A 67,599-nucleotide genomic window follows, 5' to 3' on the forward strand; every position below is an offset into this window, starting at 1 on the left:
CAAATAGTCGCCAGAATCTAATAGAATGATTTTTTTAATTTAGGCTCCAGAAAATTTAGGGAAGCCCAACTGTAAAAAAAAGTGTTATAAAGTTTGAAAAAACAAATTCAGTATCTGAGTTATTAGCATCCTCATATTTTCCAACTATAAGAAGAGACCGAAACAAAGGAATCAAGGATTTATTACGCAATGGGCTAAAATTTAAAAAACAAAACAAACAAATTGTGCTTTTCGGTTGTTTCTATCACTGTCTCGCAGTTTATGTGGAGGCCTCTGGACCAATGAGAGAGACATTCAACTAATGAAACATCGAATCGCAGGCTGGCCAGTTGACACGTCTCGCAAGTCAGCAGCCAATGAACAGGTGACATTTCCCCGAGTGTAAAAAAGACTGGGGAGTCTATCCTGGAGGTTACGTAACCAGATAATATTTACAATATATAGAGACCTGAAAAATTCGCGGGTTCATTTCGTGTTATGCTAAAATTCAAATAATTATACCTTGGTGCTGCTTCTGCCATTGGTCCACTGAGGACTGAGGACTGAGGGCCAATTAGAGACCCTCACTCATAGAAGTGTCGAGTCACAGGCCACCCAGTCGAGACGACTCACAAGTCAGCAGCCAATGAACAGGTGGCATTTGCCCGAGTGTGTAGAGGATATTGGAGTCTATCCTGGAGGTCATTAAACCCGCGAATTTTTCCGGTCTCTAACAATATCTTACGCATGAGCTACGGTATCGTAGCTTCAACTCTCGCAGATATAATTGTTTCTCAGGCTTCTATATACTATTCCAATTTCTACATGTGTGTAGGATTGGTTCGCTTCGTGAGAATAAAATACAATTTAGCTATATATATATATATATATATATATATATATATATATATATATAATTGCGCTTTGCTTCTATACAGTTGTTATTCTTTGAAAGAGTTGGAACCTGAATTTAAATGAATTGGCAGTAGATATTTCTTCTCTCGTAAATTTTTTTTTAACATCTCTTCATTATTTCCTTTGAAAAAAAAAATAAAATAAAATTTCCACTGTTGCTTAATCTCTTACGTAACCAATCACAATTACGGAGTTACGGTTGGACGTGTTATGTAAACGTGGATTGCGGAACGAGAATGCTGGGAAAATTGGATTCTGTGAAAGAAAAAAATAACTACGCATTAAACCAATCAAACAAGGAGGGAATAAAAAAATTTGCTACAGGGAGTTTCATTTAATTACTATCCCAAACAAAAGAAAAAATTGGTTGTCTGTAAAGTCGGTTTACGGACGATAGTTTCACGTGACAACGTCATAACAAACCATAAATGAAATTATTGCATACTTTTATGAATAAAATTGAATCGTTTTTATTGAATTATCACTATTTTGTATGGATACAACCGAGTGAAATGAAATCTACAATTTAATTGATAAATTTACTTTTATTTGCACTTATTAATTCAAATATGTTTATTACATTAACGAATAGATTATTTTAACTATAACGTTTATACTTGTTTGCTATTTAACTTCTTCCAATCTGTGTTATTCTGTTTAGGATAGGACGATGATAGGAAAAGTAGGAAACGAATGGGAGTGTTTCAATGTTTAATGTGCCTCGAAAAAGTCACATCGATGGTTGTTCCAATCGAGTGGAAGAGATATAGATGCGGCGCAAGCGTACAGTGAGCGTAAAGGGACAATGTGCGTAACGGGACAATGAGCGTAACGGGACAATTAGTCATCCTTTTTCGTGCGTGCAGCCGGCGTTCATCGATTTATTAGACGTTGCCACGTCAAAAAAAATTGGCTGTCTGTAAAGTCGGTTGAGGACGATAGTTTAACATGACAACGTCATAACAAAACATTGATGAAATGATTGCATGCTTTATGAATAAAATAGAATCATTTTTAATTTAATAATAAAAGAATAAATACTTGAAATTATACTAGTAATCAGTTTTTTAAAATGCAAGAATAATTAACCTTTATTGCCGAAATTGTTGTAATAAGCAATGAAAACCACATTAACTTTTCACTTCTCTTTACAAACAGTCGACGAAACAGTTCACGTGTAGATGTAAGTTGTGTGCTGCCGCTGTCTTTCTTCTCCTCAGACGAATAGGCCAATCGAGTGGAAGAGAGATAGATGCGGCGCAAGTGTACAATGAGCGTAACGGGACACAGCGTAACGTGACTTTGTGCGTAACGGGACACTTTTTCGTGCGTGCAGCCGGCGTTCATCGATTTATTAGACGTTGTCACGTCAAAAGGTTGACTGCTTCGGAAATGTCGACCTTGGTGGCGCTGTCGGACGCGCCTTTGGCGGTCCAGGTGTCCAGGCTTCAAGGCTCGGGCGTGGATCGTGCGTCTCTCGAGGCAGGGGGGCGCGTCGGTCGAAGTGGGAAACGTGGCGGACGTTTCTGCGGGTTTTCTCTGGGTAATCCAATTCCCCCCCCCCTTCCCCTCACCAATTCATTTCGCAGGTTGCTCCTCGCCCATCTCAACTCACCTCACGCATTATCCAGGCTGTGGCCGGAACCATTTTCATTTTCCCAAATAACAATCGAAGGAAGCTGAACGTAAAGACAACTTAGGAAGAGAGAAGACAGCTTTGGGGCTGGGATTAAGTTTGAAGAAACAATCGATGGAGATGTGTTTGGTCGGAAAAAGGCCCATTAACGAACCCGACCGAGATTTTCCACAATTAGTAGTTTTTTTTATGTATCAGTTTGGAAGAGATTTTTGAAACATTGCGGCAGTTATTATGTCCAAAAAAATTGTGATATATATATATAAGATATATATTTGTGTGTGTGTATATATATAACCTTTTGAGTTTACGGTGGTTTTGTGGTCTATGGACCATAAATCTAAAAAAAAAAAAAAAAAGTAACGGCTACAATACAATATTTCTTCGAAATCTACCTAATAGGATGTTGGTATGCATGACGTTGATAAACTCCGACACCGTGTTCAACCGATCGTCATGAAAATTGGTTTATTGAGATGTTTCGTTAATTCTCAATAACAATAATGAGTGATTGAGTCAGTTTAAGTTTTTTTTTTTTACATATTAACAGGATCAAATTTTCAAGTAACGGAAAAATTGTTGCTATTCTTGGTTGCCTGGCTGGGCCAAACCTGAAATGCAGCAAATTTTTCTGTTTGTGTGGTTTCGCCGAACACTCAAGAGTAAGATAGCTAAGATAGCCACCATTAAAAATACATTCTTTATTGAAATCACAAATTTTTGCACACTGCAAATTTTTTTGTACACAGAACATAAATATTCATGTAAAAGTTGTAAATTTACATGAAAAACAACTGTTTCACTTCAAAACAGTGGTCGCAAACAATACTGGGTTCAGATTCTTACACCACGAATTAACGTTTTTGTGTTGACCCAGTACCTTCAGTATTAAAAATTTTATTTGTAAAATCGTTCCCTGAATAGATTTCCCAGTATTAATTACGAACATTAATAAGCATAATGAAACAAAATAAAGTTCAATTATTGAATATTAGATTGTCCTTTCCATGGTTTAAAAAAAATATATTAATTGAATATTTTGTAAAAGCACAGAAATGTTATTACTGCGCACAGATATTTTTTTTTGCGGAACATTGAGGTATGAAATGAAAAGCAGGAGTTTTTGTAAGAAGTTTATTTGAAGTGGTACACTGAAGGTGGAGCTATGACACTACTTGAAGTGGTAGACTGAAGGTGGAGCTATGGCACTACTTGATGTGGTACACTGAAGGTGGAGCCATGGCACTACTTGAAGTGGCACACTGGAGGTGGAGCTATGACACTACTTGATGTGGTACACTGAAGGTGGAGCCATGACACTACTTGAAGTGGTACACTGAAGGTGGAGCTATGACACTACTTGATGTGGTACACTGAAGGTGGAGCCATGGCTCTACTTGAAGTGGTACACTGGAGGTGGAGCTATGACACTACTTGATGTGGTACACTGAAGGTGGAGCCATGGCACTACTTGAAGTGGTACACTGTAGGTGGAGCTATGACACTACTTGAAGTGGTACACTGGAGGTGGAGCCATGGCACTACTTGAAGTGGTACACTGTAGGTGGAGCTATGACACTACTTGAAGTGGTACACTGGAGGTGGAGCTATGACACTACTTGAAGTGGTAGACTGAAGGTGGGGGCCAAGGCACCGGGCGGGTGGAAGGTCTACCGGTGAAGACGGTGGCCGTAGCGTCTCATGTAGACGCCGTTGGGGTCGTACTTGGCCGTCAGCAGCTTCCACTCGTCGGGCTTATTGGTGCGCACGAAGTTGATGACCGTGCCGGTGCCCTCCTTCTGGCGCGGGCTGCACTTGGCGCAGTCGTTGACCAGCGCGTCGGGGATGGACTCTGCGGGCACACAAGGGCAGGGCGCCGTCAGACCATGCTACGCAACGCCGCGGCGGCTAGCGACACCCAGTATACGCCCGGAGACGCGCACGGGTGGAACCCACTACACGACGATAGCCAACTGGTGGTCAGCTTAAGATATTTCCCAAAAAAAAAAATAATTGGTTGTCTGTAACAGTTCACGTGTATATGTAAGTTGTGTGCTGCCGCTGTCTTTCTTCTCCTCGGACGCATAGGCCAATCGAGTGGAAGAGAGATAGATGCGGCGCAAGCGTACAATGAGCGTAACGGGACACAGCATTATGGAACAATGAGCGTAATGAGACACTGCGTAACGGAACAATGTGCGTAACGGGCCCAATTTTATTGCGTGCAGCCGGCATTCATCGATTTATTAGACATCATGTCAAAAAAAAAAAGGAGGTTATCTGTAAAGTCGGTTTACGGACGATAATTTCACGTGATGACCTCATAAGAAAACATTGATGAAAATTTGTATACTTTTTTAATTTTCAAAAATTATTTACAGTTTTTTTTTGCAAATTTAATTTAAATAATTTGTTTAAATATAATAGCGAACAATTATTTAAAAAAGCCCGCCTTAACCTGTTTGATATTATAGAAAGATTTTCTCGCACGGTGGTTGGCCGGTTCTTGCACGCTCGGCTCAGGCGGGACGTGACAATTTTTCGTGCGTGCAGCCAGCGTTCATCGATTTATAGGACGTTATCATGTCAAAAATTATATATAACTTGCACTGTCTTTTATCAGTAGGAGCAGGCATTTTTCCGCAGATAAATATGAACGCCTATTAGACAGCAACAAGGTATACCCCCACCAGCGGTTTCTTCCTTGAGATTTGGCGGCCGTCTGAGAGAGAAGCTGTTGCCTTTTTTGACCGAGCCACTCAGGACGTGTTTGCTTCCGCACTGAATCACTGTGATTGGTGTTTTATCAATCGACATGTGCCCGGAAGAACTACAACCCAATCGCGAAACACAGGCGGTGATACAGTGTTTTTAACTTGTAATTAGTGTCGTAATCTTTTCGCGAAATATGCTTGGCACCATATATTTTTTTTGTGCACTCATCCCTACTTTACGTTACAAATGCGAAAGCGTGTATGTCTGTTTGTCCTTTCACGCAGCAAAGGGAGCAACGGATCGAAACGAATTTTGTTTTGCAGTAGAGATAGTTAATGGGCCGGAGGGTGAAAATGCTAATTTGTTTTTTACCCAGGAAAAATGCACGGGTTCTGTGGAGCGCAATTATGTAATTAACTCTTTTTGCTAGGTATCCATGGTAATGGGTTTTTCCATTGTTCGTACCTTCTGCGTCTCCGTGGCAACAGCCAATTGCATCGTTTGCTTGCAGATCGGGTTGGATTAGTCGATATTTGTTAATGTTTCTACTCAATTTTGACACCCGATCAGTCCGAACTGTCAGTTGGGACTAACAGTCGTAACTGCCGTGTGTGAGCAAGGACTGATATGGACTGACGAGCTGATGGCTTCCCATCAGATCATACTGTGGGCTCGAGGGCCTTCAGTCAGAACTGCCGTGTGTGAACAACAGCGTCTCGCCAGTCCAAACTGACAGTCCATCAGCCGAGTGTCGTGGCAGACATCTTTGTTTATACTCTTTGGTTACTTTGCTATTTTGTTTTCCTTTTTTTTTTTTCCTAACTAAAAGTACAACTGCAACAGCCAAAAGTCTCTTCCATTTTCGGCGATGCAAACGACACATCCAACAGCAAAACAGCTACCACAAAGACATGATCGTGTGTGGCCGAGGCCTCAGTCCAGTCCAGGGGCGTAGCCGGGGGCGGGGGGTTGTTTAGGGATTCAAATCCCTCCCCCTTAGCACCAAATTTTCAATTAATTTCTTATTCATCACTCAAACAAATTTAATATTAAAATTAATAAAAAATTTACTATTACAATAGGTATTTAAATTTAAGAACCGAAAACTGCTAAAATAAGCACTATTTTACAGCTTAAAATCCAAATTTTCCCGGGGGAGGACCCCCGGACCCACCGCTTTATTACGGGGGGGGGGGGGGGCATGCTTCTTAACACCCCCCATACACAAATCCTGGCTACGCCACTGGCTCCAGTCCAAACCGGGAGCTGGACTGGTGGCGAGTGTGTCGCAGGCGGGCAGCGAGTGAGAGTGAGTGAGTGAGTGAGTTTACCTTTGAGCGTCTTCGCGTCGGGCGAGCAGGAGGCCCCGTCCTTGAGCAGGCAGTCCAGGTAGCTCTTCCGCAGGCGGTCGTTGTTGAGGATCGAGTCGAGGTCGACGCCGTCGAACTGCGTGGTGTACTTCTGCTGGCCCGCCGCGTGCGCCAGGGTCGCCAGACCCGCGAGCAGCGCTAACACGTACAGCCTCATCTCGCTTCTTCTTCTGCTGATTCTCTCCGGAGGTCGTGGATCTGTCCGGTCGCGGCTCGCCTCTGGGAGTGGTTGGCTTTTCGGGCCGTGTCCCCGGTGTTATATAGGTACGCGCCCGTGCCACCTCCCGAGCGCCGTTGAAGGGCGACGGGATGTGTCCGACCAGCAGGAAACGTGGCGTGATCTTGGCAGCCCGCTAACGATCGGCCGAGAGCGCGTGTGTTGGTGCGTGTGTGTGTGACCTTGAGGAGGGTTTTTCGCCCGAAACGCGTCATGTTTCATTTTCCTAGAAACCCGACGCACAACAGGGCCGGCGTTCCGTTACTCCCCATCAGTCGCGTCCTTCGTCGCCTGGCGAGTTTCTCAGTAGAGCCGGGGAAGGAGGGGGAAATCTCACGAGACAAATACAACACGTGACGCATGCATGACGCTCGGACCACACAGCACCCAACGTGATGTCGGCGCGAGAAAAATAATTATTCCTGCCGTGACAAGACGACACGGTTAGAAATTATTATTTTATCCATTTCCAGCGCGACGCCGGTGGTGCGGCGTCACTGAAATGCGCGTCGAAAATTAATTATTTTAATTACTTTTCTTGTGGTTAAAAGATTTTTTTTTCCACTTAACTGATTTCTGAAATCTCTGACATGAGTATTTATGCACAGTGTTTTTTTTTTTACAATTGAATGTTGATTTCAAATTAAACATTTTTTTTTTTTTAAATTAATCAATTTAAAAAATTGCAAGCATTAATGGAGGTCGTATGTTTGTAGCATATGTAACAGCAACTATTATTTTTTTTAACGCTCGTTTAGTATTTTTTGGTAACTGGCGAGTGAAAACAGTATGTTCACAATGACGCCATATTGTTTGTGTTGCGCTGTATTTTTTTTTTTTTTTTGTAAAAGGAAAAGAAATATTTATGTCAAATTGCTAAATTTGTACATTTACATGAAAATAACTCGATCATTACGAAATGTTGTTCGCAGTATTTTTGGGTCTGGTGTCTCACCCGGGAATTTATGTTTTGTTTTGTCCCAGTACCTGCAATATTGTACTAAAAATTATTTGAAAAACGTTCCCTGAATATATTTATTGGTATTTACTGCGCACATTAATAAGCATAATAAAAAACTAACATAAAATTATTAAATATTCTATTATCTTTTTGATTGTTGTAAAAAAGTTATGCTTTCATGAAACTTTATAAAAATTTAGATAAAACATTATGTGCCAATTTTCGTAAAATATATTCAGTATTACCTATATCGAATAACGTATTTCATATATGCAAAAGTAACCGTAACCAAGTGTGCTATTCCGTTCAACCGATCGTTATGAAAATTGCTATACATAGATATTTGAAAATGGAGAATATTTTCACGATATCCATTTTGCTATAACTCTCCGCTGAATGACGCTGCAGCGCATGAACTTTTAAACCGTTCAACCAATCGTCATAGGTAAAAGATATCTGACTGCAATATTGGCAAACTTTTTTAAAATAACGTGGCTAGAAATGTATTATTGATGGCTCCGTGAATTTGACACATTTCACATAGAATTCAGTTTTTTTTTTAAATATAAATTTTAGATTATAGGAAAATTAGTGGCTTGGTGATTAAACAGTGGCTAAGTTATTAAACAGTGGCTATGTTTTTAAACAGTAAGTTTTGAACGGGGGCTAGGTTATTAATCTGTGGCTAGGTTTAACACTGGAGTTAGGTTTTATTAACTGCGGCTTGGTTTTAAAAAAAAAAGTAGCTAGGTTTAATTCACAGTAACTAGGCTTTAAAAATTCTCTAGGTTTTATTCACACTGGCTAGGTTATCAAATAGTGGCTTGCTTTTATTGAGTGGCTAGGTTTTTAAAAAGTTACTAAGTGTTTAAATAGTGGTTATGTTTTATGACAGCATTCAACTTGAACCGTGATGGTGTCATGTTAGTTTAATAGTTTTATGGAAGCTGTATCAATAATACTGAAAATCAGCTTTCACGAAGACAATGATAACGAATTAAAAGATTTCCATAGCCCATGACGTAGTGTATATTGACAGTATTATTTCAGTTTGTCATTTTCGAAAATTATATAAATATCTACTAAACGCTGATGACTTCATATTGTAACAACCAGTCACTGAATACTTCAGGCATTTCATGAAATTGTACACAATACTTTAACAAAGACCAAAATTTAAAACTAAATGTCAGAAAAATGTAATGGCCTAAAAATATGTTGAAACCATTGAAGAATTCAGGTACCACCAAAATTTTTATGATCGTTAGTATATTTCAGATGATAAAGTATTGGTCACCTTTTTGACATCGGTTTATTATTATTAGAGCCATAAAATATTACATTTTCATGAATTTTAATGCTTTTTAAGCAACGATTCGTAATAAAGATAAATAAATTGGTAGGGAAACAACTTTATTAACGTATCACAGTGTTAAAAATAATAATTCTTGCAACAGGTAATGAACGTTAATCGAAATACAACAAATATCCAGGTATACACTCCGTTATTTTTAAAACAATTACAAAAAATTATTTGTAATATAATGTTCGCAGGCTTTCACGGCCATTGACTGAAGTAGCTTGGCTTCTGGGTTGTAGCAGCGTCCTCGGCGGAATAATTCACCGACGTTTCGGTCGACATTGCAGTCGCCATCATAAGGGAACAGTTACCTACTCAATTATTTGTGTTAAAGATTTTTTTTTTAGAATTGTTTATTTGGTACATATAATCTACAGCTGTCATCAGGGCCGGATTTAGGGGAGGGCAACCGGGGCGAAAGCCCCGGGGCCCCCACAAACGGAGGGCCCCCACAATAGAGATTTCAGTTTAAAAAAAAAAATCTTTTAAATTCCGACAAGTAAACACTAGTAAACATCGTTTCCTTTGAAATTCTTTTTTTCGCTGTTTTACCTTTACCTACAGTTCTTTGTACATACATAATTATATTATTGTTAAATATTAACAGAAAAATTCATTAACACTAAAATTTAATTTCATATAATTCTTGTCTCCGATTATATTTATGTATGTTTTTTTTAAATACTAAGATAATCTACTTGATTAAAAAAAAATATTTATTGGAAAACTCGACTGAAAAAAAAAATTGTTCGTTTTATTTGGAAAATAACTTTGTGCCTGCTGGGAGGGGGGGGGGGGGGGGCTCCGCTCATCTGTTCCCCCGAGGCCTCCAGACCTCTAAATCCGGCCCTGGCTGTCATTTAAAAAAAAAAATGGATTGTACGACAGGTGACTGGAACACGCATCACGACCTGGAACTGACGGACGGTGTTGAAATGGGGTCCGGTGATGAGGCCAGCCGGGCCCGACAGGTGGTCCCGGGAGGAGCTGAAGAGACGCGCGAGGTCGCGTGGACGGGTCACGGGCTACTCCCCGCCTTGACCTTCCCCGGAGGCCTCCGCCTCGGCCGACCTCTCTCGCCAGCCTCCGTCGGGATTTATGAAGCCCCTAGTTTCATTCGGCAGCTATATTGGCTAGGTTCTTAATTGGCGCGCAGGTTGTTAAACAGTGGCTAGGGTGTTAAAAAATTGATTAGGTTTTTGATTAGTGCGTAGGTTGTTAAACGTTGGCTAGGTTATCAAACCGCGCCTAGGTTGTTAAATTTGGGTTATGTTTTCAATTAGTGAATAGGTTGTTAAATTTTGGTTAAGTTTTAAATTAGTGAATAGGTTGATACAATTTTGGTTAGGTTTTAAGTTAGTGAATAGGTTTTGTTAAACAGTAGCTAGATTATCAAACAGTGCGTGGGTTGTTAAATTTGGGTTAGGTTTTAAATTAGTTAATAGGTTGTTAAACTGTAGCTAGGTTATCAGACATTGCCTAGATTGTTAAAAATTGGTTAATTTTTTGATTAGTGAATAGGTTGTTAAATTTTGGTTAGGTCTTAAATTAGTGAATAGGTTGTTAAATTTTGGTTAGGTCTTAAATTAGTGAATAGGTTGTTAAACAGTAGCTAGGTTATCAAAGGTTACCTACAGTAGGTAACTGCTCCCTGACGATGGCGCCTGCAATGTCGACCGAGACGTCGGCGAATTAATCGCCAAGGACACGGCTACAACCCAGAAGCCAAGCTACTTTGGATTTATAATGTTAGTTTAACAACTTGCCGACCAAGGGCGTCGCCAGAGGGGGTGGTAAGGGGGGGGGCATTTGCCCTCCCCCCCCTAGAGCCCTACAGATTCAAAAAAATGTAGCCAAATGCAAAAAAAATACATACTTTTCCCACAACTTCCGCCCCCCCCCCCCCCCCAAGCCATCGTCTGGCGACGCCCTTGTTGCCGACTACTTGCTTAGTAGAAGAGATTTAAATTGTGCAAAAAAAAAAGATCAAAAAAAGACACGTTACGTGGAAAATTAATGAAAGCAAGAATGGGAGAGACGTTTGTGGGTGAGGGAGGAAGGATGATTGCGCGGGAAGAGGGGAGTGGGGAGGGGTCCGCATGAAAGTTTCCGACGTGTTCTGCGCGCGTTCGTCTGTATCTTAAAAGACTAGAACATCAGTCTAAAGAATCTGTAAGTGCACGTGGGCAACCTAGATGGGCAAGGTGGAGGCGCCGTGGTTTCAAGCAACACGGATCCTTGAGATAGGCAACTAGTTTGTGTCGAAGCTTTGATAGGCCTATTCCAACACGTCTACCAGCTGTTCCCTGATTCAACCTTTGAGGTGCGGGTGCAGGGAGGAATGAGGTGCGGAAAGCCGGACATGTTCCGTAAAACATGTATCTTTGTTTAAGTGGCGGCGAGCTATACGCCACTCTGCCCCCGAGGACACACAGCCTGAAGGGCGTAGTGTCCGCCACGGAGGTCGCTCCACTCTGAGGGGGGGGGGGGCGTCTCGTAATCCTCGTAAAATGGAACGCCGGTGGTTTTACGGCCAGCGGCACACGACCTTGTCCATCAACATCACAAATTAGTCAGAAAAAATGTTTTTATGCATGAAGTTTCCGAACACCGCGCGCATCGTGGCTCTGGAGGCAGATTCCATCTTTCTTTTCCCTGACCCGGGCGCTATCAATCCATCTCCCCGCACACAGGTTTTTATTTTTTATTTATCATAGTGTTATTAGTTTTGAAAGATTTGTGCAATGGGAGTGCATGACTTGATGTAAGCTTATGGACATACGCCATTGCTAAGCACATATATGTCTGTAGAAGAAAACTAAAAAAAAATACCGACCAATAGACAAAAACACAAATTAAGCAAAACAATTGCTGTTGTCAACAGGATATAAACACCACATGATATTCCATAACAGGAATACGGTCAACAAACAAAGAAAAACAAAGAAAAATGGACTAAGAGAACAAAAAAAAACCACAAATGATGACAGCACAAAAATATTGGAAAAAATTCAGCACAACAGTTGAAACAAGTCAAAAACACGACAAAACGAAAAGACGAAACAAACACAATAGTTTTCCAAAACAGAAACAAGCGACGTTTCGGGAACTGCTATCTGCTCCCGTCCTCAGGCAGAGACGCACATGGTACGAAAACACAGGTGCGACTGTTGTAAACTAAAAAGCAATATTTTAAATTTAAACTGAAAAAAAAACCTATTAAATTGACTACATTTTTTGCTAACGCTGATTAAAATATTACAGCTACAACTTACCATCAAGTGCGTTTCAAATAAACTGCATTATGTATTCTCATATGTTATATATCGCGAGTAAAAATAATTTTTTGGATCTCAATCCAGTATTTCTGTAACTATCTTTACCATCATATCGACGCAGTCTTGGTTAAATAATTTTGATTTTGAAGGCCCAATACAAAAAAAATTGCTGGTACTCGACAATAATTAATCATAAGTATTTTATAGTAATAATAAAAAATGAATACGCGTACTTATTGGGCGTGTTAGAAGTGATATTTACATGGCGTAATAAAAAAACTAAAATTAATTTTGCATGCAAATATTTAATATAAGTAAATTAATAAAAGGACTGGAATTATATTACAATAACAATTGGGAAAAACTAAAAAAAACTCAAATACTCAGTATTCAGTATTAAAATTAACACATGTAAATTTTTTTAAAATTTAATTTAGTAAAATAATCGAGATAAATTAAAATAATAAATATGTCGAATATTTATTATAATTTATATATTTTAATTATTTACTAAATATTAATGTAATATTTTAATTTGTTTATCGAAAATAAATTATACATACGGGAATATAACCTCACTTATATGAATGCAATAGAAAAGGTATATAAAAACAATTTATATTACGTACTAATATTCACAATAAATAAATGTTTTAATTATTTGACAAGTATTCAATATCAATATCTTAATAATTCAGTTTCATCATTTTTATAAAACACATAAAGAAGTATAACTTCAAAAACGCACTGTTAAAAAAATATATTTTCAAAACTGTGTGAAGCCAGGCACCATAGCTAGTATTATTACGTATTATTTCACTTTCATTTTATTGCTCTCTTTCAAAATCGAGCCTAGCCAACCAAAATAAAATAAAAATCAATTAGGAAAGAGGTTTGGCCATCATTTGCCATGCGTCTTAGTTGACCTCATTTGGGTTAGTTTTCTATCCTCGGTCGACTGTTTTACATTGATGGAGGACAGCGTGTGGTTGGCGTCACCTTTGACCCTGTCAAGGTCAGGCATTATACCCCACTATCTTGGTTGGTTGAATCAAATACACGACCGCTTCACTATTTGTGTGAGAAAAACATAGCGTTGTCGTCACACCAATTCGTTAGATGGCAGAAATGTTTTTTCTTAATAATTTACAATATTAACACTATAATAATAAAGATATTCTCTTATAAAAATCTTTTTTGAAGTAATACTTCTTTAGGCGCTTTATAAAAAAAATGATGAGAGTGAATGGAAATGAACCATGCAACAAAATTTTCACACAATAAAAAAAGCTACATACAAATAAAAAAATATTTATGTGCTTTTAAATCTTATACTTTAGTGTTTGATATTGAATACTGGTTTATATGATTAAAAAAATTATTTATTGTGAATATTAATAATTTAAATTGTGTTTATATACTTTTTCAAGCTTATTCATATAAGTGAGGTTATGTCCCGTAAGTATAACGATGTCAGGTTCCTTTTAAGCTTCCATTGTCGTTGGCAGGGAGTGTATATGGAAGGTTTAATAGTCTCCTAACCGTTTTCATGGGAGTGTTTCTGAGGATATGTTCCGGTATGTACAGTTTATTTGTATTATAAATTATTACATTATTATTTAACAAATTATTAAATTTAATAAATTATAGTATATTCAATATATTTATTGATTTTCATTATTAATTAAAAACATCTTGTTTATTTTAGTAAATGAAGTAATTAATTTTATACACGTGTTTATATTAATATTTAATACTGAGTCAATTTTTTTAATTTTATTGAATTTATACATTTCCAACCGTAGTTATAGTATCACTCCAGTCTTTTAATTTTTTATATTAATTATCTGGATTCAAAATTCAATTTAGTTTTTTATTACGTCAAGTAATTATAACTACTAACTCGCGTACATAACAACACGAACCCATTTTTATTGTTTTTTTAAAAAAAACGCATAAGCTTTCAGAGAAAAGAAAACCGTACTTAAATATTAGAGAATATAATCATCAGTAAAATTATCCAGTCATAGATTTATAAACTTCATTATTTGAAAATTAAAATTTATTTTTTTTATTTATCCCCAGAAATAATAGCTACCATAATGAGAAGCTAAAATTCTAGAGATCTCTGTGATATCGTTTCGTGAAGTACCTAGAGGAACATGATAATGAGCTATTAAATTTAACCAACTATTAAATACTTATACATACTAGTTAATGCAGCGCTATTTAAAATTCTTTAAAAATCATATTATATTCTCGGACGTTCGAGAATTTTCTGGGACGTGAGCGATGAGACCAGTCACTGTATGCCATGAATTGTCACTCAAGCGCGAACCCACACGAGTAGAGACTGGAAAAATTCGCGCTTCCGATGACCTCTAGGATAGACTCCACAACCCCCTACATACTCAGGCAAATGCCACCTGCCCATTGGCTACTGACTCGTGACACCTGTCGACTGGGACGCATGCGATTCGATACTTTTTTTGGTTGAAGGTTTTCCAATCGGCTCAAAGTCCTTCAGACAAACTGTGAGCCAATCACAGAAGCAATATAAAGGTAGAGTTGTTTGGATTCTAGCGTATCGTGAAATGAATCCGCGAATTTTTCCGGTATCTTACACACGAGCTCAGGAGAATTTGCTTCGCGTCGATTCCCGTGCCACATCTCCCCTCGCTGGAATCTCCACGCCAGCTCCAGTGGCAGGGAATTCCCAGGAACACACACACACACACAAGCCTTAATCATCCTCCACCGCCAGCCAGCTGGTCGTGACCTTGAAGCGATGAAAAGATCCAGTTCAGGAAATCACGTTTTTTTTTTGTAATGCTACTTAATGGCAGTGCTCAAAACAAGTCTCCTCGGGTTTTAGTTTCGGTTTGGAAAACAAGAGACGGCGACTGGAAATACCAGGTCAGCCTCAAGCGTCACTGCAAGATTTCCCTGGAATATATCAGATATAAATATTCCGTTTCGGGGAACACATAATTGGAAGTGGGAATTTTTTTTTTTTTAAACGGTGTAGTTGGAAACTTGTTTTAAGAACAGCTAGCGAGACTAAACTAACTGAATCGTTTCTCTGCAATTGCTGTATCATTGGCGTAGCTGTGTTCATAAAGTTGGGGGGGACAAATAATGATTCTGATGTCATGTAAACCCATTCCCCTCATACTAAGACGGGGGGTCCGGGGGTCCTCCACCGGAAAATTTTGATTTTAAAAGTGCAAAATAGCGCTTTTTAAGCAGTTTTTGTATCTAACCATTGGATACATCAATGTTAAAATTATTATTGTTTCCTTAAGATAAAATTTGTGAGTTAAGAAATTACATATAAAGTTGGGCAGAATAATATTATAAAATAAAAATATCACGGTCTAGAAAGTTGGGGGTGGGGGGGACAGTCCCCTCCACCCAAAAAGTTCAGGGGGACACGTCCCCCCTTCCCCACCGGTTCCTACGCCCCTGGCTGTATGAAGTTTCATACAGTCGTAGCTAGGGACAAGAGTTTTTTCCCGTGAAATTTTTGAACGCCCTTCGGACTGTGGTGAGTTAAGCCCGTGCCAGGGGGATTGTTTCCCTGTAACTGGTAGCCGTTGCCATATTTTTTTTTCCGGGCCATTCAGGATGATATTTTGCTTCCTCACAGAGTTGCTGTGACAGTAGACATGCACCTGAAATAAACCCGACCAATCACGAAACACGGACTATGCTACAGTGTTAAAACACACTGCTGCACTAGAAATATTTTCCACCAAAAATGTTATAGCATGATTTTATTCTTTATTTGTAGAGTAGGTTACCTGCGGTATACAGAACATTATTTGAGGACAGTACATGATGTCCATCAAAGAATGTCCCGATTTCAATGGTATCTTATAACAGTTTAATTTAGACTATTTACAACAAATCATTAATCACATCAAAGGCAAGCTAACCCTTTTTTTAATGTTCAATTAAAGTTAGTTTTTTTTATTACGCCAAATATAACTTCTAACGCTTGTACATAAGTACACGCACCTATTTTTTTTTTTAATGCGAGAGTCACAGATGTGTTTTTTTTTTGACGTGATAACGTCTCATAAATCGATGAACGCCGACTGCACGCACGAAAAATTGTCACGTTCCGCCTGAGCCGAGCGTGCAAGAACCGGCCAACCACCGTGCGAGAAAATATTCTATAATATCAAACAGGTTAAGGCTGGCTTTTTAACTAATTGTTCGTGATTATATTTAAACAAATTATTTAAATTAAATTTGCAAAAAAAAAATGTAAATAATATTTGAAAATTAAAAAGTATGAAATTTTTTATCTATGTTTTCTTATGATGTTATCACGTGAAATTATCGTCCGTAAACCGACTTTACAGACAACCCCCCCCCCCCTTTTTTTTTTTTTTCCATTTCAGCACATTCGGAATGTACCCAGCTTTTACGCTTGCAGCACATATAATTTAAACTTTCATTCCTCTTTATGTGGTTTTTCCCCAGGGTGAACATGGTCACAGTGCTGATGTAAGGTACTCGTCCTGGGACTACAGGAAGTACCCATCCGTCTGGCTGGGCGCGAACACACCTGCTCACCGAATGGCTGTCTTTATCCGTCGAACACACTAAACCAAATGACACATGCAGCCCTGGCTATTGTTTCAAAACCATCAACTACACAGCAAACAATATACCTACACCATTGTAATGCACATACACTGAATAGCCAAAATGTTTAGGCTTTTTTTTTTTTTTTTTTTTTTTTTGGCAAATCATTTTAGAGTAGCAAAGCAAATTATTTTACTGTTTTAAAAAAAATTGATTTTATTTCTTTTATAATTATTTGTTCTTTAAAAATATGAAGCATCAATTTTTAAATTAACTGCATGAAACTAGACTTAGCTGAGCAGTTATCTGTTGCAACAAAATATTTGAAAGTGTAATATGTACATATATGGAAAAAACATTAAGGGGCGTAAAAAATCAAGGATACAAACATGAGCGAGTATGAGTATGTTTATATTTGACAAGCCAAAATGCACTGGTTTGCAGCTGAGCGAGAGATGTGCGTTACCATGGCGAAGAGCAGAGAGCCATTGTTCATGATGACAATGTCCCCCTGTTCTGCTTGTCCTGGACGGGCGCTGCAGCCGTGTGCGGAAACACTTAAGTGATCGACTTGGCAAGGGACCACTGTGTGCCCCCCTCCTCACTCGACCACGAACTCCCAGCCACTGGACAAAGAGTTTCGTGGGTTCGTTGACGCCTCACTGCACTGAGGAAGTTAGGAAATGGTTGAGGAACTCTAACCGTCATATTCATAGTAACCGAATGGCAACGTATATTTAAAGCTTCATATTTTCCATTCTTAGTTCTTGTTTATTTTTTTGATTTCCGATTTCGAAGAAACTATATAACTTATTAGTAGGGACCGGACAAAATTCGCTGATTCAATGACCTCTAGGATAGCCTCCATTATCCTCTGCATTTCTCAAGTAAACACGCGTGTTCATTGGGTACTAAATTGTGAGGCGTCTCCACTGGGTAGCTTGTGATTCGACGCTTCTTTGGTCCATAGTCTCTCACTGACCCAGAGAGCTCCAGTTATACTGCGAGCCAATAGCAGAACCAGCAGAATTGTACACACGTTTGAATTTCAGCCTATCACGAAATGAAACCGCGAATTTTTCCGGTCTCTACTTATTAGTGTGCATTTGACAACTTTGGAAATGCAGAATATTAACTTATGTCAAGTAAATAAATTGAGCTCTTTGGAAAAGCTTCTTTGAAAGTTCAGACCGGAGATATTGCTGCGAGTGGTTTCAGAACAACGGAAACACACCCTCTCGATGAACATATTTTCTCAGATAGTGATCTCTTAGCTGCTGTACAGGAAGCTGGAAAAAAAAACTCGCAGGCAGGCAACAGTTTTTTTGCAGCACCTTCTGTAAGTTTTGCTTGAACCCTTCCACTACACTCAAAACGGATCGACCCTCGACAAGTAAACATGAATGCTTCAGCGCTCCGGATGAACGACCAACTCCTCCTCAAGTTCCAGCACCATGCGAACTTCATCATCGCGGAGAAAAAATAACAATCGTGATAGCAGAAGTGCCAAGACTTGTTTCGTAGCTGGATGTCCTCACAGAGAAGAACTGAATAGAAGTGCGGAGCTTACCGCACTTGAATAACAGTCGGAAGCCGGGGCGTAGCCAGGGAGGGGGAGGGGTTAGGGGTTCAACCCCCCCCCCTTAGCACAAAATCTTTAATTAATTTCTTATTCATAACTCAAACAAATTTAATATTAAAATTAATAAAAATTTTACCATTACAATATTTTAATTTAAGTACCGAAAACTGCTATTATAGCACTATTTTACACCTTTAAATCCAAATTTTCCCGGGGGAGAACCCCCGGACCCCCCGCTTTAATACGGGGGGGGGGGCATGCTTCTTAACACCCCCCATACACAAATCCTGGCTACGCCATTGGTCGGAAGGCTGTGAATGATTCCAAAAGAGCCAAGCCAACCCAAAAAGCCAAGGAGGATAGCTCGGCGAGAGGAGTCGGATTCAGAATAAAAACAGGGAGTCTCCTTTTGAAGACGACGGTGAATGTGACGAGATGATGGTGCATTTTCTTTTCAGATCATGTTAGAAGGGAAGAAGTGTGGATTCAGTGCTACAAGTGTTAAAGCTGGGTACATTCCGAATGTGATAGAATGGAAAAAGAGGCACATCTGTGACTACTGCATTAAAAAATAAATGGGTGCGTGTACTTATGTAGGAGCGTTAGAAGTTATACTTGGCATAATAAAAAAACAAACTTAATTTTGTATGTTAATAATTAATAGAAATAAAATAATACCTAAAAGGACTAGAGTGATATTATAAATACCACTGATAAAGTATAATTACAATCAAAATAAAAAAAATAAAAAATTCATATAAATATTATAACTAACGCATGTAAAATTAATTATTTCATTTAGTAAAATAATCGAGATAAAATTAAATTAAAAATTAAAATCATCAAATATGAATATTTATTCTAAATTATATATTTTAACTATTTATAAAATAATAATGTAATAATTTAAAATTTATACTGCAAATAAATTATACACACGGTCAAATAAACCCACAAAACCTCCCATGACAACGGCCAAGAGACTACTAAACCCTCCACAGACACTCCCTGCCAGCGACAATGGAAGCTTACAAGCAACCTGACATTGTTATACGTAAGGGGACATGACCTCACTTAAATAAATACTCTTGAAAATATTTATAAACACAATTTCTATTACTAATATTCACAAAAAATGTTTTTTTTTTTTAATTATATGGAGCAGTATTCAATATAAATCACTAAAGTATGATATTTAAAAGCACATATACAATTTTTATTTGTATGTAGCCTCTTATTTCATTCTGTGAAAATTTTGTTGCATGGTGCGCGCGCATCGTAATAATTCACTCATCATTTTTTTTGTAACGCGCCTAAATAACTTTAACTTGAAAATAATAAAAAAATTAAATAAAATTTCAAGACAGTAGTAAATAAATTTATGAATTTTTTAAAATATAATATAAGATAAATTACTTTTTGTAGCGGTTAGCCTATAAAGGGACCACCTTTTGAAGGAAAACACAGTCATTTGAACTACTTTTTTTCGATTATATGGTTTTGGAAAACTTAAAATGGTTATTTGAGTTTTGATTCCTCATATCACCCTCAGGATTTTTTTATATTTTTTTTTGAAGAAGAAAATGACACTAAAGTTATTTGTTTTGAGTTAGTAGGTAAATTTGTTGGTGCCAAAATGAAAGTGCTAAATTGTTTTGGACCTTTTCCTCTACTGTAATAGTATTCAAAGTAAATATTTTTAAAAATCTGATTTTATATATATATATATATATATATATATATATTTCCACAATACGGTGTAGTGTCATATCTACATATAGAGCTAAGTTCATCAGAATGCTTTATGACGAAACGGAACTCGAACCAATGAATAGTCACCACACCTCGAACACCAGAAAAAGTGTGCACGCAATGTTTGTGAGCCATCGATACTTGACGTCGGGAGTCGCGATGCCACAGTCCCTGGATGGAACATGCACGGGATTGCCTTCGCCGCGCGTCGCCTTACGAACTCTGAACGCATGCGCCATCTTTTTTTTTTTTTTCCAAGCGGATCTGAGCGTGGGAAGTCACATGTCTCGCCCCGGTGACAAGACAGCTCACGTAACGACGCAAAACCATGCAATTTTCATCATCTTCTTCTTCCCGGTTGCCATTTTCCTTGGTCCGCCGCTGAAGAGTAAAAAAAACGAGAGAGAGATGGAAAGAGTGAAGGGAGGCGGGGAGAACAAAAATTGTCTCAAAACACGTGTGAAAAATAACTAACTTGAGATCTTCTTCTTGGTGTTTAGATTGCTTCCCCTTTTGGGTGGGTTTTTCTTCTTCCCACAACCTTCCTCGCGCTTGTTCACGTGACAATTAAAACGACATCCCCTTGGCGATTAACTGTCATTTTGTTTCGTTGTCCTTTCCCTCGCGAGATGGGTCTCCCCCCCGGCAGGTAGGCTATATAACCAGAAGCCCCGGGCGACGCCGACAGTACACCCGGTGCGGACGCCGACGACAATGCAGACCCCAGTGCTCACCGTCTCGATGATGATGCTGATGACGACGCTGACTTGCCTGGTGGTAGGGGCGCTGGCGGCCAGAGCACGCAGGGATGACGACGACGCCTACTCCACCAAGTACGACAACGTCGACCTGAAGGAGATACTCGGCAGCGACCGCCTGCTCAAGGGCTACATGGACTGCGTGATGGGTGCCGGGCCCTGCACCGCCGACGCCAAGATGCTCAAAGGTGAACCCCTCGCTCGCCCTTTAAGGGCCCCCCGCCTCGTCAGCGGTGTGTGTGTGTCAGCGAGGTGGGATGATAAGCTAGACGCTCGCTGGTGCTTCTAGCGCGGCGTCTCCTCTGGACTGGCGCGCAGTCTTCTCGTCGTCACAGGACAACTGTGACATTTGAGCGATGACCGTAACGTTATACGGCGGAGAAATGAAGATAAAGATGTAATGCAAGACCCTTAAGTGCTTTCAATTATCTGTACTGGTTGTTTTACGCCTAAAAAATTACTCTGAAAACATGCGTTTTGGCCATTTTTAATTCTTCTAAAAAATACAGTTTAGAAACTTAATCCGAAATTAAAAGTACTTTTCGGCCCTCAGCGAACACACTTAAATGCTATTCGTAAATAGGCCCCACTCGGATATCTTGAGCAGTATTGAAATCGCGTTGTTTTTCCTGAAGCTCTGCTGCGCACCGTGTGTGTGCCCGGGTAGGCGGAGCCCTTAAAGCCCCTCCCGCCCACCCGGGCACACACACGGTGCGCAGAGCTTCAAGAAAAAAACAACGCGATTTCAAAACTACTCAACATATCCGAGTTGGGGGTCTGCTTGCGAAAAGCATTCAAGAGTTCGCTGAGGGCCGAAAAGTACTTTGGATTTCGGATTAAGTTTTTAAACTATTTTTAGAAGAGTTAAAAATGGCTAAAACGCATGTTTTCAGAGTAATGTTCTGGCGTAAAACAACCAGTACAGGTCATTGAAAGCACTTAAGGAACTTGCATTACACCTTTATCTTCATTTCTCCGCCGTATAACGTTACGGTCACCGCTCAAATTTCACAGTTGTCCTGTGCACGACGAGAAGACTGCGCGCCAGTCCAGAGGAGACACCGCGCTAGAAGCACCAGCGAGCGTCGCGCTTATCATCCCGCCTCACTAACACACATACACCCCTGACGAGGTGGTTACTGGTGGTTGTACGTTCGTACGAAAGCAAACACGCAGTTGGGAATTGCCAGGAGATGGCACGCCGTGACTTAGTTAATGTCACTTCTTAAGGTGGGTGCCTTCCATTTCAGGTCATGATTTTATATTTATATTAATCACTGATCAAGTTTTACACTTTTTTCAATTGTTTAACTTTCACGAAATTAAAATATATATATATATACAGCGCAAAAAATTTTTTTTGCGTAATTAGCTGCCAAAATTACATTGTTAACGATTTCGGTTTGTACAAATAAGGAGAACTTAATTTATTGCAGCACTGAACCCTTTTAGGTTTAACTGCAAAGCCACTGGCTACTTCAAGAAATGGTTTGATTTATTTCAGAGAATATTAATTAATTTTACCTGGCATTTCAAAATTCTCAAATTTGTTACGATTTTGACAGCCAAGAAACATGAAATGAGTTTTTGTGATCGAAATGCAAACCATATCATGAAGTAACCAGTGGCATTGCAGTTTTTATTATTTTTATTTATTTTTATTTTTTATAAAACCTATTTAGTAAACCTAAACCTATTTATTAAACCTAAAAAGTCCCAGTTCTGCAATAAATTAAATTCTCCTTATTGGTACATACCTAAAAAAAAGTAAAAACTGTATTTTTGGCAGATAATTAAACAAAAAGTATGCGCTGTATATATTTTTCGTTTCGTAAAAGTTAAACAATTTTTAAAGTCTGCAAGTTTATCTGTAATTACTGTATATATAAAATCTTGACCTGAAATGGGAGGCGCCCCCCTTAACCACGTCATCTCCGTATCGTATAAGCCCAAAAAAAAAAACATTGCGGATGATGGTTGGTAAGCATGGAATTAGAATCTCTGTCGCAACAGATGCCACGGCTGACGCCCCTTCGGTTGCTTTAGACAAAGCCAGCCCGGGAAACCTACAATGGCACATGGGAAACTCTGGGCCGGGTCACGCGAGGATAAGTTCTGTGGTGTTATGGAAGAGAGGGTTAAGTCAAAAAACATCAAATTTTAAGAGAGGTGGGAGAAAGTATAATACTATTTTCACGATCAAATATTAGTCGTTATATTATTAATTATTGATATATTATACAGGCAACACAAAACTACAAACCATATAAAGTGTCAAAAGGCATATACTTCAAATAATCCTTGACTTTCTTCCGCCTCTCTTAAAATTTGATGTTTTTGACTTAACCCACTCTTCCATAACACCACAGAGTTATCGTGTATTAAAAGCAAGCGAGGTCATTACATTTTTTTAAGTGAAACTTCTTTACAGCCGGTATTCCCTGCAGTCGAGGTCATGACGTCATCGGAGCGCAAGCAAAAAGCATGACAAAAAAAAAAAGGAAGGTAGGGTGGGGGGTAACGCTCAAAGCGATTAAAGCAGAGTCAGAGAAATGTAACACTCTTTGCAGATGTTTTTCTTCGTCATTTTTTGTTACAATTGTGAACTTCGGTGGTAAACTTCATTATGTGCAATATTATCTTTGAAAGATTTTTGCAATTGGAGTGCATGGCTTGATGTAAGTTTTTGGACATACGCCATTGCTAAGCATTTCTTAGCAATGGCGTATGTCCAAAAACTTACATCAAGTCATTGTGTGCAATATTTAAACTCTGCATGCCTAATATTTTACGAGCACTGATTGGTTTGAAGCCCAATGTGACCTCGTTGTTGACCAATGAGCTATCTTTGAGCAGACAGTTCGATTCTAGCCTGGAGTGAAATGATCACGGCTATATCGATGCAGTACTAACGTCAACTTGAGCATTGTGGTAACATAACACCAACTTGCATGTTGATTAAATTTTTTAATGAAGTTGATGATAGTTTTCGGGTGGCAGTGATTGCTCGAATATGGCGCTGAGGTGTGCAGGTTCGGTTCCAAATCCCAGGAAACACTCATAATTACGAGCACCACGTCGCTACATAAATATCGGAGCTCCCACAGTGTCTGAATTTCGAACACACAACCGCACGCCATGAAACCATGTTGGGTGATTTGAACGAAAGTATAGAAGAGTAACTTATAGTTTTTTACTCGTGATTTAAAAAAAAAATACGTATAGATTTACTAACGTACAGTATATATATATATATATATATATATATATATCCTCATGGTGGATACAAATCCTTGTACGTGATTCTGTGACTTGCGATCTGAATTATTAAATAGGAAGCCACACTATTGGGCCCGTGATCAGTAAGGTTCTCCGCTTGTTCAATTAGCGGACACGCTGAACAAGTATTCCGCTTGGAACATAAAAATAGAGTTATGAAATGCATGTTGCACCAGACTGGCAGGTGGTGTTGAAACCTGGCTCGGACTATAGCAGGAGCCCGGAGCTGCTAGCTCACCCAGCTGTAAGCTTACACTTGAAGTACACTTCGCTACGAGTCACAAGTGCTCCATGCAAAGAGTCTCAACTCAGAGTGGGTTTCATGTCTCTAGAAGCAGACAGAATGGATGAAGGTTTAGAGTTTATCTAATCACTTCCAGTGTATACTCTACACATTTCATAAAGACTTAAAATCACAAGTTTATTTCTACAGATGTAGATTGAGGAGAATACAGCAACTGCACCCATGTGAATGGCAGGCCACGGCGTATTCCCTGATAGGGCCCAGGGGCGGTTGAGCAGATAGTTCACTCTTCTTCCGCCAGGGCGAAGCGGGTTCGATTCCCGCGGCGGGGGTCGAATTCCGGGAAATGGGAAAACTAGGTTTGGGCGTCTCCGTGGGCCGGCGGTGTTTTCTCAGGGTGCTTTCGTCCCTTCTCCCACTCCCCCCCCCCCCCCCATTTTCCTTCCCGAAAAGGCATTCCTTCCGTCAGTGCTCCAACCTCAACTCGTCAACACGTAAAAATAAATTATATTTCCCTCGAAACTAAATTGAATTTAACTCGGGCCATTTGTAGTCACCAAGCTTCGCAGCGAATTTTTTTTTCAAAGTCATTTATTTCACAAATCCCCCGTCGAAACTTATTATTTGCAGGCACAGAAACAGGAGGTTAGTAGGGGCCTCGTGGTTCGATGCCGAGTTGGGGTGCTCGGCGCCTGGGTCCGCTACTGGCGATGAAGACATCCCTGTCGGTCAGTCGGCAACGGCTGCTCGGGATCGCTTCATTAAGCAATTGATATGAGCACTCGGTATCGACGACGCATTAGGACTGGGTCCACATGGTCTGTACTTTTGGGCACAATAGATTATTTTGGAAACCAGTTGCCAAAAAAAAAACAGTTTTAAAAAAACTGCAATTAAGATATTGTAAACTTGTACAACATGTGGTTATGGTAATTTTTTTCCATGGACGAAATTCGTTTTTCGAGAAAAAAAAATACTCAGTTTTTCTTACGAAAATTGGCGCCGAATTGTATATTCTGATTGATGTTTCATTCGAATAAAATTCTTTTAATCCACTGAAAAGATAATCGACTTTTCAATAATTTATTTTTAATGTACGCACAGTTAATACTGTAAAGTTATCCAGGGAACGGGCTTACAAATAATTTTAACCATTGGAGGTACTGGGACAAAACACAGAGCTTAAATTCCCGGGTAAGAATACGAACCCAGTATTTACTGCAAAGAATGATTCGTAGTGATACAGTTGTTTTCCTGTAAATGTACAAATTTACAATTGTCTGTAATCTTACATGAATATTTCCTGTTCCATTTACAAAAACAAATAACAGTGTATATCGGACATTTCATTTTATTGACATTACTGTTATAGAAGGACTAGTAATGCTTTATTTATTTCAATAACTATTTTGGGTGCGTTGTTTGTTCGCGAAATTTAACACCAGATATTTTCTAAATGATTTTGCGAGATGTAGGAAAATATCTGATCAAAACAAGTCGTGTAGGGAAAAAATGTAAGAGAGATAATATCGTGGTATGTATACAATCCTATAAGTAGTAAAGTTCATCACTCATTCATTGACTCTGTAACGCCAAATGTGTACCTTGGAGAATGAAGCACAAATATTGGCCAAGTCCATAGAGATGTGTATGAAATAGAAATTGGAAGTGTAACAATAGAGTAACATTTGAAATACAGCTACATACGTATGTGGAACACTGCGGTAGATATTAAATTTGTGTGTTTTTTATATTCTTCATTTTTAGGCGCCTTACGAATAACTATGCTTATAAATGCTAAAATGCCTTATACCTCAGAAAGTTTAGCTCTAAACAAAAAACTGTGAAAAATTTTCCGTTTTGGAAAATAAAGTTTGCGTTACTGGGAATATTTTGATAATATTTCGAATTTTGTACTTAAGCCCTTTCGAAAATCTTTGTTTTTTTTGTTAAATATGCCTATATCTTTGAAGTTTATAATTTTATTTTAAAAACCGTTGGTATTTTTGTATTATATATAACATTAAATGAGTGCAAAGCTGGCTGATGATGTCATCTATTAACAATTTCGCTAATCCTTTAAGATGTATCAATCAGTAACTTACTTAACGACTTTATCTTGTATTAAGTTAAAATAGTAATGCCAATAAACAAAACTACTGACATAGTGACAGACATCGGCGTAAATATCCGGGTGGAGGGAGGTAGAGAGGGCCTGCTCCTTGGAATTAAAAACCACCCACTGTCGAGTCAGCCGTAACTGAAAAACGGGGATGATAAACGTAGTAATAAATTTGTTTAGTATTTGGGTTCATCTGTTTGTCTCTGTATTGTCCAAGGTTGCTGTTTGTATGCATTTACTATTTTTTGTCACAACTGTTTTGTCGTTGACAGCCTCACTGTTCGTCTGCATTGTAATTTTTTTTGTAAATGCAACAGAAATATTCATTTAAAATTACAGATATTAAATTATGTACATTTACATTAAAACAACTGTATCACTACCAAATAGTGTTAGCAGTTATACTGAGTTTGGTATCTTACAAGGGCGCCCATATGATAATTTGTAGGGGGGGGCCAGACTTAGGGGTATGAAGTATTTTTAATCTTTTGGAAGACTTAACTGCGGCTTGTTACTAGCCATAAAATAGTTCCAGTTCTGACCCTGTTAAAATTTTTTGTCCTGTTACTAAAATACTAGACCACAGTACTCATTCGCCATAAAAAAAAATCTTTATTGGCTACTTTATTAATTAAATATTAACTATTTTATTGAAACAAATGAATTTTTAGCATTAAAAATGCAGGAATACAGTCCTTAAACTTTTACAGCGTCTCGGGTACACGGATATCAAGAATACAGTCCTTCAACTAATTGCTCTCTTTACCCCTAAATAAATGTCGCGTACAAATTAAATTAAAATAATTATAAAGTTGAAAACGTGTTGGTCAAAAGATTCAACTTTGGGAGAGAAACGATTTAAATATGTTATCACAGTCAGAAAACAGTTGTTTTTAAATGTAACACCTGAAATACGCTTATAATTATAGTCAAAAATTGTTTCACAATCAAATGAATATTACTATGTTTCGATATGAATCATAATTGCTTATCATTTAGAATTAGCACAGATGGATTCAGTAGTCGAGGACTATAAGTTTATTAAGTGATAGTAAAGCGCAGAAAAAATTAGTTTATTATTAAACTAGACAATTTAACCAAACAGTATTTATTTAGAGGTTAAGGAATTAAGTGACACCAAAACCAATGAAAATAATCGAAAATTTCTAAATGCTGACATAACTCATAATCAGCTTTACACAGAAGAGTTTAGTTCAGCGCAATTAATCCACACAAAACAACTGGACAATATGTCGACGCGTATTTTAAGAATATAAGAAGATCCACATCGCAGTATAATTTTTTTTCGTGTCGTGTGGTGCGGGCCCATAGGCTACAGCCTAGATAGCCTGCGCGTAAATACGGCCCTGATAAACCCTTAAATAACATGTTCAGTACTTAACTTCAGAATTAAGAGTACATTAGAACCTCGATTTTACGGAGCCCGGACTCAACGAAGCCGGGTTTTTACGAATACATTTTTCAGGAACCAACTAAAATTCGGAAATTTTGACACCAAAATATATTTAATAAAAATTAAAAAAACACTATGAAAACATATAAAAATATTAATTTTTTATGCACAGCGTATTCATATTTTAAAGCTAATACAACAGCCATTTACCGTTAGTGAATATTGTATAAGTTATTGCGGCATCAAACTCAAAATCGAAAAGAAAAAATGGACTAGTTACACTTTATTTGTCGCAAAGTTTGAAATTTCTTCGATTGAAAAATTATGTCAAGGCCGTAAAAATATATATTTTACCGCAAATGAACTATACTCAACATTACTTACTCATTCCAACATTTCCAGCTCGTGAGCATAGCAACTGAGCTTGAAACCTTGTGAAGCGTGAGAGAAAGAAACGATATTGAGTAGCTACTTCCTCTCCTTTCCGCTAATATTCAACAACCCATGCCATTAGGCATTATCTTGACATGTGTCGCATTCATTACCTTCGCTGCATCGGTTTCCCAGTAAAAAACGCTCAAAAATGGTATAACTGACAGCAAGTAGACGTGACGAGCGAATTTTCAACTAAGTTTTTTTTAACTTACTATACAAACAAATAATTCCCTGTGGCTATCACAAATTCAAGGGCTTCTCGCACTAAAATGTACTGTGTTTTTAATGAATGTCTGTCGTTACAGAGCAGCGTTTTTCTTCACCAAATAAGCCTATGATTAGAGACAGTAAAAATTCGCGGATTCCTTTCAAGACAGGCTGGAATCCAAACTCATTTAGCTTAATGCTGCGTCAGTGATTGGACCGCAATTTACCTGAAGGACTCTAGGCCAATGGCAAAGACTCAACTAAAGAAGTATCGAATCATAAGAATCGCAATAAACAGGTGTCCCGAGTCGGTAGCCAATGACCAGGTGATAGTTGCCCGAGTACATAGAGAATCGTGGAGTCTATCCGAGTGGTCATTGAAACCGCGAATTTTTTCAGTCCCTACCTATGATCACTTTTATGAAACAGTACAGGTGTACACTGAACTGTGTGCTTGATCTCCTCGATTATGTTACTAAAAGTGCGTTCATTCATATTCTTCAAGCCTATCTGTTAAAGATTAACTGATAAATATGATAAGGTGAAGTCCATAAAAATGCAAGGCAGGGAATTCTTCCAGCTCATCAACCTAACCCTGGAAAGTCTCGTCTGTTTTCAGTTGTCTCTGGCAAGGAGTGAACAAGTTTGCAAACTCAAATATAAATTTATTTTAGTAGCACGCGTCTTACGAAAAGGAAAGATATCCAAGAAAGGCATGTCGGACAACCTACTGTCACCACACAAAAGTTAACATGATGCAATGCGTGGTGCAACTGTGTTTAGTCGCTGTGATGTCACTATGCAATGAGGCAAGTTGTGGAATGTTAAAAAAAAATAAGGGGAACGCAAGGGAGGGCAGAGGGCAGATGGCAGTCTTGTTTTTACTATTTAATATTATATATATTCCGTTCAATAAATTATAACATGTATCTTCACGGGGTGGGGTGTTTAAAATTTTATGAAGATAACGATTTTACGAATGCAATCCAAGCGACCGTGAGCGTACGTAAAATCGAGATTCTAGTGTAAATTGCTTACGAGTCTACTGAAGGTAGCGGAATCCTTATCCCTTTAAACACTTTTGAAGGGAAAAAGTGGTTTTCCTCAAATTCAAAATTCCAACATAAATTTTACGTTGTAGACTTTTCTGGACAATAATTCTTATTTGAGTAACTTTAAAGGTGTTAGCTTACCTTAAAAATTGTGAATAATCTGAACGGATGTGACGAATGAGGAAATCTAAGAAACACTACATAATAACACTTTCACTGATTTATTTACACTTAAGTTATTTATACTGACTGAATACACTAAACTAAATCTAGACCAGATGCATAAAACTGTAGACCTAAAGACTATTGAAAAATCTCTGTTTTGAGATGTTATTTGTGAACATACACATTATGACGAAAAAGTAGCAAAACATTTCGCCGTCTACAAGCACGTGTCAACTGTCGCGTCGTCTAAACTCTGACTGTTCTAAATCTGTTGTGTTGTGTTATCGCGTGAGCTTGGGTAGCATTACGAAGGGGAATGACTCGCCACGGGCGTTGCGCTTGAACAGCGTTTTCTCCCTGTACACAACACCTTATATCGCAGCGGCAGAAACTAATGCTTGAACTAACATAAAAAATGAAGCAGACATGTAAAAAACGATATACAATAATATCTTCGTGTTGAACCACTTCTACATAATACCGAATTTAAATAATTTTCTTTAAAGTAAAGCACCTGACTACACTATTTTTTTTCCTTCCCTGAAAGCTAGGGGGGGGCCACGGCCCCCCCCTGCCCCCGGGTATGGGCGCCCTTGGTATCTTACCCGGTAATTTATGCTCTTTATTGTCTCCGTATCTCTAATAAGTATTTAAAGTTATTTTTAACTGTTCCCTGAATAGCTTTCCAGTGTAAACTGCGTACATTAATAAGCACAATAGAACAAAATAAAGTACAATTTATTGACTGTCCAATTATCATTTACTTAGTTTAAAAATTATACATATACTTGAATGAAACATTAATTTAAAATATAAAATTATACGCAAATTTTCTTAAGAAATACTCAGTATTATCTCGAAAAACCGTATCTCATATCTACAGAAATAACCATAGCCATGTGTTGTACACAGTTGTAATAGTTTTTTTTTGCAGTACTACAAACTATTTCTTGGCAACTGATTTTCAAAGGAATCTTTTGTAATAGTACATAATTTTTTTCCTGGCTAATTCATTCCACGGGAATTCTCTGTGCCGCCTTTGTGTTGAACATTTGACCTCGGCAGATTTTGACTTGCTTTCTGTTCTTGTGTGTTCATCTATGTTGTTCATTCTTGTGGTTGCTCTGTGACATACAGTGAAAATCAATACCAAAAAAATATTTTTCAAGGAAAACAAACTTCTTGAATATTATACAGTTTCCCAGCTTATTGCATGCATCTAAGCAAAGACCACCTGGTGAGAATTTTGTCAGTTACACTGTAAAAAAAATACTTTTTTTTTACAAGGAAAATACTTGGAAACCCAGTTGCCAACGACATGGCTTGTAAAGTTGTTTTGTGAAATTATGGACGGTACAAAGATCTGCCTTGAAGTTTCACAGGTGTTAATAGTTGGCAACTGGGTTTCCAAGGGCTTCTTTCGTCGTAAAAGTACCAAAAAAAAGGGGGTTGTCTGTAAAGTCGGTTTACAAACGATAATTATACGTGATAACGTAATAAGAAAACATTGATGAAAAATTGCATGGTACTTTTTAATTTTCAAATATTATTTACAGTTTTTTTTTAAATTTAATTTAAATAATTTGTTTAAATATAACCACGAACAATTAGTTAAAGAGCCCGCCTTAACCTGTTTGATATTATAGAAGATTTTCTCGCACGGTGGTCGGCCGGTTCTTGCACGCTCGGCTCAGGCGGAACGTGACAGTTTTTTTTTTCGTGCGTGCAGCCGGCGTTCATCTATTTATAAGACGTTATCACGTCGAGAATATATTTTGACAGTGTGTGGTCTCATGTTCGCTTCCTCTCGAGCGAGCGCTAGTTGTCTGCGTCCTTGGAGACAGAGAGCGCGGGCCTCAAGAGCCGGGGGAGGTTTATGTTCGTCTCGCTGTGGTTCCAGAGGCCATCCCGGAGTCTCTGGAGAACGAGTGCAAGAAGTGCAACGACAAGCAGAAGGCCGGGGTGGAGACCGTCATCCCGTTCCTCATGAAGGAGAAGCCAGAGATGTGGCAGCAGGCGAAGGCCGAGTTCGACCCCGAGAACAAGTACCAGAAGCGCTACGAACACTTGATGAAGAAGTACGAGGAGAAGAATAAAGAATGAAACGGTCTCCCGCAAAAACCCCTTCCCTTCCCTTTTCCACCGACATCCCTCAACTTTCGTGTGTTGGCAATCGTCGGAAACTAGCAATCAATAATAAATAACCGGCTTGTTTTAACGGCTCTTTTTTTTATTATTTTTACTCTGTACCTCTTCCCCTTCTTCCCAAATACATTTTTTTCAAGTACGTAGCTCATTTTTGCAGAACGTCTTTTTTTTTAATGTCTAGACGGCATTGAGCAAATATTTTGAAACCCCTCTGTTTAACCCCCCTGTGTGTTATAAGTTTGCATATTTGGTCTGTGTGCGTGTCCGCTTGGGAGTGATCCTAACTCCTATTGGGTGAAGTTGCCTGCCGTTCGAGTTGTCGGAGCTGGTGCCGGCTCTAGTGACCGAGGCAGAACCCGATGGATGTGACTTGTAGCGTTACAAACTATCTCTCGGCAACTAGTTTCCAAAAAATCTTTTGAAAAATACAGGAAAAAAATTTTTTTTATCTGTACAGTTCAGCGCAAACATTGATGGTTCGCACGCTGTTAAGTTGGTAGAAAGTCATAAACCAGAAGACCACGTTACGTTAAAAATATTAATTGCATTGATATTTGTATAAATTTTTACGCTGGTTAGCTTGCAGTCAAACAATACCTTACGCACAGGGGCGCAACAACTAAATTTCCAAAGGGGGGGCAATATACCTTTTTATAAAGAATCATCGATCCCCCCCTATTGAAGCGGGGGTCGGGAAAATTTGTATTTCAAGGTGGAAAATAGTGCTATTTAAGCAGTTTTATTATCTAAAAATTGATTACACAGCACTTTCTTTGCCCCCACTTCAAGGTTTCAGAGGGGGGGGGGGATACCCTTGCCCCCTCCCCTGTTGCTGCGACCCTGCGCCTGTAAAAGTAATGGTTTTGCCAGGGGCCATACTAGACGAATCAACCTAAAAACTAATCTGCAGTTCATATTATCTAAACACATGCAACAAGTAAAGAGAGCGGAATGTGGTATCAGCCAATTAACACATGGCAATGTACTAGACTGTGCATACGATTGTCCAACAAGACGCCAGAAAATAATGCGAATTTTGCGGGGCCTGTAAAGTACTTACTGAATGCGCTACGTAAAAATCATTTCTGCCGACGCTTTTATTAGCTTGACTTGTATAAATGAATGGACTATGTAATAAAATACATTCAATTTTTATCCACTTTTTGACGTCCTTGTGTGTTGAAATTTTTCGTACATATAAGGAACCTCTGATAGTACAATATTTTGATAACTTATGACCTTAGAGTTAAGGGGGAGTGGGGGCCAGGCAATTTTGAGCTATGGGTAATAACCATGCTTTTTGTGTATCCATATGAGGTCAAGGCATGGTGGGAATTTGCCCCGGAGTCAACTGTGTCCCTAGGGGACCAAAGACCCAAAATTTCTAAAATTTTGAAAATCAATGCTTTTTCGATTTAGAGTGTTTCCAACCCAAAATTTCGGGTTATTGTGGAAAATATGCACGGGGAAGGGAGGCAGAGGTCCTGCCCTTAAATTTAAAAAAATAAAAAGAATAAAAAACCTTTTCGTTTTAGAGTGTAAGCGAGGTTAGATTATGGTGTCAAATTTGCCCGGGGTTCAACATTCTCCTCGGAGGGGGAGGGATTTATGACCCTAAATTTCAAAAATTTTAAAGATGTATCATTTATTTTATTTGGAGTGTTTCCGATCCAATATGTCGGGTTATGGTGGAAAATGTGCCGGGGGAGATGTTAAAGCCCTAAAATCTTTAACGCTCCCGTAACCCTCCTTGGAGGCTGATTTTAGAACAATCCCATGATCAGTTAACGTGTATGTACTACAAAGAACATCCCTGCCGAGTTTCAAGTCTGTAGACATATACATACTTAAAAGACGGCCAACAGCTTTCATTTTACATAGAACTTGAGGCCAGTCCCACCGGGAAAACACACCACTTAATGCAAGCTTCAACTCTGATTACTAAGTTTATGCACACAATTCCAAAGTAAACGAGATGTGCCCAGATGGGGCCTAACCTGCATGTTAAAAATCAAAATCAAAGGGGAAAAAATCCTAAGGCGTAGTTCTTTACAAGGTGGCAAAAGACAACATCAAGAAGTAGGTTAACTATATTGATTTTATTATATGTACTCTTCAAAGAGCAAAACATTTATGACAGTAAATAAATAATTAAACATAATAATTATCATGTTTCTACTTTATATGTTGTTTAAAAACCACACAATCCGAAATATAGTTATCATAAGCCAACTAGGCAAAAACATGTACCTATGGCTGTATATCTCGACATAATTATGCTTGCCAAAATACATAAATATAATTTAACTTAACTCAGGTGATTGGATAGCTAATGAAAAGAGGACTATTAATTGAAAGAAATATGGCCGCCACAAGAGCATTCAACAAAATCTTTAACACTTTAATTATAACCAGAAGAACGTCGCAAGAAAAACAAACTAAGGCCAAACAATGCCACATCTAACAAAGTTACAACTACCATTTAAATATTATGTTCAACAACAACATTTACAATTTTACTGCTGGCCATTACAAATACTTAACTCTCCAAACACCCATTCGGACTCTCTCTCTCTCTCTCTCTCTCTCTCTCTCTCTCTAATTTTCTCTCTCTCTCGTCGTGTATTATTCCTCCATGGTCAGCTGATGGTCCTGCTGCTCCATAACTAACTGCCCAAAACACGAGACTATATACCCTAAATTTGCCTCCCTCCCCCTCAATAGCAAACACAGCTCGTTTTCCCGCAGTTCCCTCTGGCTTCTACCTCGTGTGATCTAGTGCCGAAAGCCGTTAACCAATAGTAACAAATAAAAAAATTACTAGCACACAGCAGTACCCAACCTATGACTTGTGATGGTCGGCAATGTAAACAGGTAAGGTTAAGTGTTTCTCTCGTGTCCTTAAATGTTTTTAAATGCAGAAATTAAACATCAAATGTCTTGTGACCAAATACACACGGTCACAAACTAACATATATATATATATATATATATATATATATATATATATATATATATATATATATATATATATCAGTTTTCCTTTAAATTAGTTTTTCAAAACCATAAAAGTTTGTTATTTAATTTCATAATAATTTTTAACTGGCAAGCTAAAACCATTGTCGTCTTAATTTTTATTAATTTATTAATGTCTGCATTTCTGTGGTAGTACTGTGGTGCTAATGTGCTGAGTTAAACAATAAAGTACGAAATGGGTAATGACAACTGTATCAAACATGACATTTTATTTTGAGACTAAAAAAAAATTATAGTTTAAAAATAAAAAAAACGCTTTTATAGTTGAATGAATTAGAAATTAAATATTTAAAAATATAAATTTATTTTAATTGAAGTTTTTTGTCCAACCGCCAAATAATGTAGGCCTACCACCACTCTGTATAACTAAAAGCTTAGGGTGATTGATATAATTTGTCTTTCATTTTCTATCAATATCATCGTAGAAACCCTGTTCCATGAGATCTGACTCCGTTTACGCCTCATTGTAGAACGGGTCTAAGCCCACGGGGTTGATGAATTTTTGTTTATCTATTTATTTATTTACCCATCTTATTATTACCATTAAGGCGCTGGCCGTCTTGTCTTACACTTTGGCACAGGAAAATACAATTAATTACTTATATTAACACTAAAAAAACTAAAATGTAATTGATGAATAGTTATAAAAAATACTAATTTGAGAGCAAAGCTCACGTTAAGTCACTGAACTAAAACATATTAATATAAAAATTTATTTTCCAATGTTGGCACATAAATGCTGTTCTAATGTTTTACTAGACACTAATGTAAAAAAAAAATTACTGAATTTGGAATACGGAGAGCAAATTTGGGATATTTATACTAACTATAACTAGATCATTCTCTTACATTTGTTGTTACGTCACGTATATTTTAAACAGATATTCACTAAAAGTGATATAATTGTTGTAAAAAGCCACGCTATTATTCTCACTTGAGCGACATTTTACACTCATTAGTTTATACTTAGTAAACATCTGTTTGAAAACATTTGTGACACAGCAAGTGCAAGACGCATTTGTGCTAAAATTTACAGAAATATCCCACACATACACATATATATACATATACATATATATTAGGATGTTGGTATGTATGACGTTGATAAACGCCCACGCCGTTTGACCGATCGCCATGAAAGTTGGCACATCGAAGTGTTTTTTTTTTATGGAGAACGTTTTTATACTATCAATTTTTTGTAACTCTCTGCTAGATGGCGCTGCAGCACATCAACTTCTAAATGACGGGGAAATTAAAAAAAAAATCATCGGCAGGCAACTTGGAATTATGTGTCTCAGCTACAGCGGTCGTCCTTGAAGCGGTGGCCAGCAACAGTATCGATTGTCTCGTTCGCCACACAACCAGCTGCGATACATGACCATGGACTAACGATCCTGTAGACTGACTCGCATTCTGCGCACAACACTACCTTGCTTGTTACCGATTAAACTGTCGAATTTAGCGGGTGGAAGCAACTCTGCAAAGTGCGTTTGTGAATAAATGATGCTGCTGCAGACACCGGCTTTTGTTAAAGAAATTAAATAAGCATAACGTTCCTTTTTCTTAAGTGCATACATTAATGTGCCAAAATGAGAAAAATGTGTGGTTTAAGGGACCAACATTCTATACACTTTTAACATAAGGATCTACAATAGGCTGCGTTGTAGCTACTCGAACAGTCTAAAGAGGAAATGTATTTTTTTTTTGTTTGTAAAAAATAAACTCAAAAACAATAGGCCTACCTTATCCAAACAACTATACCTGATTTTACTTTTATGAAGCGAAATTAATACAAATTGACATAAGCTATGTTTTATTAGAATATGTATTTTTTTTCTCCAATAGATACAGCAATATTTGTAGCTGAAACGTGAAATGTGTGATACGACTGTTTTCTTGTCTCTCACTGACTAATGAATGATGCAATAATGTCGCTCCAGCACGTGATAAAGGCGTTACCCTAAATTATTTCCACTAAATAATTTTGCTGCAGCGACAAGATTTGCAGTTTTTGTAGAACTTAGTTCACTTAGGCGCTTGGCATTTCATCATAAAAAGACCGGTTCAGCTGCAAGTTAAAAGACGTATACTAGTCTCGAAGCACTTTGGACCGTATGTCGTATACATTTTTGCAACTTATTAACGTGACAACGTCTAATAAATCGATGAACGCCGGCTGCACGCACGAAAAAGTGTCCCGTTACGCACATTGTCCTGTTACGCGGTGTCCCGTTACGATCATTGTACTCTTGCGCCGCATCTATCTCTCTTCCACTCGATTGGAACAACCATCGATTTGACTTTTTCGAGGCACGTTAAACTTGAAACACTCCCATTAGTTTCCTACTTTTCCTATCATCGTCCTATCCGTAACAGAATAACACAGATTGGAAGAAGTTATATAGCAAACATGTATAAAAGTTATAGTTAAAATAATCTCTTCGTTAAAGTAAAAAACATATTTGAATTAATGAGTGCAAATAAAAGTAAATTTATCAATTAAATTGTAGATTTCATTTCACTCCTTTGTATCCATACAAAATAGTGATAATTCAATAAAAATGATTTTATTTTATTCATAAAAGTATGGAATCATTTCATCAATGTTTTGTTATGACGTTGTCACGTTAACCAAACTATCGTCCGTAAACCGACTTTACAGACAACTTTTTTTTTTTTTTTTTTTTTTTACGTGTTGAGCCTGCAGCCGAGGTTTGTGACTCGAATTCAGTCTCACCCTATTTATATAATATAAACTTTTGAGTTGACGATGGTTTTGGGGTCTATGGAACATGAAACAAAAAAAAAACTATGTAAAAAATTTTCCACAAGTCGCACCATAGTATTGGCTACAGTAGATTGTCTTCCTTCGAAATCTACGTAAAACGATAACGACGAAACTGGTGAAAATGTAAAACCGTAAAATATTGACTCTATCTATACATAGCATTTAAAAGAAAAGAAATACATGTTTAACTGTACTATTTATTTACATATTTTCAACGTTCTCGTGAACTACGAGGATTAAGAAGAACATCGAATGTTTTAGTTGCAGTTTTTTTTTGTTTCAACTTACTTTCTCTATGTACTCATTTGAAGTGACTTACCGCGAATTGTTGGAACAGTTGATCAACGTAATTGCGTTTGGTACAATGTGAACTTATTACCTCACGTATTTTAAATTTTAATGTCGATAAAAACGAAATCTTCTATTCGTAATGGCGAGATAAGCTTATTTATAAAACAAACAAAAAAATCTTGGGACCAGCTATGACATTTCTTTTTGTTTTTGGCCGTAATTATTATTATTATTATTTTTTTTAATAAAATGCGCAGTTTGCATGCGCCGGGTGTCTCATCATTAGTCCGGCTACGTAACAGACCGGATGCACACTTTTTTTTTCTCCATGGGTTTTTCCCAAGAAAAGAAGTGGCATGAGGTCAGCCTTTCCTCGCGTGTGTTGGAACACGTGTGACGGGGCGGACACGCTATGCCTCCCAAGCAGGCCGCTACACCGTTCGAAATCACACTACATTTACGGACTATTCCAATGAAGGATTCAAACTCAAACAAACAAATACTCCTTCGTGATTTCCAATAACTAGAGACCGGAAAAATTCGCGAATTCATTTCGCGATAGGCTAAAAAAAACAAATAGTTATACCTCAGTGCAGCCTCTGCCATTGGCGCACAACTCACCTGGATGACTCTGGGCCAATGAGAAACACCCGACCAAAGCTTTATAAGAATCACAGGCTGCTACGTTGGGACGTCTCATACAAGACAGCAGCCAATGAGTGGGTGACATTTGACCGAGTGTACGTAGAACTATGGAGTTCATCCTGCAGGTCATTGAACCCGCGAATTTTTCCGGTACCTACAAATAACCTAATCTTCGCAGAAAACTACGCCGTATTTCAACTTTTCGAGTTGACGTTTCGTTACAAACTAAAGGCGGACAAAATAAGAGTGTTATTGCTGTAGACTACTACCAGTTTTCGAATTATTTTTTTTAAATACCAAGAATATTCTTTGGGATTCATTTCCAAAGGAAATTAACTAGGAGTTCGTACATTTTCGAAGATCCCTGGATAATTTGTAACCAAATTTCAGCGTTAATTTAAGGTGAAAATATTGTTGACGTGACAACGTCTAATAAATCGATGAACGCCGGCTGCACGCACGAAAAAGTGTCCCGTTACGCACATTGTCCCGTTGCGATGTGTCCCTTACGCTCATTGCACTTTTGCGCCGCATCTTTCTCTCTTCCACTCGATTGGAACAACCATCGATTTGACTTTTTCGAGGCACATTAAACTTGAAACACTCCCATTCGTTTCCTACTTTTCCTATCATCCTCCTATCCTTAACAGAATAACACAGATTGGAAGAAGTTAAATAGCAAACATGTATAAAAGTTATATTTAAAATAAATTCTCTTCGTTAAAGTAATAAACATATTTGAATTAATGAGTGCAAATAAAAGTAAATGTATCAATTAAATTGTATCCTATTTCATTTCACTCCTTCTTTGTATCCATACAAAATAGTGATTATTCAATAAAAATGATTCAATTTTATTCATAAAAATATGCAATAATTTCATCAATGTTTTGTTATGACGTTTTCATGTTAAACTATCGTCCGTAAACCAAATTTACAGACAACAATTTTTTAACAGTGTATACGCTAAATCGAACCTTGGGAAAATAAATGAAACTTTCCAAGCCTATTTATGTATTTAACTGTTCACAAATAACTTTAACTACTGGAGGTACTGGGTCAACACACAGCATGAATGAACGGGTAAGATAGAATCCGAACCAAGTATAACTACGAACACTAACATATTTTGTGGCGATACAGTTGTTTTCGTGTAAATTAACAGATTTACAATTACCTGTAACTACATGAATATTTCTGTTTCATTTACTAGCTGCAGTACCCGGCGTTGCCCGGGCTGAACACAGGGTGAAGGGGACCTTTTCCGAAATCAGATGTAGTTAGTAATTGTCTTCTTAATTTGAATGTCAAGTGTGCAAAATAATTTATATCACTTACTTCAGATCCCGACAGACGTTGTTCTGCCAGTTTATAGTTATTTACCTGTAAATATCTCAATATTGGTGGTCTGTGTGTAATCTAGACTCTATAAGGCACTATAGAAAAAAGGTGAAAAATAAAAGATTACTGACAATCAAAATATTCCATTATAGAGCAAATTCTCGGCAACCGTTGCAATGCCTCATTCAGTTTTGTTTTATAATATGTTTGAAGTAGTTACACCTATACAAATCATCTATCCATCTCTCTAAATAAATATTTATCTATATATCTATATCTATTTATCTATATATATATATCAATTTATCTCTTTATATCTACATATATACCTCCCACTATCTCTATCTCTTCTATATATAAATCTCTATATAGCTCTATATATCTCTTTATCTAACACATTTAATTCTCTATACCTCGCTCTATCTCAACTTATCTCTCTGTCTCTCTCTCTATCTCACTCTATATATATCACTCTATGTCAGTCCCTCTTTTATATTTTAATAAATTGTGTCATACGTGCGCACTTATACAACAAAAACAGACCAAGTGCCGCTAGATAATATGAAATAAACACATTTTTTGAAACGATTCGTGCTCCAACTATTGCAAAATAGTTATACCGTCTCAGAAACCTTCATGGGCATGCGCATAACAAATCACCAAAATTTCATCACAATCGGATGAATGGTATAGGAACGCATACGGCACAAACAAACGAAAATTAAAGACATGACAAACGCATCAAACGATGGTGTGTTTAAAATTCAAGGCAACTAACTCTATCTATTGACGAAGTTAAGAACAAAACGGTTATGAGCGCCTTTATTTTGCTAGCCGCTGCGAGTTCCACTAAGCGGACTGGTCTCACCAAGGAGAAAAATATGAATTTGCCAGACCTTACTATGTGTATGATCGTGTGGCAGACACAGATAAATGACACTCACTCACCATTTGTATGTCTATGACCTATGATTATTTTCTGTTATAAAATATAATTATCACTTTTTCACTCCCTTAGGGATGGAATTTTATATTATTATGTGGTCTATGTGTTAATCCATGTTATGATCTCGCTGTAGGCCAAATTTCATCCAGATCCATTCAGCCGTTCTGGCGTGATTGAGTAACAAACATCCATCCATCTAAACTTTCACATTTATAATATTAGTGATATATATATAGTGTAAAGGGGAAATTGATAAAGTGGGGGGGGGGAGAGTTATTGACCCCAATCCCCCAAACTCCCATAAACCCTGTTCTCTACGTCTGAGTGACTGCAACAACATGGCTGAACTCCGCCAAGCAACCCGACCTTCGCACGCAATGTTTTCCCTCGCAGTAGAGAATGCTTGCACGCACGCAACATCTTCACTACGATGTTGAAGAAAACAGAAGAAGCTTGTTGAAGAACGGGTAACCCAACGACGTGGGAACTGTCGCTCACAGACACACATTCAGGGACGTAACCATACCAACGGTACACTTTTTTTTTTTTTTTCGGCCAGTGAACCACATGATCGACTGTTTTTTTTTTGATGGAACACCAACTACTTTAAAGAAAGTCATCCGACAATAATTGCCAACATTCAAAACCAAAATTTATTTTATTTAAACCTTATTGTTGAAGACCTTTGATACCCAATTGTCTGCATGTTCGAACAGAAAAGAAAAAAAATATCGAATTTAAAATCCTTAATCGCAAGTATCAAATTTGACGAAAGAAATTTCTTACAAATCGATGAACGTCGGCTGCACGTACGAAAAATGGTCACGTTCCGCCTGAGCCGAGCGTGCAAGAACCGGCCAACCACTGTGCGAGAAAATCTTCTATAATATCCAACAGGTTAAGGCGGGCTCTTTTTAACTAATTGTTCGTGATTATATTTAAACAAATTATTCAAATTAAATTTGCAAAAAAACTGTAAATAATATTTGAAAATTAATAAGTAGGTATGCAATTTTTCATCAATGTTTTCTTATGACGTTATCACGGAAAATTATGGTCCGTAAACCGACTTTACAGACAACCCCCCCCCCCCCCATTTTTTTTTCAAAGTTTGATTTATTGTAGCCCTGAAACAAGGTTTGGTGTCCGTTGGCAGCCTGCTCTACACCAAGCGCGGCTCCAGAGGAAGGGCGCAGGGGGGCGATAGCCCCTTCCGAGCCCAAATTTTACTTCTTATTTCTTTGTAGGGAATATTAATGTTACCTTAAATACTTTCGTTTAATGTGCTAAACTCTTCTCTCAATAAAAAATTTGTACGAAAATACTCAATTTCAGTATTTGAGACCATATATTCAGTGGATATCCCAAGGGCAATGTCATGATTACCAACTGCATCCTCCTGTGTGCGAGAGCCCTGCCAGAGAGGTCTTCCTGGAGCCGCCATTGCTCTACACGACACACGTCCTGATTCGTGGGACCACGTGGCGCTGTCTCGGGACCCCAGGGTTCCGCGGGACACCTTCAGGTACCACTGGACTAGACTGGCTCCAACCCGGGGCGAGAATTCATCCTGGCGTCCCCACAACACATTTGCTTCTTTTTTTTTTTTCAAACCAACCAAACCGGAAACTTTCCCGACAACACACACATCATTCCTCTAGTCCCAATTATATATATATATATATATATATATATATATAAATTAAACTTAAATTAGATGGTACATAAATAGATTTTGTTTTCAGTCATCTCATTTATAAAACACAAATCGAGTTGGATTGTACGCGGGGAAAAAATATTTTGTAATATTTGACGAGACACGGGCAGCCTTTTTTTCACAGACGAGAGAGCCAAACGCCCAATCGTGCATCTCTTTCATTGTAAATAAATATGGCGGTGTTGATAAAAGGATACTAATGGTCAATTAGGTTATGTTAGCTTCATTAGAAATACTTTAAAACATTGTGGACGGTTGATTTGGTTAGGATAGCTACATTAAAGATACGGAAGAAAAAAAACATGAACTTCGGGTTTTGGCTCTCTCGTCTGTGAAAAGAAGGCTGCCCACGAGACACATGTATGTATCTTTCAATACAAATAATTCAGGTCATCTGCCCTCTGACTTTTTTTTGGTTCTAACCCTACGATATTCAAGTAAATACCATAGAATGGGGTGAATATAATCACTGGGGTGAATAGAATCAATATTTAGGAAAATGTTTTATGGTTATACATTGTTCCTAATTTTTTTTAATAGATAACCACTTTTCCCCCTCCCCTTTTTTATTAGTATATCTATGACTCTATTTCATGGTATTCCAAGTCATTATGTTGGTTTACCTGTTTTATAAAAAAAAATATAGTAAGATCAACTGTTTTGGAGCGAAAAAAAACATAGGTAACCTAAAAAACTTTGTGTAGGTACCCAATCAAGTGTTTTATCAGCAGACGTGAGTAAATATGTTTATATTGTGCCTCAAAAGTATCATGAAAGTTTGATGTAGTTATTATTGCATTTTCTGAAAGACATGGCTTACTAAATAATTTTAATTGGATCAGTGTAATTTTCGTATTTTGTCGGGGTGAACAGAATCACCATGCCACGAACTTATAAACCAGTTCCCGGTGGTAAGACATACACAAAACATAACAATATGGACGTTATGTGTGCAACTAATACCATAAAAAAAGTACCTATTTATAGTCAAAATTACTCTGTCAGTTTAGTTTCTCTCTCTTCCCCCCCTTTTTTTTATTCCCCCCCCCCCAAATGCGGTTCCTGGGACACAAGCCCCGTCTGCCCTCCTCCAGTTACGCCCCTGGACATATGTTCTGGTCCTGCTGGTTAACTGACTCGTTTCTAACTTTACGACTATCCAATAGATGATCGTGCAGACAAATTTTAACGTTTAAGGTATCTATAGGTTTCGAAGAAATACTACTTTTTAGAGTCGTTACCCGTGATGCCACTTCCGGATAATTTCTGGCTAGTTTTTAGTTTTATGGTTCCTAGACCCTGAACCACTTTGTCAGATGAGAATTTGTTATATGTCTGTATATATGTCTACACAGTACATCTATCTACACAGTGGCGTAGCCAGGATTTGTGTATGGGGGATGTTAAGAAGCATGCCCCCCCCCCCCCCCCCGCGGTCCTCCCCCGGGAAAATTTGGATTTTAAGGTGTAAAATAGTCCTATTTTAGCAGTTTTCGGAACTTAAATTTAAATATTGTAACGGTAAAAATTTTATTAATTTTAATATGAAATTTGTTTGAGTGATGAATAAGAAATTAATTAAAGATTTGGTGCTAAGGGGGGGGGGGGTGTTGAACCCCTAACCCCCCCCCCTCCTGGCTACGCCCCTGTATCTACATAACTGCCGTGATTTTTCACGAATTACTACTAGACCGATGCATAATTTTTGCAATATTTTCAACGCGAGAACACGTGATATCGCTCGTTTCCGAGGTTATATGTTACACAAGCCTGGCACTGAAAGACTCGCTCACGTTTTTTTTATGTATACAAAAAAAAAGTAAATACATATTTTACATTTTTTTCATCAAAAGTTCTATGAAACTATTAAATTTCAGATTATGAATCGATACACTGATAAATATACCAATATTTGATGCCATGGTGTTCGCAGGCTTTCACGGCCAATTGTCCGAAGTACATAGCTTGGCTTCTGGGTTTGTGGCCGTGTCCTCGGCGAGATAATTCACCGGACGTTTCGGTCGACGTCGCAGTGTCGCCATCATCAGGGAGCAGTTTACCAACTCAAGTTAGTAGCCATTTACTCGAGTGCCCTTCAAGTTCGTGTAAGCCTCGGTCTTCTCCCATCCCCTCCCTCTCTATCCTCTTCGTTCTCTTGCTCGCTGGCATGTCCCATTAAATTCTTAGGGAGTCGGGATATAGCTAGGGGAGATTGCGAAATAACCAAGGGATGGAAATTCCAAGTGGAAGCCTCGTAACAAATAGTGCCACTACCCACTAGGGAACTGTAGAAAAGTCTGACTTTTTTTTTCTTGAGTAGTTGATGTAGAATGAATTGCAGCTCACTGAAGATGTGTGGCTTAAAAGGTGACGATTTCATTTAATTGTCCAATGATTCCTTTTTTTCAAACTTCCAAGACATCGATGAAAACTAGATATAGCTACAGCTCTTTTTTTTTTTTTCATCCCAAATTTAACGGGTACAACCCAGAAGTCAAGCTACTTCAATTGATGTCATGTCTCTGCAACTGAGTTCCCGCTCTGTGCGATAGTGTTCCTGGAAGCGCCCCCTTTGCCCGACGCTCGACGCTCAGTCTATCGATTCATAATCTGAAATTTAATAGTTTCATACAACATTTGATGAAAAAAAATGTAAAATATGTATTTACTTTTTTTTTGTATACATAAAAAAAAAACGTGAGCGAGTCTTTCAGTGCCAGGCTTGTGTAACATATAACCTCGGAAACGAGCGATATGATGTGTTCTCGCGTTTGAAAATATTGCAAAAATTATGCATCGGTCTAGTAGTAATTCGTGAAAAATCACGGCAGTTATGTAGATACAGGGGCGTAGCCAGGGGGGGGGGGTTAGGGGTTCAACACCACCCCCCCCCCCCCCTTTTGCACCAAATCTTTAATTAATTTCTTATTCATCACTCAAACAAATTTCATATTAAAATTAATAAAAATTTTACCGTTACAATATTTAAATTTAAGTACCGAAAACTGCTAAAATATCACTATTTTACACCTTAAAATACAAATTTCCTCGGGGGAGGACCCCCGGAGTTTCCCGCTTTAATACGGGGGGTCCATGCTCGACGGTCGCTTGAGACAACTATTATTATTATTATTCTCGGCTCGGGCCCTGGAAACCCCAGGGAGCCAGGGACGGAGGAATAACTTAAGACCCGCAAGGTGATACCACAGTGGCTGCAGCGACCTCGCCGTCTGACGCGCGGGCGAGGAGAGGCCACGTGCCGCCACACGTGGGAGGGAGCACCGAGTGGAACGGGAGGGGAAGGGATGTGTGTGTGTGTGTGTGTGTGTGAACAACCTCCGCCTCTACTTGCGCGCGTACACTGAAAAAAAAAAAAAAAAAAAAAAAGTTCATATTTTTACAAGGAAAATCCCTGGGGAAAAAAAAAAAATTGTACTTTTACAAGGATAATCCATGGGAAAAAAATGTATTTGTACTTTTACGCGGAAAATCCCTGTAAACGATATATAGTGTATGACGTCGATAAACCCCGACACCGTTTGACCGATCGACATGCAACATGGCACGTCGAAATGTTCTTTTTTTTTCCATGGAGGTTTTCATGCTATCCATTTTTTTTATTATTTTTATTTTTGGTAACTCTCCGCTAGATGTCGCTGCAGCTGCATCAACTTTCTAAACAGTTCAAACCGATCGCTAGTGGGTGAACAGAAAAAAAAAATCATAGGTCAATAGACAATGCAAACAGCAAATTTGTGTCATTCCTCTGTAACCAACACACTTGTCATGTAGTAGCGCTGTCAATTTTGCTTTAAAAACTCGCGGACGATTCATCAGCCTGTTTTCAGCCCGGGCAGCGCCGGGTACTGCAGCTAGCATCTTGTTAAAACTAAATTTGGATTTTTTTTTCTGGCGGGTGTCAACGGCCATCTTGAATTTGCGTCGTCTGCTGTCGGCCGCCATATTACATAAGTATTTAATAATTGTTTTTTAATAATTATAATAGGTCATAATTGCATTGGGTTGTTTTCGAACCGAGGGAAGCTGTTCGTATGCTACTAAAATAGAAAGGTAGAAACTTTCGCCACTTTATATATATTTATATGTATATATATAAAGAAAATAAACACAAGTGCCACACTGGAAAGTTTGACAATCATCAGTGAGCCAATCATCCCCCCTTCCCCTGTAATTCTGTATTTTTTATGTTTCCCCGAGTAGTTATGTTATTGTGGTTGTTGTAGTTGTTGGGAAGTGCCAAGGAGACGATTAGGACGACACAAAGCACATCCCTGTGCTACCCGGGATTCGAACCCAGAGCCCCCGCAGCGTAGACTGGTGCGTTGCGGACTACACTACTGCTGAGGCCGACTTCCATTAGACTTAGCGCTCAGTCAAGGAAGAATGATTTAAAAAAATTTGGTTTATCTGTAAATTCGGTTTACGGACGAGAGTTTAACTTGACAACGTCATAACAAAACATTGATGAAATGATTCCATACTTATATGAATAAAATTGAGTCATTTTTATTGAATTATCACTATTTTGTATGGATACAAAGAAGGAGTGAAATTAAATCTATAATATAATTGATAAATTTACTTTTATTTGCACTCATTAATTAAAATATGTTTATTACTTTAAAGAAGAGATTATTTTAACTATAACTTTTATACATGTTTGCTATTTAACTTATTCCAATCTGTGTTATTCTGTTAAGGATAGGACGATGATAGGAAAAGTAGGAAACGAACGGGAGTGTTTCAAGTTTAACGTGCCTCGGAAAACTCAAAATCGATGGCTGTTCCAATCGAGTGGAAGAGAGATAGATGCGGCGCAAGCATACAATGAGCGCAACGGGACGCAGCGTAACGGGACAATGTGCGTAACGGAACACTTTTTCGTGCGTGCAGCCGGCGTTCATCGATGTATTAGACGTAGTCACGTCAAAAAAAAATGTTTTTGCTCGAAACCGAGGTTAGATGTTAACACATATCTGAAGAGTACTGCAAGTCTCGTTCACATTAATTTTTAATTCGTTGTTAGAAAACGTGTTTCCTACACCTAGCTGCCTCGGCGAGCACTGGACCGCGCGGCTAGGAAAAATCCAACGGCAAGCGGAAGTCCCCAAGGTTTCCCTTCGCCGTTGCAGTTACGTATTGTTTGTAGCTCGATCCCCGTCTCTCTATCTCTTCACTTTTATTTTCTCCGCTTCCCCTCGAAGGCATCGACGAGTGTATAAAAGCACGCACGGCGGAGCTCGCCGGCCAGAGTTCGCTTACGACCAGCTCAAGAGGAACGGACCATAGAGGTAAAACACACCAGAGGCATGGGGGAGAAATTCTGATTGCCAGAACTGAGAACTAGTTTTTTTTTTTTAAAGTAGTTTTGTGCTCAACCGCTAGATGGTAGCTTTCACAATATATTACTAACATTACTACATTGATAATACTTAAGCTATTATCAAGCAAACTCCCCATTGAAAAAAAAATTACTTTATCTCTTTTCTAAGGAATTAGTCGTCAATTAGTTAAATTAAAATAATTTACCTAAATCTTTGGCTTTGAACATCTAACCCGAGTTTTTTTTTTGCTAGTAGTTACGAACGCATTCAACAGATAGCGCCACATGTCTCGCAAAACATGGTTTTAATTTCCACTGTAAGAGTTGCACTACTATGGCCAGAGGGAGCATAAAACCATATACAAGCATAGACTCAAGTATGACTACAGACAAGGGGCGCCCACGTCTCCATGAATACATGGTAAATATGGGAAGTTTTTTTATTCTGCTAATTGTTGCGCCATGTTAGGCGCCCCCAAAAAAGTTAAAGAGTAGTGTTTGGATTGTGGAAAGGGACTGCTTTTAACGATGCAGATTCTAATTCATACAAACCACCACCTGGCATTACCAAGCACCATTTCCGCGATTTTTCAGGTGGAAAAAAAAATGGCGAAGGCGAAGTTAAAAAGTGTCTTCAACTACGTCACATCATGCGTCTCCTGACAATTCCTAACTCCATGCTACAGACCACGACCAATAGATTCTCTGTCCGCTTAGTGGATCTCGCGACGGCTTGAGAACTATCGGCGCTAGCAGTAGCTGAGCCCAGACTTAACAGTGGGTTTAATGGGTTTAATTTTCTGTGCTGTCTATGTTTTCAATTTTTTTTTTTGTGTTCGCATATTCATATTTTTTGTCCATTATTGAGATTTATTACAGTGTAACCAGCAATTGTGTATGTCCAAGAAATTCTTAAATTAAAGGGGTATTAGGTCCCACTACCTTAGATTTTTCCATCTTTTGCTATAATTCTAAATTGTAATTATTAATCCCAATTTTTGGCATGTAAAGGCATAAATCATATCTCCCAGACCATCTATATCTTGTTTCAACCACGTATTCACTAACAGGCTGCAGTCCGTAAGCACCGCGAGGAAATAACTTAATATTTATCGCGGGCGACTACAGCTGTCATGATAACAAGTGTTGACTTCAACAAATAGCCAAAACTAAGTAGGTACTATGCCATGTCGAACCAAAAAAATTTAACAAGGAAGCTTTATAGCAAGCTGTATAAACATATTTGTAACTAGGAGGTTGTAAGGCACCGGTTGAAAAATGATAAATATAACAAACACTTTAATTTAATATACACAAAAAATTTACTAAATAATTTAATTTATTTTAATATTGTGTAAATTAAAATTATTTCGTATTTATATATATATATATGAAATTATAAAAAATATTTGACAAAAATGATATTAATATACCTATATGTATTAAGTACATTTGTGCTATTCACCGATAATTTTAGCCCCAAGAAATTATTAAGTCACCACAAAAGAAAAATATAATATAATAATTCAAAATGGTGTAACTACAAAACAGCAAATCTGGCAAAAACAAAAAAATTTCGGGCAAACATTATATACATAAAAGACAAAAATACCACGGTATTTCGAAAGAACTATAAACTTCCAAATATGAACACGTTAAAAAAAATTAAAAATGTCGAAAGGGCATAAGTTCAAACTTCAAAATTATATCAATCTATTCTCAGTATGGAGAAGCAGAATATTTGGGCTTCATGATACGCCTGTCCCCAATGTATACATATATCTTTGGCGTTACAGAGTTAGTGACCATAACTAGATATAGGAGTGCAAGGTGCGGAGACATAAATCCCCCTTTAATTCATTGGCTCGTGTGTGGCTTGTGGACAGACATGCAGTTCATCGCGGTGGTAGCGGCGCTTTGCCTTACGGCAGTGGTGTCGACTCCCGCCAGGGAGCGTCGCGAGGACACGTACAACCCGCAGTACGACAACATCAACCTGCAGGATATCATGAAGAGCGAGAGGCTGCTCAAGAGCTACGCGGACTGCCTGCTGGAACAGGGCCAATGCACGCCGGACGGCAAGCAGCTCAAAGGTGAGCCAGCGTTTCTTCCTCTATGGCCATAGAGCAGCAGGAGATATAGGAACAAAAGACGCCATCTTGGTTTAAACTAGTTTCAGGCCATACACTTTTCGAAATTACAGTAAATTTACAGACTTTTCCACGAATAATTTAACTCAAATAAACGAATACTTCTTCGTAATTTCAAATAACACCGAATTTCGATTTTTTTTTTAATTGTACACCTATTCATCACTTAGCACGGCTAATTCGTTCCTAAAAATGCTCGTGTTATTCGAAATCGCGTATTCTGAAGCATTAGTTTCCATAAACAGCAGGGCTAATTTATTTAATGAGTTCCGAAATTGCGTGGGAAAATATACTTTACGTAATATAAATGCACAACAGTTGAAACGAGACAAAAACACAACAAAACGAAAGACGAAACAAACACAATAGTTTTCCAAAACAGAAACAAGCGACATTTCGGAAACTGCTATCTGCTCCCGTCCTCAGGCAGAGACGCACATGGTACGAAAACACAGGCGCGACTCAGTGTCCATAAATTTACGAAGATAGCTGTAAATTTACGAGGATCTTAACTTTCTTCGTAAATTCAAGGTGAAAATTTTTAACAGTGTAACAATGTTATGACGTATAACATCTTAGCTCTCGGTATACGTGAATGCGACGGAAGTCAAGGAACGAAAAAGTGTAGAAACTATGGAACTGCCACCTGTGTCAGATGGTGTGAACCAAATGTCATTAAGACAAGGGGGAACTTATAGCATAAACTGTTTGATGAACTTTAACAATATGGGCAGTATTTTATTAAAATTGGTTTTTTAAGATCAGATCTAAACCCGGGTTTTAGTTGTTTTTTTTTCAAGTCTTTTTCGCTATTATCGGAGCCGTTTCATTATATAGTTAAAAATTTCGATCTGCTAATTAAATAATTCGATAGTCGACATAGCTGCTATGGCAGCGAATTCTAGTGGTGGGTGCGAAAACTACGTGAGATTAGCAACCTAGAAATGTAGTTGAAAACACAATTTGCATATACTTATCTCAGTCGGAATTATTTTAAAGAAGTCTATGTTCAATTTTGTGTCCAAGTTTCGTATTATAAGTGTATTTGCAGCATAAGAACACATTAATTTTCACGTTACCGATGTTAGACGTTGTACTGAAAGTCTCACTCACATTTTTCTAGGTTTATTTTGAAAATGTTAGTTTTGTTAAGTTAAGTATATAATTTTTTGTAATGCTTGAAGTTAATAGTGACTGGCTGATACAAATAGTTTATCCTGTGAAGTCATTGGAGTTAAGTGTTGAATTTACTTTTGGGAATGACTACAACTGTAATGACATTATTTTCGATAGACATTGTGAAATTGTCTATGGAAATCCCTTAATGTGTGATATCTGCCTTAACGAAGGCAAATGTTCAATACCAAACATTAAAAAGTTGTTGTAGCATGAATACTGTAGGAACAAATATGGGATATTTGAAGTGAAATTTCTATACAGCCATTATTCATGTACAAAATTTAATAAATAATAAAATATATTACAGAAGATTTATTGCAAGGTTTGGATTAATATTTGAAATAATTCGAGATAGTGGGGACATATACCATTCGAGGATCGGCTTCACTCCCAGAATTGAAGCATATTAACTCCGCTTCAAGCCTGTTGATACCTCCATGAAGTTCTTTCCTTACTCGAAGTTAAAAAATCTTTGCATGATAAATATAAAAAAAAACTTTTTAAAGAAGGGCCACTTTGTTTGGGTGGTTACATCACATGCCTTCCAACAAGCCTATTTTGTTGTTCATTTATGATTACCTAAGGCTCATGTTGAAGCTCCTGTTTCTGGTTCCACGATTTTAACAGGGGTTTTATTGAAGCTAGGGGGAGGGGTGGAGGAGAAGCGCCTCTGATACTGTAAAATAGTTGTTTTTACGGAGAAGCATCATCTCGGAAATAAGGTGAATATAACTAAAATGATAAGTTGGTTAGGTTGGGTAAGCTTCATTCATAATACGTGCTGACCCAACCTAACCAACCTTCCACATAATCTATTACTCGCCTTATTTTCCAGGAGCCGCCATACTGAATGCAGAGTAGCATCTTCTCGGAAATAAGGCGAATATAACTAAAGGATAAGCTGGTTAGGTTGGGTCAGCTTCATTCTATGTATGTGCTAACCTAATCTAACCAACTTTTCACCTAAATTATTACTCGCCTTATTATCCAGGAGCTACCATACTGAACACAGGTAGCATATTCTCGGAAAAGGGGCGAATATAAGTAAAGTGATGAATTGGTTGGGTTAGGTCAGCTTCATTCAATATACGTGCTGACCTAACACAACAAAATTTTCAGAGAAACTATTTTCCAGAAGCCTCCATACTTGAGTATTACATGTTCACTGTCTCATGTCGCCCCTCAGATTCCATCCCGGATGCTCTGCAGAACGAGTGCTCCAAGTGCACAGAGAAGCAGAAGGAGGGCGTAAAGACCATTCTCGTGTTCCTGATCAACGAGCGGCCCGAAATCTTTGCCGAGCTCAAGAAGAAGTACGACCCAGACTCCACCTACGAGAAGAAGTACGATCACTACATCAAGGAGGCTAAGGCGGCGAAGAAAGGATAAAAAAATGGTACAGCTCCGTGTACGAAAGCCATTTATGAACCGAGTTGGTGATTTATCTCTGGAAGCATGGACATAGAGTCTAACACCACCCTCCCCCAAGAATCAAGAAGCCTCTCACCGAGGGGGTCCGCTTGAGATTGCAAAATCTTTTTGTATATAAGCTAGCATATGGTCAGTATATAAGCACCCTATCCAGAGAGGACTTGTGTTGGTTAAAACCCATTTGCAAAACTCTCGGGCCACATGAATCCCTTTGCCCCCCTTCCCCCCGTGCGAATTTTCGAAGCGCCCCTTGCAATCCTACAGATCTCTCTCCCCCCCCCCCCCCCCCCTCGGACCAAGCTGTAAGTATATCAATGCAGTCGATATTGTATAATCTGTCGTGGCCAGAGTCACTAAAGTGCTTATTGTGGGACCCTGGGCTTCATATTTTGGAGAGGGGGTATTTAATAGCCCCCCCCCCCCTTTTCAAGAGAATGGTAAGGATTTTTTTTTGGGGGGGGGGGGGGCAGAGGGGTTAGCCTTTTCCCCAGATAATTGGAAAAAATAATCTATTCAAACCAATGTTTTTAAAACCAACCTAGAATTTAAATTTCGACAATGATTTTGCTTAATAAATTTTGTTAAATACTAACGGTCAATATTGGTGAGCTCGCATCATTTTATGATGCTATTAAATCTTTGAAAGTTTATTTTAATACAAACTCGTGTAAACTGAATAAAAATCGCAATGCATCGACCAGCACTTTGAATTACTTAGTAGTAACCATTTTAGCATTCCTTTTCACATTAATGTTCAGTGCCCCGACTTGTCCGGCGTGCATTTGTCGTGGATATCTTCGAGGGTCGACGAACAACTGTTGTCGATTTCCCTTGCAGATAACTGTAACAAAAGCATGATGTAACATCGGCGATGCCTTCACTTCTACGAACGTGAGTCCCAAACCCCAAAAATATCCAAGCAGTAGTTACATGAACACCAGTGAAAATTTCACCCAGGCTCCTACCTTATGGCAAACAGAAGCAATGGTGCTTGGTGATTCAACCACCAGTCACTTGAGTGGAGTTACGCCTTTAATGCAGTACGGGGACACAAACGTAAAAGTTCTAGTGACCAAGAATCGAGATTATAGCTGAATGTTATCGGGGTTTCAAACATGGACGTCGTCGTAATTACAGGTTCCCGTGGCCAGGTAGACTGGATAGGAGAGAGTTGAAATTGAGGGCTGGTCGTCACCTATTGTTTTGCAGTGTCATCACCTGGGTTTCGGGAAGGAGTAGGGAGAGAGTGAGGTTACTGTTTTGTGAACTGGAGAGACCGGAGTGCTTCGAGAGAACCACACTTGGCCATCGCCAACGTTCGCCACATTTCTCACGTCAGTGAATGGACACGTCGGTGGCACACCAAGCCCGTTTGATCCCCCCAGCCACCGCTACACCGCACTTCATCGCGTCATGCGCACAGCTGTAAAGTACTTTCTGTATTCTCTCCCCCCCTTAAACCTTCCTAATGAACGTGTTACTATAACTTTATTTGGCTCTATTGGACAGCCATGTATTAAGCACTAAAGGAAGCTAAAAGTTCCTTATTTCTGTAAAAAAATAAACTGTTTACTAAATTGTTTTCACGATAAATCACCAACTCTACAACAATTCTTGCCTGTAACTTGTTATTTTGCTTCAGACTGATGTATAAAGTGTACTAAGCTAATAAAGAACATATTTGTTGAAATAGTTTTTTTATATGCTCCCATAACATTTATTCTATAAGAAATATTGTTTTAGTGTTTTATACTGGCATATGTAATCCTAATTAACCTTACTAGCATGGAGAGGGGTTAGAAATGCTCTTAAATTTTCCATATATGAGGATTATAAAATAACTATCCTAGACCTGCATTTAGCATCAATGCCATGTAAATTTCTTTTTTTTTAAACGACACTCTTCGGGCAGTTAATGCAATTATTAAAATGTTATTTGAGATTTAGGCCAGTCATGAATTGATGCAAAGGAAAGTATTAATCCGTATTGATAGCTTGCCTGCAAGTTTTCATAGTTACGATTTCACGTGTTGACGTCGTACCGACCATGGCCTTTAAGCCCGTGCTCCGCACTGCCAGTACCGTATCCCGTTTTCGGAGCGCGCCCCTTGCCCAGCCTGACTGAGTCAGGCGCGCGCCTCGGGCGTGACCCCAATAGACAACAAACCTCATTAACAGTCACTGCGGCCACTGGCCTTAATTAAAATGCCCGTGACTATGATCAAGTCAGAATAGGAGAAATCCCTCTAAAACAATTCACAGTGGGACAATATGTTAGTAAATTTACAGTCGCCAACTTGATGTCACAATTTAAATAATTAAATACATTAAAACCATTGTTAAGCCTTAAGCACCCAATTACCAGGTGCTACATTTTAATTGGGCACCTGGAACATGTTTTAACTGGTCATAGAGTAAATTCAATTAATATAAGTTTTTTGACACCGACTCACAAAGAAGAGAAAGTTTCTCTTCCTTGCGAGGCGGCCATGTCCGGCAGTCTCCAACCACTCCGCGCCGGGAACAGACGTGTGTCCGTGGGCAGCATCCAAGTTTTCTTTCTTTGATAAATTTTATTCTGTACTGAATCCTTAAATTTAAAACATTTTATTAATTCACTGCTGCCCACGTCGACTCGGCGCGTATTTTGCGGAGCCGGGCCTACCCCGACCGCCTTCAGTGTGATACCGCGCGACGTATCGTATCACAGAACGTACGGTACTGGCCGACTCCAGCGAAAGTGTTTATACTTAAGGACGCCGTGCATATGCCTGCTGGCTGCACACACGTAAGTGTTTCGCCGAATTTAGGAGCCCGCTCATAGAGCCCCCCCCTGCACCCGTTAACTTTCGGCGCTGGCCGTCTCCAGCGAGCATCGACCCACGTCCCGCGAGACTGCCGCGGTAACCATTGTCACGTAGTGTTGTGTTTAGTGTGGGTGAGAATTTTTGTAACGGGACTGAACCGCGGAGCGGACTTGTAGAGTGTACCGTGTACCCACATGGACCCCCGGTGAAACTCACAAATTAAATGTATTCTCGCCAACTCGCATATCATTTTCCGTAATTCCCAGTCCTCCACACGGCCGAGCGGCCTTCACAGTCAAGCGTAGAACCATTCAGGTTACATTCAAGCCGTGTACCTGGCGGGGCACGCGGGGGCAGAGTACCCACGACCCCACACCAACGGCCTAGCAGCCCGCTAGCCTGGCGCCCCTCCGGACAACAAGAGCATCGCGATGCCCGTAGCGCCCATCAGGTACCCCCCCCGGGCCTTTCACAGAGGTCGGGTGACGGCAGTGTTATCTGTTTTGGAGAGCTACTGCTGTTAATATTGTTACATTTGAGGGAACTTGCCACCTTAGGGCCGGTTTTATGACCCCCGGCTAAACCTCCGGCTAAAATTTAACCGCAGGCTAGCTCTTATTTCGGTTTTATGACTCCCAGTTAACGTCTACCTTCCAGTTAAAGTCCCGGCTAAACTAGCGGGTGGATGAACCTTCTCTCTCTCTCTTCTTCCTCCGGAGCGGCCTTCGGGATTACGCTCTGGAATCCTTCGCTGGAGCGGCCTTCGGGATTTCGCTCTAACATCCCTCTTCCCCTGGAGCGGCCTTTCCCGCCTTTCTCTTCCTTGATCCCTGCCCAGCAAGAGGACCAGACCCTCTCTGCACGGCGGATTGCCCACTACAGGAGCTGTTCAAGTGACGACTGAGGAAGTCACACTCCACCTCAAGCCACCCCAGCCCTGGACGCTGTTGCCGGGACACGTCAAGTATTTTCCCGCAACAGGGTCTATATTATTTGATATGAAATAAATTTATGAAAGAAATAAGTGTTCTCTAGCAAAAATGTCTTATCCCTATTTATTTGTTTGTATAGAATTACTTCGTTAGTTTTGGCTTAATATACTTATAACCTAACAAAATCATGAGTTTAAATAAAAGAGTAAAGTTGAAAAAACACGGTTTTGAATCTTAAATTGTAATTTTTTTGGTTTAATACAAAGCAGGTTTGACGTCGAAGTAGTTTTTGGTTAATTTAATTATATCTGTTGCAAGATAAAGTTCGCGGCATATTTCTTTACTGCAGCTGTAAACATTACGATTCACAATACAAACAAACAGCTGACATTCTATCAGAAAAAAAAACTGTCTTGCAACAAAAGTTACCAAATTCTGGTTTATTTTATTACCAACACACCCATTATTACACCACACGCTTCATCAGGTTCCGGTTAGCCAACTGCAGGCTAAGTATGGGTCATAATACACCTTTCGTTCATTAACCTGAGGTTAGCCTAACCTGAAGGCTAGCTAACCTTTAGATTTAGCCGGGGGTCGTAAAACTCCCCCTTACTCCAATAAACTTTGGCTGTGCAGCACGTTGAGGTGGAATTAGCAATTAAATAATTTTTTTTTATACAAAACTCTCATTTAACACAATGATAATGATTGGTTCAATACTACTAGCGCCATTAGTTCGCAGGCCGCCGCGAACTTCACTAAGCCGAAGGATAATGAAGGTAAGTTGCCACACCTATAGAGGTGTAAAAGTAACGAAAAAAAGTGTACCCGTATGTATTCGTTACTGTAACAATTAGTATTCGTTACTATCGTATCGTTACGTTACTCGTTACTTCTGATACCGCATAACATGCTATGTTAAGCCCGGGCTACATTCGCAATAGCACGCAAACAGCACAGACGCACAGAAGTTCAACATACACTATTAGATATGAGCAACCACATTGGAAAATAGCACGCGCACAGAAATATAGCACAGGATCGGCGCACAGAAAGTTCATAAACTTTTAACTTTTAGGTTATTTTCTGTGCGCGACCCTGGTGGTAGCCAATCAGCAAACAGATTAAGTAGGTACTACTCTGGTGGGCTTATAAAAGAACAATTGTCACGAAAGTATGGGTGCTGTTGACTTGAGTAGTTTGTTATTGTTTTCAAACACACGATAACATAAAAATGGAAGGCACATTTGACAGCTTTTTGATAGCTGTAATAGAAAGTAAAAATATTTTGTATGACAGGGGATCCGCAGGATACAAAAATAAAGAAGCTAAATTAAATGCTTGGAAGTCCGTGTATTAATGTGTTATAGAGGCCGGATTTGAAATAAACAGTGATATGTATTGTGTTTTGTATGTAAACTTTGAAGTATTTAAAATATTTCTGGGTTTAACGAAAACCGTACCACAGTAACAACACACGAATCTAAACAGACATAACATAAACAAACGTCACTTATGCCAACTTCAGTGACCAAAATTGTTAACGGAAGTTATACATTTAAAAAGCTTTTTTGAATGCTTCCGGTATTATTTTGTGTTGTGTTGTGCGTGAATGTAGCATCAAGCTCTGTGCTATCTCTGTGCGTGTGTGCTATCTGTGTGCTGTTTGTGTGCTATTGCGAATGTAGCCCGGCCTTTATGTTGCAGCAACGAATCGAGTCGTATGGCGTACACGTACAGTATGACGTCGCGTAAATAATAATAAATAGAATATAAACAATTAACAATATTTGATAATTAACAGTTTTTGTTAACCAAGGAACAATTAAATATCATTAGAACGGTTTTATTATATTATCTTTTGACGCCGTCCCCGCTACCTCTGAGTATTTAGACGTGATTTTGTTCAGTTCGTGATCTCAGGGAAGGTTCGGCCTTGTGGCTAGAGGTAGGGGTCAACGCAGTAGGGCCCCCCGAGCTGTTGAGGCCACTCGGGACGCCTGAATAATAACACAAAACTTCTTCAGATAGTTCGTGAATTTAATACAGCACAGCCCAATACATGGTGCTGCCCGTTCTGGCCGTAACGGTTTGCCCGACGCGACTAGTCACACGCGCAGCTCACTTCCTCAGTGGCGGCTCACGATTCTTATGCGCGTGAGGGGCAGACTCGTTTACGTGATGCGAAAGTTACAAAAGACACTCTGACATGGCACACGATATTTTGAAGCACAATACACTACACTAATACCTAGCTCTGGATTAAGTTTGGTGGCGCACTGCCGTACGACGGTGATACATAAGCCCTGACATGACGAATTACACTTAGGCGAACAACTATTCCACTAATACATTACACTTGATAAACTGGGCTAGCAGCACGTAGGCCCGTGTTTCCGGCGACTCTACGTGGTGCCTAGGTGTGTCCCAGGGACTGAATCGTTATTAAGTCTGATAGCACGTGTCGCCTGCTGGCTGCCCCGTGCGGGCCAAAACTAAATAGCCGGTAGGCTAGGTTGGGCGTGAAGCGCCGACGTGAAACCACATAATCTCCCCACAGTACTTACGTATGACGTGGAACACTCATCTTGAGCACTGATTGAATTAAGTTAAGTACCTCATGGTAAATTTAGGCCGACCGCGGAACTATACAAAAAGGTTGAAAAGAAATTACACTATGGAAAACTACATGTCGGTGAATGCAAAGTTTGAAGGTTCCGCGTTGCGCGCAGGCTGCCGGCCTGGTTGAGCTCTCGAAGGACACTAGTGGTGTCGCCGCGCGCGACCCCCCTCCCCCGCCAACCCTCCCGCGGAAACGTGTGAATTTCGCGGGAAACTGAACCGGCCAGGTTCGGGACAAATCGCACATTGAAACATGATTTTGCAAAGACTTAATTATTAATTAATAAAAAATAATGTTTAATAAAATCCTGTGGAAAAACATAATTATAACAATTTGTTGTAGTGCGGCGGAAGGATATGCCACACCCGGCCGGATCCTTGCGCCGGTGTAGCACTCGTTGTATGGCGTTCGCCTCGTTGCACGAACTGCACTTTGCTGCGCGCACGGGCGCGTTCGGTGCACACGCTTTTGCGAGACGTTGATGAGGCATAGCGGTCTATGCGACAGAGGAGCATTGGCGGTCGGCGTCACTTTTAAGAAGAAAAAAAAACGTGAAAATACACGATAATAAAAAAACAAAAACATACATATTTCTAATTTGTAAAAAATACTTTCTTATAAACAGTAAAAAACTTGGACGACGAATTTCTAAATTATACTTAGTTAATAAACAAACATCGTTCTTTGTAACCAGTGGCGTAGCCAAGATTTGTGTATGGGGGGTGTTAAGAAGCATGCCCCCCCCCCCTCACCGAATTAAAGTGGGTGGTCCGGGGGACCTCCCCCAGGAAAATTTGGATTTTAAGGTGTAAAATAGTGCTATTTTAGCAGTTTTCGGTACTTAAATTTAAATATTGTAATGGTAAAATTTTTATTAATTTTAATATGAAATTTGTTTCAGTGATGAATAAAAAATTAATTAAAGATTTGGTGCTAAAAGTGGGAGGGGGTTTGAACCCCTAAAATTATTTAGGGGTTTGAAACCATAACCCCCCCCCCCCCCGGTTTCGCCCGTTTGTAACGTAAATTCATCGAATATGCACGCGCATGCGTAAAACATACGAAAAATGCGAGTAACGAAATCCAGCCGTGTGTAACATTTCGTTACTTGTTACTACATGTCGCACCCGTTATTCAGTACCGAATACATACAGTTTGCTACAGCTCTACACACCTATCTGTATGACCGTGCTCTGCCTATTATGAATAATTTTTCCATAACGTCATTTATTTTTTGTATCTGTCCGCAAAGTTACCTCTCTAAATATTTTCAATACAGACATCGTAAAAAAAAAAAAATCTATCGACTGTTTTGTTTCTTCTCCGTTTCGACTTTCGAACATTTATTTCGAATTACAAAAGACAACTGCAACGAGCAAGGTATTTGAGCAACGAGATCGGAACCCACCGAATAATAATTTTACGACATTTACTTCTATACTCCTTGGTGGGTTCCGATCTCGTTGCAGTTGTCTTTTGAAATTCGAAATAAATGTTTCTGGTCGAAACGGAGAAGAAACAAAACAGTCGATAGAATTTTTTCTACGATGTCTGTATTGAAAGGCTTGCAGATAACGCGTCAAATATCGGTGAGTGCCTATATAGTTATAGATATTTGATAGTTAGATATTTTTAAAATTATACAGTGGAATAACGTTTGTTATCAACGATTAGGTTATGTTACGTAATTATTTTTGCAAGAAGCCAAAAAATAAAATCGGGATCTTCGAAAGCCAAACGTGTTGCATTCAAGGTATACGTGCAATTGAATGGCAATTAAATTGTGTATTAAGGATATCTCAGCACTACCAATGTATTGTGATTTAATTAACTAGCCTTGATCATAATGCAAAATTAGGCCGTGCTACAATCGTAATAGCGTTCCCGTCGATTAAATAAAATTTTTACAATGTTATCGCTACCGTTTCATTAAGAAAACTTGCAGGTGTAAGGATATGCATACATAGGGATATACTTAATAATAGGAAGGGGGTACCGGGTGAGCTAGTTATTGAAAGAAGCATAAACAATGCTGATCAAGTCAATCTTAAAATATTTGGCTGTGATCTGGGACCCCATTCTTATAGATAAGGATGAAGGAGGCTAGTTGGGTGATGGGGATGTGAAGAATTGGAGGAGGCGGAAAGAATTTGGGATTGGGCACAGATAAATAGAGAACCCAATTTCATAATAGTGGGGAACATTCAATGCAAGTATATTTTGGTAATTTTCTACTCTTGGGCAGCCACTCTAAAAAAAAAAGGCAAACTTTAAAAATGGATTTATTCAGTTCCTTATTTTATTTCTAATTATAATATTAAGACTTTCAGATATTTTAAATAACTTCACAGTTATTAACAATTTTAGGTTTGCCTGTGCAGTATCACAGCCTCCATGAGCTCTGGTAAATGTTGAAAACTATTCTAGCCACTTGCGAAAAACAGTATTTTCGGGTTAAAGGATGTTATAAATTTATGTAAATATGTCTTAGCTATAATGTATATATAGTGATGTAAACTTGTCCTGTGCTTTAATAACTTAGCTGACTGGTTTTAATGAGTGATACCGTGATCTGTTGTTACCGGCTAAATATGCACTTGAAATTAGCTGCAACTTGATCCTGTGGTTTACTATGAATACTTAGGAATAAAGCGTAACCGGTTCTGTTTTGTAAAAGACCGGGAAGTTTAATGTAAGAACATTACAACGGGTCAATCCTGTTACGACCATGGCAGAGACTGTTTTCAGCCCTAATCTGTTTTCCAACCTCATTACAAGTGCCTTATTAGGGTGGAAAACAGAGTAGGGCTAAAAACACTTTTTGGCCTGGCCATAACGTACTTAGGTACATTAAACATCCCTGTATTTTAGAAAAGAGTCTTGGCTACGCTGTATTCCTAATGATTTCTGGAAAATCACAGGATCAAGTTGCAGCTTGTCAAGTGCATTTTACGATACTGAATTCCAATTGGTTGAATTGATGTGAAGTTTTTGTGAATTGTAGTATGAAAGTAGATTTAATTTCAAACTAGGTTCTTAGGGAGGTAAAAGTTCCATGTCACATATCCAAGTTAGTCCTTGATCCTAATGGCATGATCCTGTACACATTGATCCTGTGGTACATGATGCTTGCTGTTTTAATTAAGTACGTCAACAATTCCCGGACTTTAGATATAAAAATTAATTATGAGTTGAATACAAAAAAAATTTTACAACACGTGAAATAATTTGCTTGTATTGTGATATTTTTATAGTGTTCAGGATCTGTTGACATACTAAATTAAAACAGGTAGCATCATTTACCACAGGAACAATTATGTATACAGGATAATGACATCAGGATCAAGGGGTTAACTTAGAATATGATATGGAACAATTACCGACTATAGCCCAACCCGGTTTAGTATAATTTGTGATACCAGTAAATAAATTATGGAAAGTAATAATATTATAAGGAAAAACTTCACTGTGTCATTGGAGTGTAATTTGCGATAACAGTATTTTAATTAATTAGAAATAAGTTGTTTTGAGGTAATATTTTATGGGTATCATGAAGTAAAATAAGTCCCACGTGGTATAGTCTTTTAAGCGATATTGGTAATTAAATGGATGGAAGTAATCATAATAAAAATCCCAGTTATAATGAAGTAGAATGCAGTACCACCCGGTTTATTGTGTGTGTTAAAACGGGGAAGAATTATTTGAAAGTAAGAGTATTATAGGAAAAAGAATCGTATCGTGAAGTAGACTACAGTCCTGACTGGTATATTGTATTTTACAATACCAGTAAATAATTTATTGATTGTAATTAATTATAGAAAAAGTTATAGCGTGGTATTGTGAAGTAGTCTGCAGTTCCATCTGGTTTAGTGCATTTTGGGATACTGTTTTTGATACTTTATAATTCACATCTCCGCAACTTTCAGACTCATGTTCTGTAATAAATAGGGCATGCAGTTATAAAATTCACTATACCAATGTAATTTATATCATGTGTAGAAATAATGTCTTTGATAGTGAAATTTCGGTACTGGAAAATATGCTAAAGCCCTTGGGGAGGGGGGGGGGAGATTAAATATTCCTAAAAAAAATTTTTTACTTATGACAGGTTAATCATTCTCTAAGAGGGTGTTGTGATATTTTTATACATTAGTTTACTATTTTAACAAGATATTGGGTTTGTTTACATTCTACAAATACTCTGATATTGTAAGAATGGTTGGTCAGATTAGGTTAGTAACATTCAAAATACTTTATAATAGTATGTAAGGTTAGTTAAGTTAAAATAGTGTGGATGATTGGTTAGGTTGGAATAACCACCTTAAATGCACTGTTTGAAAGATTGGTTAGGAATTACCAATGAAATGTAGCTAACTTAACCTTGAACCAACATCCTTACTATTTTATAGTATTTTTAAAGCTAACCAAACGGTCACACAATTTAAAGTATTTGTAATGTAGGTAACCTAATCTAACCTACTCTTCACAAATGTTAAGTATTTTGAATGTCCCTAACCTAATCTAATCATCCGTCCACACTATTATAAATATTTTTCTTGTAGTTTACCTAACATAACCAACCATAATCACAATGTTAAACCATTTTTAATGTACTTAACCTGACATAACCACTCTTTAAAATGGTCATGTACTGGTAAACTGCTGGGAAGTATCAAAACACCTTAGACAATGATTATAAAAAATGTCAGGACGATAAAAGAAAAGCATTTTGGAGTTTTTGTTATAAAATTTTTTTTAGAAAAGCGGCTCTCTTTCAAAATTACCACTAACAGTACTAAAAATAACATTTGCGGAATTAATTTCCACGTTATTTCAGAATTTTTCCAACTCCATGATTACGTTGAGTTTTAGTGTGTACAGAATGGCATGAAATATGTTTATATTTTTTGGTCTCTGCTGTAAACCTTAGGACTAATGTAAGGTGATGAAAAATTTGGCCATGAATATTTCTGAAGTGCTTTCGTTGTCTCAATTTATTTGTGGTGTTTACTTGCAGATACTTTCAAGGCTTTGGTCTGGGGCAGAAGCACAACACACCAGCAATGCAGAAATTAAAGTGAGGAAAATTTTGAAACAGAAGTTTCCTACTGCAAAAGTAATAGAAGTTACAGATATCTCTGGTAAGGTTAGCATATGAAATAATGAGAGATTGTTTGTTGATATTTTGGTCATTTTTTTTTTCTATCTAAAAATTAATTGAAGGGTTCAGAAATGCAATTTCAAGCACTTAACTGATATTGTTGATGTGAGTTAATATCATGTTTATTTTTCAGTTGAAATTGGTTACATAAGGTCTTCAATGACATCAATCAATATAATAATGAAAGTAAAAAAAAAATCAAACACTATTATAAAGCAAATACATAATTAACAATTTTTAGGAATGGTTGTACGTAAATGGTTTTGAACTATTAGCCAGTATTTACAGTTAAAACATTAGGTACAGTAGACTCCTGATTATCCGGGGTAATGACGGGCAAGGGGACCACGGATAACTGAAAAACACAGTTAAACCAAAGTACAAAAAAAAAATTATTAAATGTTTTTTATCCCGACTATCTAGACAAACACTGTAACAGACGCCCCTCGAAATAACGCCCTAATCCATTCCAGCAAAACAGAGCGCTAATCAAAACTGCCAGTCAAATGAGTTTTTTTTCAATAAGAGAGTATTTTAATCAAAATAATTTGTTTTCCAATCAGGTAGGTGTGCTTGCTGACTACCGTTTTAATAAGACACTACTCCCATTACAATTATTATACAGTACTAATGTAGGTACGTATGTCTAAATACAGTAGATGTACATTTAATAAATTTAAATAACATTTTGAGATTAAATTTAATAATTAACGTACTGCATTGTTTACATAATATGGCTTGGGCATAACATTCCTATGTAGGAGCTAACATTTCTGAGTTACAAAATAATGTTTTTGATATATATAGGAGATTTATTTCAGTTGTAGGTAATAAGATTTTGAAAAGCATCAACTTAACGTTATCTGTTATTAGAAAGATTATTTAATTTGTAAACATAATTCTGGATTCTGTTGTTTACTGGATGTTTTTTGGCTATGATTTGCAACTAACTCATCCTAGTACGCATGAGGTAAACTGGCCCTGAAAGCTTCTAGCTTTTCTCTCCAGAGCTGCCTCTGACACGCCTGACGTGGTATGGCGGATGGCAGAATGTGAAAGTTGGCTGAAGATGAGCGTCATCGGAAATAAATATACAATGAAGGAAGCGAGTGGCTATTGAGGAAAGAGCAAAATATTGTTTAATGCTACACAAGTGTAGTTGCCATTTTGCGCGTACAGAAATAAAAAGTTAAATTATTTTTGTGTCCATGGTTTATGAAAATGTGGGACTGTTGGCCCGCAAACCGGATAACCAGAATCCAGATAATCAGGAGTGTACTTTATGTATATAATGAGGACCTTAAAATGAATTGCTGGGCAAAAATATGTATTTGTTACTCTTACAATAAATTAAAGGTTACATGAAAAGTTCAGTGACATTTCAGGGTCTTGAAATAAATATACTGGGCAATCAAGAACTTTTAAGAGACCAAATAAACCCTTAATATGTATTTAAACAAAAGTAACATACTTCACATGTTCCAACAATGCTGTTGCATGTGTTATTGTTTGCAAATCCTGATTATTTTAAGTGCAATGCCTAGAGGCAGACTATTTTGTTAATTTTTTGTGACGTGGGTGTGAGAAGATAAACTTATGTACATATTTGCCAAAACTGTGGCTACATATTATGTGCACATGCAGGACTAGTAGAGGAGCCAGAAAGTTGAACATAGGTTTAGAAATGCTTCTGTTTATAGCTATAGCTGTTCCGTCTACAGTTAAGCACACTGAGTTCTATATGTCTGCTGCCTCTACCGCATATATGTGGCCAAATGTTGGTGTGCACTTTAAATTAACCCTTTACCCTCCCTTAATCTATCAAAGTGTCATCGCAGTTAGGCAGTACACGTTGTTGGACTCTGAAGCTTAAGAATATTTATTATTCTCATCCTTATTGAGAAAAATACTATGGAATTTTTTATACAATCATTTGAATAGGCCACTAAAATATGTCTATGAAAAAATGTTTCTCACTAGTAAACCACTGGTATTATTATTAGCGTTATTCAATATGTCATGATACAAATCAATGTAGCTCAAAAATGGTTTATTTAATCAAAATAAAATTATACCCATTTTTCAACATAATTTCCCCCCCCCCCCCCCCAAACACTTATACACTTGTCCCATAATTCCCTTAAGTTGCATATGCCCCTGGAATAAAATTATTTTGGCTGCTTTCTCGGATCCACATTTGCACCTGAATCTTGACTTCTTCATTGGAGCCGAATTTTTGCCACTTAGAGCTTCCTTAAGGGGACTAAACATATGAGAGGGCGAGATCTGGACTGTAAGGAGGTTGTGGAAGAATTTCCCAGCCTAGTTATTTAATGCATTCTTGCGTTTTTGTAGTGTATGCGCCCGTGCATTGTTGTGAGGCAAAATCACACTTTTTTTTTTTTCAAAAGGTCATGAATTACAGACTTTAATTAGTTTTCCAGCATATTAGTGTAATATTGACTGTTGATTGTTCGGTGGTCTTCAAGAAAATCACATAAAATATGGCCTTGTGAGTCCCAGAAAGTGTGAGCATCACTTTATCAGCAGATGGCTGGTTCTTGAATTGTTTCCATATTTGAGAACTTGTGTGTTTCCACTCGAGGCTTTTTCTCTTCGACTCAGGCTCGTTTTAGTGAATCCACGTCTAATTACCCATTACAATCATTACAATTCTTTCAAAAAAAAATTCTTTCTCAGTGGAACATCGAGCTTTCAACTGTTTACTGATTTGAAGCCTCGTTTCTTTGTGGGTGTCCGTAAGTTGTCTCGGCACCAATCTCACGCAGGTTTTTCTTGTATTGCAGTTTATTTTGAATGATGTTATGGACAGTTCCAACACTTGCAGACACTTTTGCAGCTATAATTTTAACAGTGATTCTTCTTTTGTCTCAGATTATCACGTCAATGCGATATTCGAAGGAGGAAGTGACAACTTTGAATAGTCGGTCACTTCGCTGCTCATCACCGATACTTTTGCGGCCACTTTAAAATTGTTCTACCCACTTGTAAATGTTTGG

At 38.3% G+C, this 67,599-nt stretch overlaps 3 protein-coding genes across 3 annotated transcripts in view; 2 read left to right on the forward strand and 1 right to left on the reverse strand.

The window, feature by feature from the left end:
• Positions 1-2,977: 2,977 nt before the first annotated feature.
• LOC134539802 (ejaculatory bulb-specific protein 3-like) lies at positions 2,978-7,109 on the reverse strand. Its single transcript, XM_063382073.1, has 2 exons — positions 6,577-7,109; positions 2,978-4,382 (listed from the first exon to the last, which is right to left on the reverse strand). Exons 1-2 carry the CDS (start codon positions 6,770-6,772, stop codon positions 4,201-4,203), a joined length of 378 nt encoding a protein of 125 aa, XP_063238143.1. The 5' UTR covers positions 6,773-7,109; the 3' UTR covers positions 2,978-4,200.
• A 13,958-nt stretch (positions 7,110-21,067) lies between these two features.
• Positions 21,068-54,743, forward strand: LOC134540299 (uncharacterized). Its single transcript, XM_063382957.1, has 5 exons — positions 21,068-21,307; positions 31,938-32,131; positions 48,120-48,261; positions 50,180-50,386; positions 52,809-54,743. The coding sequence occupies exons 1-5, from the start codon at positions 21,076-21,078 to the stop codon at positions 53,009-53,011; spliced, it is 978 nt and encodes a 325-aa protein (XP_063239027.1). The 5' UTR covers positions 21,068-21,075; the 3' UTR covers positions 53,012-54,743.
• Positions 54,744-60,866: 6,123 nt separating this feature from the next.
• Positions 60,867-67,599, forward strand: part of LOC134540190 (bolA-like protein 3) — a 13,724-nt gene continuing 6,991 nt past the window's right edge. Inside the window, exons 1-2 of the mRNA XM_063382760.1 lie at positions 60,867-61,007; positions 64,436-64,559. Of these exons, the coding sequence (XP_063238830.1) occupies positions 60,966-61,007; positions 64,436-64,559 (166 nt within the window). The 5' untranslated portion in view covers positions 60,867-60,965. The remainder of the gene's footprint in view (positions 61,008-64,435; positions 64,560-67,599) is intronic.

Source organism: Bacillus rossius, chromosome 16 (genome assembly GCF_032445375.1).
Source record: "Bacillus rossius redtenbacheri isolate Brsri chromosome 16, Brsri_v3, whole genome shotgun sequence".
Taxonomy (NCBI): Eukaryota; Metazoa; Arthropoda; class Insecta; order Phasmatodea; family Bacillidae; genus Bacillus; species Bacillus rossius.

Bases quoted from the DNA above. Each gene is read 5' to 3' on its own strand.
- LOC134540299 (XM_063382957.1), top strand. From the start codon at position 21,076: ATGCAGACCCCAGTGCTCACCGTCTCGATGATGATGCTGATGACGACG. The intron at 21,308-31,937 runs GTGAACCCCTCG...CTGTGGTTCCAG, and splicing joins CGACGCCAAGATGCTCAAAG to AGGCCATCCCGGAGTCTCTG. The intron at 32,132-48,119 runs AAAGAATGAAAC...TATTGTTTGTAG, and splicing joins AGAAGTACGAGGAGAAGAAT to CTCGATCCCCGTCTCTCTAT.
- LOC134539802 (XM_063382073.1), bottom strand. From the start codon at position 6,772: ATGAGGCTGTACGTGTTAGCGCTGCTCGCGGGTCTGGCGACCCTGGCG. The intron at 4,383-6,576 runs GTAAACTCACTC...GTGTGCCCGCAG, and splicing joins CGACGCGAAGACGCTCAAAG to AGTCCATCCCCGACGCGCTG.